This window comes from Heptranchias perlo, chromosome 28 (assembly GCF_035084215.1).
Source record: "Heptranchias perlo isolate sHepPer1 chromosome 28, sHepPer1.hap1, whole genome shotgun sequence".
Lineage (NCBI taxonomy): Eukaryota > Metazoa > Chordata > Chondrichthyes > Hexanchiformes > Hexanchidae > Heptranchias > Heptranchias perlo.
The window spans coordinates 39368944-39429535 of NC_090352.1; the positions used below are offsets into that span (position 1 = coordinate 39368944).

The 60592-nt window shown below is 47.4% G+C and overlaps 2 protein-coding genes across 2 annotated transcripts; both read left to right on the forward strand.

Moving 5' to 3' along the window:
• Positions 1 to 260: 260 nt before the first annotated feature.
• Positions 261 to 19370, forward strand: aldocb (aldolase C, fructose-bisphosphate, b). The gene is made up of 9 exons (XM_068008568.1): positions 261 to 367; positions 6831 to 6971; positions 8741 to 8952; positions 11202 to 11256; positions 13736 to 13896; positions 14676 to 14759; positions 16115 to 16289; positions 17822 to 18021; positions 18541 to 19370. Exons 2-9 carry the CDS (start codon positions 6860 to 6862, stop codon positions 18634 to 18636), a joined length of 1095 nt encoding a protein of 364 aa, XP_067864669.1. The 5' UTR covers positions 261 to 367; positions 6831 to 6859; the 3' UTR covers positions 18637 to 19370.
• Positions 19371 to 24235: 4865 nt separating this feature from the next.
• pigs (phosphatidylinositol glycan anchor biosynthesis, class S) lies at positions 24236 to 57168 on the forward strand. Its single transcript, XM_068008569.1, has 11 exons — positions 24236 to 24277; positions 25814 to 25953; positions 27734 to 27848; positions 29089 to 29178; positions 33333 to 33659; positions 34844 to 34986; positions 35824 to 35938; positions 47213 to 47358; positions 53167 to 53267; positions 55037 to 55247; positions 56111 to 57168. Exons 1-11 carry the CDS (start codon positions 24256 to 24258, stop codon positions 56372 to 56374), a joined length of 1674 nt encoding a protein of 557 aa, XP_067864670.1. The 5' UTR covers positions 24236 to 24255; the 3' UTR covers positions 56375 to 57168.
• Positions 57169 to 60592: the final 3424 nt, after the last annotated feature.

Genomic DNA, 60592 nt, shown 5'->3' on the forward strand with positions numbered 1-60592 from the left:
GGTTTGTCCCTCTCTGTCTGTGTGTCTGTGTTTGTCCCTCTCTGTGTGTGGGTTGGTTTGTCCCTCTCTGTCTGTGTGTCTGTGTTTGTCCCTCTCTGTGTGAGGGTTGGTTTGTCCCTCTCTGTGTGTGTCTGTGTGTCTGTGTTTGTCCCTCTGTGTGTGTGTGTGTGTCCCCTCTCTCGCTCCCTTTGCCCCCCGGTGTTGGGCGGAGTTTGCCCGGTCACGTATCTCTGCGGCATCACAATCGCTTTATTAAACCAGGGGCGGAGCGTGGAAAATCCGCATTCAGGTCTAATCCGGCCGGGGACACGGAGCAGAACCGGAGCGAGAGAGAGAGAGAGAGGGAGAGGAGACAGAGCAGCGTCTGGTGAGAAGGAGAATGAAGGGGCGGCGGGGGGAGGAGAGGCTGAGCCGGGGGCTCCTCTTTGTATCTATTACTGATGTGGAATTAATTGCGCTTCAGTCGGCAGAGGTTTAAATGAGAGTTTAAACAATTGCTGCTTAATTTATTATTGGTGCGGGAGGGGGGTGACCGTTTACATTTGATTTTGTTTCGGGGACCATGGGGCTCTGGTTAGTGTTTTAATATAATGTAATACTTATTTATATTAATTTATTGCTTGCGAATCCTAGCTTGAAACAATAAGGATGAAACTGGGCCGGCCAAAGGACAGACAGACAGATCACCCTCAGTGAAATCTCCACTCCTGCAGACACACTGTATTTTGTGTTTTACAGACTTTCCCGCAAAATCACTATTAGAAACTAGCAGAGTGAATGGTAGACAGTGCCTCAGGACATTGCAGGGGCCACGGGGCTGCTCATCGATGCGTCTCATGTCTCTGCAGTGGGACGAGAGCAACCTCACGTACAGAGTCTGTCTCATCAAACACTCCCAGGGCAGGTACAGGGTTAGATACAGAGTAAAGCTCCCTCTCCACTGTCCCATCAAACACTCCCAGGGCAGGTACAGGGTTAGATACAGAGTAAAGCTCCCTCTACACTGTCCCATCAAACACTCCCAGGGCAGGTACAGGGTTAGATACAGAGTAAAGCTCCCTCTACACTGTCCCATCAAACACTCCCAGGGTCAGGTACAGGGTTCGATACAGAGTAAAGCTCCCTCTACACTGTCCCATCAAACACTCCCAGGGCAGGTACAGGGTTAGATACAGAGTAAAGCTCCCTCTACACTGTCCCATCAAACACTCCCAGGGCAGGTACAGCACGGGTTAGATACAGAGTAAAGCTCCCTCTACACTGTCCCATCAAACACTCCCAGGGCAGGTACAGGGTTAGATACAGAGTAAAGCTCCCTCTACACTGTCCCGTCAAACACTCCCAGGGCAGGGACAGGGTTAGATACAGAGTAAAGCTCCCTCTACACTGCCCTATATAAGCTGTATTACCACCAAGCCCAGACTGGTTTCGATCGCCTGAGGAGACATCCAGAAATTTTCCAGAGTATTTTTTCTCTTATTGGCCCCGCTTTTTTTTCTGTTTTTTGCCTCTCCCAGGAGATTACATGGCTGCGAAGGGGTGGGGGGGGTGGGAAGGGAGCACTTTTCCAGCCATGATGGTCTGGCCATCATGGTGTGGGGCAGGCTTGATGGTCTTTCCTGCCCGTCAATTTTGTATGTTCCTGTGCCTCCTACTGCCCCAGGCTGATGCTGTATATCCTTGTGGCCTGCCTGAGCAGAATTGGCAATTAGACTGGATTGAGGGACGTGTTGCATGAGGTATTGAAGTTTGCCTGGGAATCTGGTGCAAAACTCCTAATCTCAGTAACTAATATTTTTGCCCTTGCTAATGGACACTCAACACCCAGGCAGCATGTTGCTGATTTCACTCCATGACCTTGAGAGTCAGTGAAGATGAAGTACGCGAGGAGGACATCAGCAATGGTTACAACGCTAGTCTGCACTCTTGGCACCCAAGCCTCAAGGATATCTGCAGTCACCTGCAGAGTTGTTGCTGAGGTGGGGGAGGGGAGGGAGAAGAGAGGTCCTGGCGGACGAGGGGACAAGATGCATTTTAATTTAATGTATTTTAATGCTGTCACCAGTATCTCTGTGAAGTTGAATAGTTTTGAGGTATTTGCACTGCTAAGTACTTGGCCCTTTATCGCAAAGGAATGTGGGCATTGTTCACAGGAAAGAGACTATCACAGGCTATCTGGCCTGTCCCAGAATTGTTCAAATACCACACACTAACGCTCGCTCAATTGTTTTCTCTGCCAAATAACCATCCAGATGCCTCTCGTATTTGTCAGCACCATCAATCTGGCTGCATGGGTAATCTGTTCCGTTTGTTCACCACCTTCTGCGTAAAGTCGTTAAAAGTATTTGATCTTTCCATGTCCGCCTTGTAGAGTTTATTTGTGTCCAACCTATTCTTACAGTTCAAGTTATTTGTACGCTGTAGGATCTCAAATACCCTGAGGTCATGGATATTCATGCTGTAGTAGGATAATCAGAGCTGACCACATTCCTTCAGGTGGGATTGATCCAGGACTTGTACAAGCATAGTCTCTCTTCCTCTGGCTACACACATAACATCTTGCTTGCCCCTTTGCTACTGTTGCATACTGTGCTGATGGTTTCAGTGAGTTATCCAGCAGTACTACCTTGTCCCAGGCCTGGTATCAGCTGTGTCTCAGTGGGTAGCAACCTCGCCTGAGTGAGAAGGTTGTGGGTTCCAGCCCCACTCCAGAGACTTGAGCACAAAAGCTAGGATGACATTCCCAGAGCAGTACTGAAGGAGTGCTGCACTGTTGGAGGTGCTGTCTTTTGGAACAGACGTTAAACTGAGGCCCCATCTGCCCCCTCAGGGTCTCATGACAATATTTCAAAGAAGAGCAGGGGAGCTCTCCCCAGTGTCCTGGCCGATATTTCTCCCTCGACCAACATCACTAAAACAGATTATCTGGTCATTATCATATTCCTGTTTGTGGGATCTTGCTGAGTGCAAATTGGCTGCTGCGTTTCCCACATTACAACAGTGACTACACTTCAAAAGTACTTCATTGGCTGTAAAGTGCTTTGGGACATCCTGAGGTTGTGAGCAACAACAACTTGCCTTTATATAGCACCTTTTAACGTTGTTAAATGTCCCAAGTTGCTTCACAGGAGCGTTACCAAACAAAATTTTATACCGAGCCATGTAAGAAGATATTAGGACGGGTGAAGGTAGGTTTTAAGGAACGTCTTAAAGAAGGAGAGAGAGGTAGACAGATTTAGGGAGGGAATTCCAGAGCTTAGGCCTAGGAAGCTGAAGGCACAGCTGCCAATGGTGGAGCGATTAAAATCGGGGATGTGCAAGAGGCCAAAATTAGAGGAGCGCAGAGATCTCGGAGGGTTGTAGGGCTGGAGGTGGTTACAGATAGGGAGGGAGCGAGGCCATGGAGGGATTTGAAAACGAGGATGAGAATTTTAAAATTGAGGCTCTGCCGGACCAGGAGCCAATGTAGGTCAGCGAGCATGGTGGAACGGGACTTGGTGCGAGTTAGGTGTGAAAGGCCCTATATAAATGCAAGTCTTGGGGTTTTATCAGCGCCATATAATGTTTAGCTTATATTTCCGTTGGTTATTTCTCTGTCTCATCAGTTTGTAGTTGCTCACTTTAAAGAATATCTGCCATTTCTCAGACCCAACTTCCTAATTCCATAGTTTTTTGTCTACTTGTTCCATGTTATTTGTAACACTCCTTCCCTTCCCCTCCCCCCCCTCCAAAGGTTTGGTATTTGGAAAATTGGCTGATTTTGCTATCACTTATGTACACCGTAAATAACAGCGGATAAGAGCTGATTTTCTGTCGGTCCCCACTCGCTGGTCTCCTCACTGCCTGCTGATACAGCTCCATGTACGTGCCCCTTGTCTCCTCTGATTCATTCAGAAACTTTCCCCTCTTTTCTCTCCCAGCCCCCCTTTTCTTTTACATCCCCCTTCCCTTATACTTGTTGACTTTGCAGACCAGTGTGGCTTTGCTTAAAGTCTAATGTTGGGTTGTGTTTGGAGAGTGTTCTGTGCTGTATAACACCAGGATCAAATCCTGGGGGGTACAAATCTGTTGCTGGTGGTGAGGACACTTTAAGGGGATGAAATGAGGGAGTGATACCTGGGACCGGCTTGCTTGGTGTATGCTGCTCAGCCACAGTGTTACAGTTGGCCTTGTTGTTCTGGGCTAACGAAGGGGGCAAACACCAGTCATTATCCAGTGCCTCCTGCCACAAAGTGAGGGTTTACGGATGTGGAGCTCAGCTGTGATGCCCTCCCCTTCCCACTGTCAAATAGCCTGCTTTTGACTCCTGTACTTTGACCACTGGGCTAGGTACAAGGGGGCACCTGGCATTGTATCTCTGCTTCTGAAAATTTGGAGGGGTGGGGAAGAGGAGATGCAAATTGTTACTGTTTACTTGGTGTGAACACTTGGCCCTTGTAGGTTCCCTTTTCTCCTCCTCCTTTTCTCCCCCCCCCCCCCCCCCCCGCACTATTATGCCCTGCGGTTTCATGACTGCTGGGTCCTTCGTTTCTATCTGTTAATAAGACTGAGAACTGCGGGTCAGGAGGGTTTTTCTCGGGTGAGTTTAACTGATCAGAGGAGATCTGGAGCCTTGCACCTCGTCTCCTCAGTTAGCGCAGCAGCATGCCAGAAATCAGTGGCAAACCTGATTCAAACAGGAGAAAGGTAAAATGTCTGCCTGAGTGTCTGAGAGAAAATGGTGGACTGTGTATGCTGGCAGCTGGGAGTGGGTGATCCTTTATTAATGAGGGAGATTTTGGTTACACAGTTTGAGCCTCCACCAGCTAAAGACTGTGGTGACTGGGAGGGGGAAGGGAATCAGAGACAATAAATTTAAATGAGTCTGATGGCTACAGAGCAAATACCATTGTCCAGGGGCTGTGAGAACTGCAACAGCATTTGAGCCCCACAGACAGGGTACAAATAAATCAGAACTTGCTAACATCAGCACCTTCCAGATCCTTGCACTCTATTTTAATTTAGAGCTGAGACAATCTTTTTTGTGTTTACAGATTCTACAGAACACTGGGATGGAGCGGATGAAAGGAAGCTTTTTTAATTTCCTCTCTCTCCGTCTCTCTTTTTAAATTAACTTTTTCCTCCCCATCTCTCCATGGAATGCTGATGCTGTGTTGGACCCCAGTCACTCCCCTCTGGGACCCCGGCCACTGGCTGCATTTCCTAATCAGGGGAGGTGATTTTTCAAAAACTGAAAACGTTCAGCAGGTCAGGCAGCATCTGTCGAGAGGACACACATCGACTGTTTGGGTGTGGAACCCTTATTCAGAACTGGAAGATATTAGAGATGAACAGCACTTAAAAAGGAACAGAAGAAGGGGAGGGGAGAAAGCACATGGTTAAATGGTCGGTGATAAGAGAGTGAGAATAGAGAAATGGAATGGGAAGCATGAAAAACAGGCAAAGAGCAGGTTTCAGTGTTCTGAGTCTGGAAGAATACAAAAGGTTGTGATGATTCTGTATGCATGATTGTAGAGTGGTAGCAGGTTATTGACCCACGGAGGCCCTCACAGCCAAGCCTGATCCTGTCGTCGACCAATATTCACATGCATGCAATTTCCAGTGATCAGGAGGCCATTCAGCCCCTCGAGCCCATTCCACCATTCAATCAGATCACAGCTGATCTGTACCATGACTCCATTTAACCGTTTTTGCTCCATATCCCTTGTTACCCTGACCCATCAAAAATCTATCCATCTCGGTCTTGAAAATTCCAACTGACCCACAGCATCCATGTTTTTTTTGAGCAGGGATGGGGGTGGGAAAGAGTTCTGGATTTCCACCCCCCTTTGTGTGAAGAAGTGCTTCCTGATTTCACTCCTGAACAGCTTAGCTCTAATTTTAAGATTATGCCCCCTTGTTCTGGACTGCTCCCACCAGAGGAAATAGAGTAAGTACTGAGAAACTATCATTTTAACCACCTCAATTAAATCACCCCTCAACCCTCTAGACTCGGGAATACAAGCCAAGTTTATGCAACATATCCTCGTAATTTAACCCTCTAAGCCCTGGTATCATTTTGATGAATCTGCGTTGCATCCCCTCCAAGGCTGATCTATTCTTCCTGAGCTGTGGTGCCCAGAACTGAATGCAGTAGTCTAGATGGGGTCTGACCAAAGCTCTGTACAACTGAAGCATCACTTCCTCCCCTTTGTATTCCAGCCCCCTTGAGAAAAAGGCCAACATTCCACTGGCCTTGCAGATTACTGTTTGGACCTGTGCAAAAAGGTAAATTTACCAGGAGACGCACTTGTGAATTTGTAAGCATGGGAATCTATTTGACTGCAGTGGAGCGGATAAATGAGCACTCTGAGCCCCAGCCCACACTCCAAACCAGTCCAAACTGCCTGTATTCCTGCTGGCAGCCTTAGATTAGGTTTTGGTTGTCATGAGAACGTTAAATGTTTCACAGCAGATGCAGTGAATGTGTGAATGCCTGGTGGGCTAAATTCAGTTTGTTTTAAAAGTTATCCCATCGTGCTGTTTAGGATGGGGAGGGCAGAGAATGTGAGGAGGAGGAAGGGCTGTGTATCGAAGGGCTGTCTGTAATCACCAAGCATTGTTCTGTGAATTATAAATGCGATTTCATTTCGAGGATTTCATTTCGTTCACCTGAGGAAGGAGGAAGCCTCCGAAAGCTTGTGAATTTAAAATAAAATTGCTGGACTATAACTTGGTGTTGTAAAATTGTTTACAATTGTCAACCCCAGTCCATCACCGGCATCTCCACATCACGATTTAAATATGCTGATATGGGAGTGACTTGTGGTTTTAATATTTCTTTCTTGCAGGTTTGGCCACACACACATACCGTTAGAAGATGACGCACCAATATCCTGCGCTCACGGCTGTCCAGAAGAAGGAGCTGGCAGAAATCGCCCTGCAGATCATCTCCCCTGGCAAGGGTATCCTAGCTGCAGATGAGTCCGTGGGTTAGTGTCTGCAGCCTTTGGTTTCCGGCTCGTCAGTTATTGGTGGGAGTGAGAGGGGAGGAATGCGATGGAGCTAGCCTCGAGTTCCCATCTCTTTACAGATGTGCTGAAGCCTGCATAAATGCCAGCTACAATGTGTGTGTAAGCAGGCTGCGCATTTAACTGATCTCTCATTGAATCCAAGCGTCTGAGAAAACAAGGCTAATAAATTAGTGAATGGAGCCATCCAGTAGCAAGGAATTCCCTCCCTCTTGATCCATAGGCATTTTAAATGGGAGTCTAGCTAAAGTGCCAGTCAGGGCAAACCACTGAATTCAACGACATAGAATCATACAGCACAGAAGGAGGCCATTCAGCCCATCGTGCCTGTGCCGGCTCTTTGAAAGAGCCTTCCAATTAGTCCCACTCCCTTGCCCTTTCCCCACAGCTCTGCAAATGTTTCCTTTTCAATTGTTCATTCAATTCCCTTTTGAAAGTTACTATTTAATCTGCTTCCACCGCCCTTTCATTCCAGATCATAACAACTCACTGCATAAAAACAATTCCCTCATCTCCCCTCTTGGTTCTTTTGCCAATTATCTTAAATCTGTGTCCTCTGATTACCGACCTTCCTGCCACTGGAAAGTGTAGATAAGAAGAAACCACCAAAACCCCATATAATTTTGAACACCTCTATTAAATCTCCCATAACCTTCTGTACTCTAAAGAGAACAACCCCATGCACCCACTCGACAATACTGAACATTGAATCTGGACACCTGGGTCTAGTGTCCTTGGTTGAGCTGTCACTTGGGTTTAGCAACACCTCACTGCTCTTAATAAACTGCAGCTTTTGAGTTAAGATATGAAATGTTTTTGCCTATTTTGGGCAGTGGGCAGACTTGAGGGAGAATCTGTGCCCTGAAGCCATCAGAACCCATGAAAATCTGTGCAGTTAATGGGGACGTGCTTTTAACCAGAATATTCTCCAGTGCTTTGACCTGACGCTGTTGGTTTGGGGAGATTGGCTCTGTCCCCTGCTCCCTGCGTGTACAATCTCGCCCAGTGCCGTTCTCCACCGGGGGAATGTAGATACGGAGCCAGTGGATCTGCCGATAGATCACAAAACCCACAATAAAGTGGATTTCTGCTCCTCCTAGAACAAGATAAGTCGGGAGTTCACATTTCTAACTGTAGTCAAAGGGAAGACAGTCCTGCAGTTGCCATTGGCTCCAGTTCTGAAACATAAAAACTTAACATCCAATTTATGGCAGGGGAATTGGGGTTCTGGAAAAGTGTAGATTCAACTGGAGCGTGCGTTTCCAGTAAACAGGACCAAGCCATTATTTGGTATCTGCAATTGTATCTGTGCTCTTCAGCATTTGAGATGGGGGTACCTGCATTTGCTGTTTCTCATCTCTTGTTCTTCCTGCTTCTCCTGAAACTGCTACCTCATTGCTGGGCTATGGCCCCACTTCGATACTTCATCCGTTCGACATTCATAAACCCAGACGGCGAGTTTTGGCTGGCAATTCAACTGTGTGAGGTCTATCTTGTCCTCACCTGATGTGCGCTTTCCAGCAGAGAATATAATTGGAGATGGGAGACTTTTTTCTCTCTTTATACCAGTGCCCTGGTTGAGATCAGCTAATACAGCACAGGCCAGGAATTGAACCCGGACCCTGCTGGTGTGTATAGCCTAGTACTACACCGCACTGCATGTGTACTGTACCATCACAGAGCCTGTACTTTTATTTTTTTAATAAGTAGCTTCCTGTTCCTTTTTGTAGGGAGCATGGCCAAACGGCTGAACCAGATTGGCGTGGAGAACACCGAGGAAAACCGACGTGTCTACCGGCAGATCCTGTTGACTGCTGACGACCGGGTCAAAAGTTTCATTGGAGGAGTCATCTTCTTCCACGAGACTCTGTACCAGAACACTGACGATGGGACGCCATTTGTAAATGTGGTCAAAGACAGGAACATCGTTGTGGGGATCAAGGTAAACTGTCAGGATTTGTGTTCATCCCCTTGAGCACTTCAAAAGGATCGAGCTGTGAATCAGACACCTCAGCGGAGATTGGTGAAAGTGAACAGTCTCTTCCCCTGGGATTGGGGGGGGGGGGGGGCGGGGGAGACCTGGACCCATAACTAGCGAGCGCTGCACAAGTGGTGTCATTGTTTGCAGTCTCCCTTTCAAACTTTCCTCTTCTCTGGAGCATGAGGATGGGCTGTCTGTCTCACCAGGGCCAAAGACTGACAAACAGCATGACTTCCATTGGGAACGTTTGTGTGGACTTCTTTAAAAACTTTGTGAAGTGTAACTTTAAATGTTCTCTTTGGCCAAGGCACAGTGACCTTGATGCCTTGAGCCTGCTGCCCTGCAATCTGCTGGGGCACCAGTTGCTCTTTGATTCTGAGAGTAGCACTGGAGAGGGGTTGCGGAGTTAAGGTAGGCCCTTTTCCAGGTAAATGGACAGAAAATCAAAGAGCGAGTCATGCTCAGTCACACTTGCATTGAGCAGTCCTAATTTTGTTTGGAGCAAACTGATTATTTCTTTAAAGCTCAAACCCATATTCGCTTGTGCTTCATGTGCGCAGAATTTTATTTTTTGATCAGCTGGGTGTTCGACTTATGCTGAAGTCTCTAAACTGAACTACTGAGAAATCTGCATTTGTGTTTGCCTGATGTGGAAAGCACAGTCCCTCTCCCTGTAGGGATACTTAAACACAGGGAATGTAGAAAGAGCTTGGCATTACCAAGATTTGGGGATCCCCAAGTGTTTACAGGATTACTGCTGGTGTTTAAGCAGCAAAAATGGCGTAATTTACCAGCAGAGCTACCAGGTTAGCTTTCTGCTAATTGTCCAACTAGGGCCGATCAGTCTGCTTTGACCTGTCTTTTCTTGTGGGTACTGGGATGTCATATAATTCCAATTTGTTTAAGTGCATTTTCTCTCTCTCTCCCCTCCTGTGTATGTGTTTCTTTTTCGTGAAAGATAAGCAGTTAGTTGCCACTGTCTTATCTTTCCCTACAGTCACCTCTAGTCTCTGTGACCTTCTCCTGTCACATACCTATCTACTGCTCCTGGTGTTTACGCTAAATCAGTTCCCGTGTCATAAAAGATACAGCACAGGAGGCTTTTTGGAAGAGTTATCCAATTATTACCATTCCCCTGCTCTTTCCCCATAAACCTGTAAATGTTTTCCCTTCAAGTATTTATCCAATTCCATTTTGAAAGTTACTATTAGATCTGTTTGCATCACCCTTTCAGGCAGCGCATTCCAGATCATAACAACTCACTGCGTTAAAGAATTGTTTCCCCATGTCGCCTCTGGCTCTTTTGCCAATTGCCTTAAGTCTGTGTCCTGATTACCGACCCTTCTGCCACTGGAAACAGTTTCTCCTTATTTACTCTATCAAAACCCTCCATGATTTTGAACACCTCTATCAAATCTCCCCTTAACCTTCTCTGTTATATGGAGCACAATCCCAGCTTGTCCAACCTCTCCACATAACTGAAGTCCCTCATCTCTGATTTAAACTCATAGAACCAGTTTTTAATGGGTCTGTGATTCTGCTGCTGGGATAAGCGAGACAGATTTAGTGATGTAAACACTGGAACCGGCTCACTAATTCAATCTCCCAGAATCAGAGCTAAAATGGGCAACGTGAAAGTGGTTTACGTGTGGACTTATCTTAGGAACAGGCCACTCAGCCCCCCCGTGCCTATTCTGCCATTCTGTTAAATCACGGCTGATCAGTATCTTAACTCCATCTACCCGCCTTTGCTCCATATCCTTTGATACTCTTACCTGACAAAAAATGATCGATCTAAGATTCTGGTTCGTGGGCTGCAGGGTCTTTGTTGCAGTTTAGCGTCGAGGGGGTCATCCCTTCTGCGGAGGACTAGAATCTGTATATCTGAGAAAATAGGTGATCCTGTGTCACACGAGCAGTAATCTACCCTTCACCAGTCCTGAGGTATGGTCAGTAAAAGATCTTTGCATAAATCAAAGGGAGAAATGCTTTCTTTTTTTAAGTAGGGAGCTGAAATATTTCCATCAAAACAGTGTACAAAATCAAGCAATGCAGCAGGGTACCCAATCCTTATAAATAATAAAACTAGCAAACGTCTTGCGTTAAGAGTGATTCAGTTGTTTCTTTGAATGTTTTGTACAAATTATAAATGTCAATATTGTATTTGAAACCTGAGAGTTCTTGGACTAAGAGTTGATCTGTATTTCCAGGTTGATAAAGGTGTTGTCCCCTTGGCTGGAACCAACGGAGAAACCACCACTCAAGGTAGAGTATGTGTGCAGTGTGATCAGGGAGGGGGCAGGATTTGTACGGTGTGTTGGAGGGGTGAAGAGTAGGATATCTGTGTTCCATGGGGCGGGGTTGGTCACTAGAGCGTCTACAATGTGCGATGCACTGCAGGGATGGTTATATCAACAACTTGCATTTATATAGCACCTTTTAATGTAATAAAACGTCCCAAGGCGTTTAGGGAGGGAATTCCAGCGCTTAGGGCCTAAGCAGCTGAAGGCACGGCCGCCAATGGTGGAGCGATTAAAATCGGGGATGCGCAAGAGGCCAGAATTGGAGGAGCGCAGAGATCTCTGAGGGTTGTAGGGCTGGAGGAGGTTACAGAAATAGGGAGGGGCGAGACCGTGGAGGGATTTGAACACAAGGATGAGAATTTTAAAATCGAGGCCTTCCTGGACTGGGAGCCAATGTAAGTCACTACAGAGATGGTTACTTATGCATATGTTAAAGCAGTGACTGTCCTTTTGTAAATAAATTGACTGGAATTCTAGATATTAAACACTATTGCCTAATAGACTCCCACCCTTTAGTGTGCTTAAGTCGAACAATTAACCCCTAGTTGTGGAATATTGTTCACTGCAGGTTTGGGGTAGAGATGCCCACCTTGTTCTCCTGAAAGGTGGGAAATGTTATACTGGTAGATCAATGTGTACAGGCTAAAGTACTTGATTGAATTTATTTACAGTGTACATACACAGAAGCCAAATGATACAGCATGCTATTGGATCAGAATAATACTTAACCCCTTGTAGACAGATTCTAGTTTTTAATATACCCCTTTTAGAACATACATCTCGGTCACATAACAACCGGACTTTTGAAAGAACAAACTTGCATTTATACAGTGCCTTTCATAGCCTCAGGACGTCCTAAAGTGCTTTACAGCCAATGAAGTACTTTCCAAATGCAGTCACTGTTTTGTAGGCAAATAAGTTTAGCTAATTTACACATAGCAAGATCCTATAAACAACAATGAAATAAATGATCAGTTAATCTGTCTTGGATGTTGGTTGAGGGAGGAATGTTGGCCGGGACATCGAGAACTCCCTGCTCTCCTGCCAATAGAGCCATGGGATCTTCTATGTCCACCTGAACGGGCAGACAGGGCCTCAGTTTAACATCTTGTCTCAGATCGGCACTAAAGTGCCAATCTAGATTATGTGTTAAAGCCCTGGAATGGGGTATGAACCCATGAACTTCTGACTCTGAGAATGCTACCACCTGAGCTAAGCTGCCCGTTTTGGATGGCTGATCAGGCATGTCCTCTTGGTAACACTTTCAGATGTGATGCTTCAGCCAGCTGTGAAACCCAGTTCATCCACTGAGTTTGTAGTCCTGCCAGAACTAGAGATGTGAATTTTCTTTTTTCTAAAAAAGTCTTTCCCTTGACATTCACACAGTCAGTAAATTCTCAGTCTGTTTATGTTTGTGTTAACCACTTCCTCTATCTATTTCCCTTAACGGCTCAGCAATCAGAGAGGTTCTAATTGTCTCCTCTTCTATCTGTCAATCCACATATGTTAACATTACTAAATAAAGTATTTCAGCCATGCAGCAATTTTTTTATAGCTTAAATGGATTTTCTTATTTCATTACAATGCTCTTGTTCAGAAATGAAGACAGATAAAAACAAAGAAGAAAGACTTGCATTTATATAGCACCTTCAACAACCTCAGGATGTCCCAAAGTGCTTTACAGCCAATGAAATACTTTTTGAAGTGCCATCACTGTTGTAACGTAAGGAAAAGCAGCAGCCAATTTGCGCACAGCAAGATCCCACAAACAGCAATGTGATAAATGACCAGATAATCTGTTTTTTAGTGATGTTGGTTGAGGGATAAATATTGGTCAGGACACCGGGAGGAACTTCCCTGCTCTTCTTCCAATAGTGTCATGGGATCTTTTACATCCAGCTGAGGGGGCAGATGGGGCCTTGGTTTAACGTCTCATCCGAAAGACGGCACCTCCCTCAGTACTGCACTGGAGTGTCAGCCTGGATTATGGGCTCAAGTCTCTGGAGTAGGACTTGAAACTATGACCTTGTGACTCAGAGGCACGAGTGCTACGCGCTGAGCCATGGCTGATGCATAATGAAGTATTCCAGCCACCAAGCAATTTTTTTACAGCTTAAATTGATTTTCTTATGTCATTTAAATGCCCTTATTCGGAAACTAATGAAGACTGATGTTTCCATTGAATATGCTGGAGTCTGGTTTGTGCAGCCAGTTATGTCTATTAGTGAATGTTGAAACAGCAGAATGGGGTCCATCCAGAGACACAGCTGGCTGAAGCCAGTTTTTAATATCCGATTTATCCTGCCTTGCATTAGAGAATTAAAATACAGGAATCTCCTATTTTTAAAACAAAGACAGATTACCATTTATATTTTTGTCCCTGCGGGTACCCGTGCCTGAAATGGGCAGTGCTTAATGGCTGACGGTGGTGTGTGTTGTAGGCCTGGATGGACTGGCTGAACGCTGTGCTCAGTACAAGAAGGACGGAGCAGACTTCGCAAAGTGGCGCTGCGTCCTGAAGATCAGTGACACAACCCCATCCTCCCTCGCTATTGCAGAGAATGCCAATGTCCTGGCACGTTACGCCAGCATCTGCCAGCAGGTAAAGTGGAACAAAATAAAAGTGAGCCTGTGCCAGTGTGTTAATGCAGCTGGTGGTTATAGAATCAGTTTCCAGTTGTCGCTACAGCTGCCTAGTGGATGTTCCAGTCTCTCAACATGTGGCTTGCCGCAGTAAATCATAAGCAGCAGCGTAGGTTCCCCACAGGCTCTGTTGGTAAGTGTACACCCTAATCTGTAGGATTGTTTGCACAGTGGAAGATCCCCTGATGTGTCCTGAATTAGCTAATCTCAGTCGGAGCAGTTAAAGGGGGGGCAACAACAGGCTCTCTCACTTCTGGATTAGGAAGGGGAAAAGCAATACTCCTGATCGCTATCCAGTGATGCTGCCGGAAAGTCTGCCTGTGTCCAGTTGTTTTTTTTTCTTTTTTTTTGTGTTTTTTTTTGTGATTTTAGGCCCCCCTTTTATAAGGGGGGTGTCCGGTTGTTGCGTTGAGGACTCAATCGGGTTCAGCTGTGATCCCCTCCATGATTGAATAGCCTGCCAAATTCCTCTCTCGGCTCGCATGTGGAGATTGGCCATTTGGGCAGGATACTGGAAAGTGTTTGTACCTCAAAAGAATTGGTGGCTTCAGGAGAGGAGGGGATAAAATGGGGAGAGAGGGGTTGGATTGCCTTGGATTTTGAATGTGCTTCCAATTTTGTAATGAGAGGAAGGCTGTGAAAACATAAGTCAATCCAGCACTGTCCATCAAGGTGTTGGGATGCAAGATGATGGAATGCAGCTGCACGTCTTCACCATTTTCCCCCTTTGTGTTCTAGAATGGCATTGTTCCCATTGTGGAGCCGGAGATCCTTCCCGATGGTGATCATGATCTGAAGCGATGCCAGTATGTCACAGAGAAGGTTGGTTTGAAAAAAAGACTTGCATTTATATAATGCCTTTTACAACCTCGGGATGACCTAAAGCACTTTATAGCCAATGAAACACTTTTGAAGTGTAGCCACTGTTGTAATGTAGCCGGTGAACCTAAATCAGATATTGACCCTAAAACTTGGAGCCAGAGGTCGAACCTAAAATGGGGAAAACAGTTTAAAAACTGTGGATGCAAATTAGGAGACAATTGAAATGCAAAACTGATGAATATAAAGTGATGGAGAAAATAATATGCAATGGAAGATTAAAACTAATGTAACAGAATTAGTGCAGGTGGACTCCAAGGGGGGACTCATCACTGTCAATGTTTAGACCTGGTGCTGAGGCAATTAAAGGTAACATTGCTGGATATGGCAAGAGCAGTGGGGTACAAGTCTGCTGAGGCTGTATAATACTAATCAGATCACACTTAAATGTACTGTGTACAGTTCTGGTTACCAGGCCACAGAAAGGATACACATGCATTGGAGATAGCTCAACCCCCTTACATTTGGAATCAGTCTTGTTTCTCTTCTCTGCACTATGAAGAAAGGTTTAGGGGTAGAAATCAATCGTTATTGTGCCAGTTTTCTAGATGGAAAATGGGGGCAAAAATGACCAATTCCACCAGGGACGCCTGAAAACACCCGATGCCATGTTGGCCTCTGACAATTTTCAGGCGCCCATGGCGGCTGCCTAAAACAGGCATTCGGCCCATTGCATATGTTAATGAAAAAAAGACTTGCATTTACATAGTGCCTTTCATGACCTCAGGAAGTCCCAAAGCACTTTATAGCCAATGAAGTACTTTTTTGAAGTGTAGTCACTGATGCAATGTAGGAATGTGGACCCAACTTATGTTTTAGCCTGTTTTGGGTCGCCTCCAAGAAATTGGCCTCCGTGAGTGGAGCAGGCGCTGGGCTTTTCCGGGTGTGGATGCATCCTAGGGAGTGCTTCTCCCTGCTCCACAGCACTCCTGCTGGCCGTGATCGCATTCTTTGCCCCTGCCCTGCCCCCCTTTTCCTGAGGGCCATTGCTACTGGAGAAGCAGGATGGCAAGCTGCCTGAAAATCATGTGCTGAAGAAATGGGAGAGCTGCCTGAGCAGGTGCCGGCAACTCGCCTGAACTATTGTAATGATGCACAAGACCAATTTCAGGCCGGTCTTGGGCTTCCTGGCTGGGGCGTGCATGTGCGCGCAGTGCCGATTCGCAACCCGAGTACTGGCCCCGATGAATTTCTACCCCTTAATCTCTACAGCATGAAGAGAACTAAGGGTGGGGCGGTGAAGGGAAGACATCTCTCTGTACCGGACCTTTGGTAAATTATAAAAGTGTTTGTTTCAGGTGCTGGGGGCTGTCTATAAGGCCCTAAGTGATCACCATATTTACCTGGAGGGCACCCTGCTAAAGCCCAATATGGTGACTGCTGGCCATTCCTGCCCCACCAAGTATAGCCCTGAAGAGGTCGCCATCTCAACGGTTACTGCACTGCGACGCACTGTCCCACCTGCAGTCCCAGGTACGTAGATCCTTGTCGAGGGGTTTGTTGTGGGGCGAATGGCACCAGTTTGTGAGCTATCTGATATTAATAGGGAGCAGAGAATGTTTCTGTATAGTTTCAATGAATGATCCTGGGGTTATTTAAAAAAATTTTCTCATTCTCCCCCCACCCCCCCCAGTGCAGTAATCATATGATGTGGAGAACAGTGATATTGAGTGTGTCTAAAGAGCGACTGGAGAAGCTGGGGAGCTGGGCTTGTTCTCTTTAGAGCAGAAAAGGTTAAGAGGAGATTTGATAGAGGTGTTCAAAATCATGAAGGGTTTTGATAGAGTAAATAAGGAGAAACTGTTTCCAGTGGCAGAAGATGCTGAAAGAGTGGTGAAAGCAGATTCAATAGTGACTTTCCAAAGGGAATTGGATAAACACTTGAAAAGGAAACATTTGCAGGGCTATGAGGAAAGGGCAGGGGAGTGGGACTAATCGGATAGCTCTTTCAAAGAGCTGGCACAGGCATGATGGGCCGAATGGCCTCCTTCTGTGCTGTATCATTCCATGATTCTAAATGCTTGAGGACGTGATGCAGAACAGAAGCACAGCATTTTCCTTGGAGGCATGGAAGATAGTCAGTATGGATCGTGCAGTGTGCCCGGCAGCCAACCGACGTGATGTCGGTAGAGGGCTCAGTGCAGGTTTCCTGCTAAACTCCCCCCACCATCCTGGTTTGGATGGTGTAAGCAGGCCAGCATGGGAGTGGATGCAAACCCCACGTCCTGTATGTGTGACTGTGGTGACCTCTAGTTCAGAGGTAATCCTGTTAAAACCCATTGTCTGTAGAAACCTGCATTGAACCAGATTAAGTCCACTCTCCCCAGTAGCTCTGTGATACTCTGCACCAGACATTAGTTCATTAATAACATAAGCAAAAGCTTCTCTGTTGTCCTGCTGGCTACAGGCAGTGCCTGATATGGCACTGAACCTACAGAGCAGGCTGGTCCCACACTCCATCCCTGGTCCCTGCTGACGTTAGCTTAGCTCAAACAGGAGTGCTACAATTGGCCTCAGTGTGTCTGGGCTAGGGAGGGGGAAAATCAACCAGGGTTCCCAATCACTATCTAGTAAGCCCTACTGAAAAGTGGAAGTGGGTGTCGACAGGATGAGGCTCTGCTGTGATGCGCACGTACACACACGACCAGAAGATGGCCGGAGGGGTCAGCACCTTCAGGAGAAAAAATAATTCCCCCACCCACCCCCCCCCCCCCGCAGTGTCACATTCGATTGTGCTGAATACATTTCATTTTCACACATTTTAAAGACATGCACTAGTGAAACCTCTGGGATTTATGAATGTCACCGGGCTGTGATATTTTGAGTGTATTAGAGCCTCATTGCACACCACTCGCCACTCGTAAAGTCACCTTGAGAGTTTTAAGTTGATGCATGGAACTCCTTTAGCCTAGTAGTAGTGTTATAAATAGCATAGCAAGTACAAGCCAAACGTACTTTCTACGCACAGCGGTTTCTGACTGAATTGTCTTCTGCTTTTTCCCCAGGCGTCACTTTCTTGTCCGGAGGGCAGAGCGAGGAGGAAGCTTCCATCAACCTCAACGCCATCAATAAATGTCCACTGCCAAAACCGTGGGCACTGACCTTCTCGTTTGGCCGAGCTCTGCAGGCCTCCGCACTGAATGCCTGGCGCGGGGAGAAGGAAAACATGCAGGCATCACAGGACGAATTTTTGAAGCGTGCTGAGGTAATGCTGCTTCCTGTATTACAGTCTGATCTGCAAGTCTACGCTGGGGGAATGGGAAGAGTGGTTATAAAGCTATGCCTGTGGTTCCCCAATGGGTCAGTGGGTACACAACCCAGATGGTTCCTAGTTTGATCCCTGGTCTGTACTAAGAAGCTGTTCAGTGCATCTGGTAGTATAACTGGCCTCAGCTCCACTGGGATACAGATTGCAGTGGGGGTTGGGGAGAAACAGCCAGGGTTCCCTCTCCAGATCGCTATCCAGTCACACCAGATGTCCATGCACATGCAGGACCAGATCAGGGTCGGGTCTGATTCCCCAGCGAATCACTCATCTATCTTTACTTCTCGATGAAGGGCCTTTTACCCTCCTAGCCATCCTCCGGTGATGTTATCAGAGCTCCTGCTTTTAACAGTTGCAGTTTTGTTTTCTTCAATGCTTCATGGTTACGTTTTTTTGACTTTTAAAAAAAATATTTAAGTAGGCTTGGTGTTTCAATCACTTTTCCCTTTTTTTTCTTAGGTTAACAGTTTGGCTTCACTCGGACAGTACGAGGCGAGCAGTGAGAGTGAAGGTGCAGCAGGCCAGTCTCTCTATGTAGAAAATCATGCCTACTGAAAAGAAACTGGAAAATACAATAATAAAAAAAAAACGCAAAAAGGTTTTCTCATTCGGGCTTCTTGTGATTAGCTGACCCACAGCCTCTGCTACCTTGTGTATCGTGCCCTCACTGCCTGCATTGTTTTGCTGTGTAGCTGAGATTTAACCCTAGGAATGCTGGCAGCAACACGACTTGCTCTGTCCCCACCCCCCCCGCCCCCCGGGGTTCATGTAGTTTCACTTTACGATACGTTAAACCCTCTACTGGATGTACTGCGAGCTCTAATAACGCACAGTGTCTTATTGCTTCCCTGAAAAAATTGAAACCTTGTTTTAGTGTTAGCTGCCTTGCCCCTTAATCATCTGGGCTTGTGGTGAACAACTAATCTCTCTGAATAATCACTAGTAGGTCAGAGCTTTACCCTTTGCCTCTTCACAATGTGAATGTGTTGCTGTGGCTTCCAAAGTGAGCATTACAACATAGGAGGTGCCTGTACACAATAACATGTAACGATAATTATAACTAACACACACAAGTCAGAATTGGTTCTAAACAGTGCTCACTGTGTTCTCTCCCTGCCCCAGAAGCAGAGAAACCCACTGTTTGTATATTTGTGTGTATTCAGGATACTTGACTGTAGATGCGATTACATGGGAGCATTGAGTGTTGTTCAAAAGTATTTTGTGATATATAGTTATATTGTACTCACTCCACATCTGGTAAATATACAATAAAGATAGGGAACAAACAATAGTGTTACTGTCTCTCTCATTCTAAAAAATGTTTGATTTTATTTCTTCATAATTCAGGGAGTAAATTCCCCCTGGTAACATTCCCTCTACTTTCTAAACCTGGCGTCAAGCATCATTACCCCTCTTCAAAAAATAAATCTTTGCCCTCTCCAACTACCCTCTCATCTCTAACCTTTACCTCTCGAACACCATTCTCTCTAGTCCTTTTCCAAATCCCTCCAGTCAATGCCCTGTTCACAGCACCAAGGCAGCCGTGCCAAATTCACAAGTGAATCCTCTGACTGGTGCACTTTCCCTCCTTCACCTTTCTGCAATGTGATACTGTGACCCTTGCCACTCTCCTCCAAGATTGCCTTTGGTTGGTGCACCTGCTATCTAGCCAAACGCAGCTAGCACATCTCCAATAATGGCTTCTCTTCCCACTAGCGCACTGTCTTCCATCCACAGCCTCTTGTCTGCATGTTGCCCCTGGGTGATTATATCCCCAGGTAAGGGATCATCTTCCACATTCCCACTGATTACCTCCAGCTCTACCTCTTGACCCCATCTGTCATATCAAGTGAAGGATGAGCCACAAGTCCTCTAATTCACCAACAGGTAGATGAAGGCTATCACTTTTGGCCTCTGTCATAAACTGCCTTGCCACTGAGTCCATTTCTCCATCCACTCACTGGACTGAACGAGGTCGTCCGAAAGCACAGTGGCATCCTTGGCCCTGAGCGGAGCTTTAAACTACATCTTCAGCAATCCACCAGTTTCTACCTGTGCAACAAAACTCACCTCCCAACACCTTGGGGCAACTAGGGATGGGCAAGAAATACAGCCATGCCAACATTGCCCACATCCTGAGAACAAATTTTTAAAGAGTGGTAAATCTGTTAAATAAGTAAGGATCATCAAGAATATTAGATGATTTTTTTTTCCTACAGTATCAGACATTTTGTTTGGAGGTTTACCATTCATGTCTAAAGTTTAAAAGATGTCAAGGTAGCTTGCCTTTGAACAATTTTACATAACCTAGCCGAAACTACACGAGATCAAACCAATCACAGCTGAATGCAGTACCACTCTGAATGCTGTACTCCTGATTGCCAGATGCATTAACTAAATATTTAAATGGCACATATAACAAACCATTGATGTTAAGCATTGAGAATTACAGCAAGTACTTGATTCTTGAGTGTATTTCAGCCATAGTTGGGTTTTTTCTTATGGACCATATTACAGATATATTCAATGTCTAAGATTGCAGTAGGGCTTAGCAAGGTTAAATTTACAGTTCATATTTGATGTGTCAACGACAAGTTAACATTAACACCAGTTGTGGGTAAGCTACTAGAATCTATTATCAGGGACAGAGTGACTGAGCATTTGGATAAATCTGAGCTGATCAGAGAGCCAGCATGGATTTGTAAAGGGTAAGTCATGTCTAACGAACCTAGTTGTTTCTTTTTGAGACGGTAACAAACATGAGGAGGATGTTATTTATAAGGACTTCCAGAAGGCATTCAACAGGGTTCTACATAAGATAAGTCAAAAATGAGAGCGCATGAAATTGGAGGCAACCTATTGGCTTGGATAGGGAATTGGTTAGGAGGTAGGAGGCAGAGTAGGGATAATGGGTATGTACTCAAATTGGCAGGATGTGACTTGTGGTGTCCCCCAGGGATCTGTACTGTGGCCTCAGCTTTTTACTATATTTATAAATGACTTGGATGAAGGAATAGACAGTTGTATATCTAAGTTTGCTGACAACACTAAGTTAGGTGGCACAGTAAATAGTGTAGATGGGAGCAGAAAGTTGCAAAGGGGCATTGATAAATTAAGTGAGTGGGCAAAACTGTGGCAGATGGAGTTCAATATGGGAAAGTGTGAGGTCATCCACTTTGGAGCTAAGGTAGATCAGAGTATTTTCTAAATGGCGAGAAGCTCGGAACTGTGGATGAGCAGAGATTTAGGGATCAAAGTACTGAAATCGCTAAAAGCTAGTGGACAGGTACAAAAATTAATTTAGAAGACTAATGCCTTTATTTCAAGAGGGGTGGAATTTATTTACACAGCTCTGGTTGGATCCCATCTGGAGACTGGGTTCAGTTCTGGGCACCGCTCCTCAGTAAGGATATATTGGTCTTGGAGGAGGTGCAGTGCAGATTCACCAGAAGGATACTGGGGTTAAAAAGGTTAATTTATGAAGACAGGTTGCATAGAATAGGTTTGTATTCCCTTGAATATAGAAGATTAAGGGGTGATCTAATTGAGGTGTTGAAGATGATTAAAGGATTTGATAGGGTAGATAGAGAGAAACTATTTCCTCTGGGGGGGGGGGGGGGAGTCCAGAACAAGGGGGCATAATCTTAAAATTAGAGCCAGGCCGTTCAGGGGTGGTGTCAGAAAGCACTTCTTCACACAAAGGGTAGTGGTAGTGGAAATCTGGAACTCTCTTCCCCCAAAAAGCTGTTGAGGCTGGGGGTCAATTGGAAAATTTAAAAACTGAGACTGATAGATTTTTGTTAGGCATAGGTATTAAGGATTACGGAACCAAGGCAGGTACATGGAGTTAAGACACAGATCAGTCATGATCTAATTGAATGGTTTTCTTGATATATATTAATGACTTGGGAGTACAGGGCACAATTTCAAAATTTGCAGATGACATGAAACTTGGCAGGGTAGTAAAACAGTGAGGAGGATAGTGATAGACTTCAAGAGGATATAGACAGGCTGGTGGAATGGACCGACACACGGCAGATGAAATTTAACGCAGAAAAATGCGAAGTGATACATTTCAGTAGGAAGAACGAGGAGGGGTAATATAAACTAGAGGGCACAACTCTAAGAGGGGTACAGTAACAGAGAGATCTTGGGGTACATGTGCACAATCGTTGAAGGTGGCAGAACAGGTTGAGAAAGCAGTTAAAAAAGCATACGGGATCCTTGACTTTATAAACAGAGTTATAGAGTACTAAAGTAAGGAAGTCATGATGAACCTTTATAAAACATTGGTTCGGCCATAACTGGCGTATTGTGTCCAGTTGTGGGTACCAGACTTTAGGAAAGATGTGAAGGCCTTAGAGAGGGTGCAGAAGAGATTTACTAGAATGATTCCAGGGATGAGGGACTTCAGTTACGTGGATGGACTGGAGAAACTGGGGTTGTTCTCCTTGGAACAGAGAAGGTTGAGAGGAGATTTGATCGAGGTATTCAAAATCATGAAGGGTCTGGACAGAGTAGATAGAGAGAAACTGTTCCCATTGGCAGAAGGGTCAAGAACCAGAGGACATAGATTTAAGGTGATTGGCAAAAGAACCAAAGGTGACATGAGGAAAAACTTTTTTACACAGCAAGTGGTTAGGATCCAGAATGCACTGCCTGAGGGGGTGGTCGAGGCAGATTCAATCATGGCCTTCAAAAGGGAACTGGATAAGTACTTGAAAGGAAAAAAATTGCAGGGCTACAGGGATAGGGCGGGGGAGTAGGACTGGCTGGATTGCTCTTGCATAGAGCCAGCGCGGACTCGATGGGCCAAATGGCCTCCTTCCGTGCTGTAACCTTTCTATGATTCTAACGTGGAGAGGCAGTATATTCTAAATGGTACTATTTTGAGGGGGGTGCAAGAGCAGAGGGACCTAGAGGTGCATATTCACAAATCTTTGAAGGTGGCAGGACAAGTTGATAAGGCAGTTAAGAAAGGGTATGGGATATTTGGCTTTATAAATAGAGACACTGAATACAAAAACAAGGAAGTTATGCTAAATCTTTACAAATCACTGGTTAGGCTACATGTCTGCATATGCCACCAGCCTGTCTATATCCACTTGATATCACTACCCTCCTCACTGTTTACTACACTTCCTCCCAATGTGCATGGCTTCCCACTTATCCACATTAAACTGCATCTGCCATATGTCCGCTCATTTCACCAGTCTGTCTCCTGAAGTCTGCTACTATCCTCCTCTTTAATATATATATATAAAAAACAAGAAAAGCAATGGTCCTAATACTGACCCCGGGGGACCCTACTGCACACCTCTCCAGTCAGAAAAACATCCCTTCACCATGACTCTCTGCCTCCTATCCCTTAGCCAATTACATACCAAGTTACCACCATCCCTTTAATCCCATGTGCTTCTATTTTCTGAATAAGTCTGTCATGTGGTACTTTATCAAATGCCTTTTGAAAGTCCATGTATACAAAATAGATACTAATAATGGAAATATAAAAATAAAGACAGAATTTGACTTTCGAATGGAGGCTGCATTTAATTCTCCATGGCCTGATTTAATTACCCCCTACCCGTCCCCCTCACCCTTTCTAATCTCTCACTCTAACCCCCCCTCCTCACTCTCTGATTTAATTACCCCCTACCCGTCCCCCTCACTCTCTCTAATCCCTCCCTCTAACCCCCCTCCCCTTCTCTCCAACCCCATTTCACCTGAAGATTACACTTGGTCTTCGTGATCCCCATGAGCAACGCCAGAAGCGGTCAATGTCAATTTACCACGTTAACCTGACGAACATCCCAAGACGCCTCATAGGACGGGAAAGGGAAAGTTACATCCCTGAGGAAGTTCGCAGTGTCCCGGCGGAGTCCGCCTTGGCTCGGGTCGCGGACGGTGCCGGTCGGGCCTGTCAGGCCTCAGTCTATCGCTCCCTCGCGGGCGACTCCTTTTCATCCCGCCAAGCGCGTGGCAGGGGCATGTGGTCTCACGGCGCATGCGCGGCGATCTCGAGGAGCGCGGGAGATTTAAACGCAGCGGGATCGCTTTCGTCCCGCCCCCACCGCCACGCGATTGGTGGAGAGCGGCGCAGCCGGGGAGCGGCTGATTGGTGGACGGTGCTGTCAGTCCAGCGGTATTTCCGTTGTCAAGGCATCAGGAGGGAAGATGGCGCCGGCCGCGACAGAAGGTGCGAGACTCTGCGGGAAATGTTATAGGGAGCCCGGGCAGTGCTTCTAGCCCTGGCCTTGCACTGCCTATTGCCAGGCTTAAGGGCACAGGACTCATTCCGATTCCGGCAGTGGCTCCGTTACGAGCCGGTCTCTCGGGACAAGGCCCAACAACTCCCTGTGGTGGTGAGGACATTCCCTTTCGTGCCCGGGCATTGCCCCTGATATCGGCAATATCCACCCCCCCCCCCCCCACCCAGGGCCCGCTGCAACTGCTTTCCCCCAACCGCTGCAACTGCCTACCGCCCCCTGCAACTGCCCCCACCCCGCGCCCCCTGCAACTGCCCCCACCCCGCGCCCCCTGCAACTGCCCCCTCCCCAACTAATTTCCTGCTCCCAGAAATAACCCTTCTCCCATCAAATGCTGTCAGTAACCCTCTTCTCGCCCCCCCAGTACTCTCAATAACCTCTTCCCCCACCTAGGATCGCTAATAACTTAGCCCAACACTGATCAATAATCATCCACCCCTACCAAACACATTTAGTAAACCCTCACCAAGTGGCCTCAATAATCCCTCCCCTTACTACATGTTTCAGTACTCCCTCCCTCCCTTCTCTGCCCAGCACCCTCAATAATCCCACCCAGTAACCCCCCCAGACAGCTAGTACCCTGTGTTCTATCTCTGGATATAGTATCTCTACTGATGTTAATCCAGCTCCCTCATACTGCCAGGTTGAGTAATCCCCCCAGCACCCGGTGTAACAGCTTTTATATTAGTGTTTTAAATCTGATTTCCAGAACTGGTTCCTGGCATTTATTCTATTAAATCAAACTGGATTTAACAATAAATGCCAGAATCTAATTTAAAGGAAGGTCAATATAAAAGACCTGTATCTCTGCTGATAATCCAGCTCCCTGTCAATCTGAGCATCTCCACCCAGTAAGGGCCCCAAAAGAATGTTAATCACCGGAATGGATAGCAAGAACAAATCAAGCTAATTTATTTCCTTTCGATGGTTATTTTATTTGTGTCCCTGTGAAGCACCTTCCCTGGTGGAGAGGTCTCGGTACCTTCTCCTGGGCAGCCATCAAAAACTGCGCTTTGTCTTTGCTGCTAGAAGCCAAATCATGCGGCTTTAGAGGTGACTTTAATCATATTTTCATCCTATGAGGTAGCATTTGTCCTTTGCTCATGACAACACTGCTGATATCACCAGCTCATGCTGTGCGGAGTTGGATATTACCGTTCTGTACTGCTCCAACCATGGATTAATTTCGATACGGCCAGTGCAGAACATTGGCAAGACACAGATTTTGTGTTGAGGACAGGTGCGGAGACAAGGCGTCTTCAAGGGGATGGGGAAAATCCGAGGGCGTTTCATCAGTGGCATAACTCCAGCATTGGGGTGGTTGGGGGGCATATTAAATAGCTTACAGAAAATATGTTTCTTTTTCCTCAGTGAGACTGCCCCAAAAATTCTTGGTATTTTGTAGTTGACGTTTTCTGACTGGAGTGCCAAGTTTAACAGCCCACAAATCTTTTTGTTTACCTCAGAAAAGTCCCGAGGAAAGTACTGTGCCAGCTGCATCACCGTGGTGGTGATTTTGGTCGGGCTGCCTCTCTGGTGGAGGACAACGGAGACGTATCGTGCCTCGCTGCCTTATGCCCAGATCAGCGAGCTGGACTTTCTCTTGGTAAGAGTTTGTTCCGACGGCACTGCATTGTGCTTGTTGTATTTGTTTGAATGTGCAGTTTCTTCTCTGAGGTCCGTCTGGTTAACGGCAAGTGCCTGAATCATACGTGAGGCAGCGAATGTGCTGCGCCTTGAATTGATAGCGAGGCCTTTTGAGCATGCAGTTCCACGCCATCTGAGCTCCTAACTGTCGGGTGAAACACAGAATGGAGGGAGAGGAGGTGGAATTGCAGAGAGAGTTACATCTGCTGTGATTCCGCTTCCAAGACTGGTTATGTGTAGGAGGCAGCCATCGGGATGAATGGAGTGAGTTTGAACTGGAGTGGATAATGTCACTGGCACTGTGGCCAGAATTAATTACGAAGCCGTTTGAGACCAATTGCACCTGCTGTCACCTTGGGTGGGTGAATGGAACTGGTTTCCCACCATTAAGAGGAATTTTAGTTTTGGAGCTGGGTGGTGCAGTAGACCAGAGACTTCCTTGACGTCTGTGACCTGGGTCCAACCCAGCCCAGTCAGGGAGGAAAGCCTGCAAAGGCCATGTAAAATTAGTGTTGTTTTTCTTTTCTCCGCTCGTGTATCCTGGTCTTGGTTCTTGCTGGAGAGTATTGTTCTGTGGGGTCCAACTGCTCTCTGATACTTTCCCAAGTGCCCATTCTCCATGTATGTGTCTAGACAGTAATTGTTGACATTTATCTCATAGCCAAGCCCAACCCTGTCTCTATTCAATGTCCACACACTTCCACCAGGAGTCACTGGACAGTGATTGGCATTAGAAGCCCTGGTCATATATTTTCCTCCTTTTTTAACTCGATGGAACTGAAGCCGACTGTAGCTCCAGCTGAGAACTAGTTCAGCACAGATCAGGGATCAAATCTGGTAGTTTCAGGTTTGTTTGGGTCACTACCTAGTGGTAGTGGTAGGGGTCTGGAACTCATTGCCTGAAAGGGTGATAGAGGCAGAAACCCTCAACTCGTTTAAAAAGTACCTGGATGTGCACCTGAAGTGACCTACAGGGCTACGGACCAAGTACTGGAAAGTGGGATTAGGTTGGGTGGCCCATTTTCGGTCAGCGTGGACGTGATGGGCCAAATGGCCTCCTTCTGTGCCGTAAATTTTCAATGATTCTATGACTACCACACCATGCAATGCATTTGCCAACTGAGCTAAATGGTAGAGGCAGCAAGCATTCCCAGCTGCTGTGCTACCAGGTAACCTGGCAGAAAATTGAACTTTCACCTTTCAGGTGTCAGCCTTGAGTCAGCAGATTGTGGATTCAAGCCCCACACCAGAGATTTAAGCATAGAATCCAGGCTGACACACTTCACTGCAGTACCGAGGGAGTGCTGCGCTGTCGGAGGTGCCGTCTTTCAGATGAGATGTTAAACCGAGGCCCCGTCTACTTGTGCAGGCGGATGTAAAAGATCCCCCAGCACTATTCGAAGAAGAGCAGGGGAGTTCTCCCCGGTGTCCTGGCCAATATCCCTCAACCAACATCACTAAAACAGATTATCTGGTCATTTATCCAATTGCTATTTTCGGGGCCTTGCTGTGCACAAATTGGCTGCTGTGTTTCCCTACATTACAACAGTGACTACACTTCAAAGGTGCTTCATTGACTGTAAAGCAGTTTGGGACGTCTTGAAGCAGTGAAAGGCACTGTATAAATGGGAGTTCGTTCTTTCACCTGCAGGCAGTCAAGTTAAATGGTTACAGATTCTTGGAAAAATGACCATATTCACATGAACATGATACACGGCATGTTGTGTACTCTCTTACAGCTTGACATAAGTGTGCTGGTGGAGGTGGTCTTTGCGAGAGGCACACTGACAGCAGAGCAGCAGAAAAAGCTGCTACCACAGACCCAGTTCAGCCAGAAGGAGAATCGGCTGAATGGTGAGTAAATAGCAGCGGGAAATTTAAAGTTGCTGCAGGACTTCATCATGAAGTAATGGGTCACTCAGGTTCTGTGTTGATCAGAATAGCGCTATTGATGGAACAAAAAAAGGAAACATTTGTTCCCACCATCACTAACGCAACTTCCTCCACGCCCCCTACCCCCACCCCCAATCCCTGATAACACAGTGGGAATAGTGAGCCATGCACAGCAGGAGGGTGCCAGTTTCACATTGAGATACATCGAAACTACAGCACAGAAACAGGCCATTCGGCCTATGCTGGCATTCATGCTCCACATGAGCATCCTCCCTCCCTACTTCATCTCACCCTATCAGGATATCCTTCTATTCCTTTCTCCCTCATGTGCTTATCTAGCTTCCCCTTAAATGCATCTATGTTATTTGCTTCAACTGCTCCCTGTGGTAGTGCGTTCCACATTCTTACCACTCTTTGGGTAAAGAAGTTTCTCTTGAATTCCCAATTGAATTCCCAGGTTTGTGCTGAGTTAACTGATCTCAGCCAGATGCACAGTATTTGGCCTCCGTGACCCTGGGCCAGGGTTCCAGCTCCTGATCACAATCCAGTGACCCCCTGGCTGGGAAGTGCATGAGTCTGCACGTTCAGTGACGACAGGTGTAGGCTTGAGTGTGATACCCTTGCCGACACTCACTTGTCAGCTCACACCCAAGACTGACTGGCAGCTGTGCCCCACTGAGAGTCGGTGCCTTTAGGAATGGCAGGGAGAAAAAATACACACAAAATAAATGGAAAGAAAAGCTACTTTGTACTGTTCAATCATCTTCAACACCTCAATTAGATCACCCCTTGATCTCCTATATTCAAGGGAATAGCAGGCTCATCTATGTAACCTGGCCTCTTAATTTAATCCTTTTAGCCCTGGTATCATTCTGGTGAATCTGTGCTGCACCCTCTCCAAGGCCAATATATCCTTAATGAGGTGCGGTGCCCAGAACTGAACGCAGTACTCCAGGTGCGGTCTAATCAGAGCTTTATACAACTGTAACATAACTTCCACCCCTTTTATTGTTCTCCCAAATGTTTGAGTACAGAGCTCCATGTGTGTCGCTGAACTCGAGGTATAGCCCGGCACCAGTGGTAGGATTGGGAATTGTGTGTCGGAATCACTATCTAGTCAGGTTTTCTTCCATACACAAAGTCCGTTTCACATTGTGTTGCTTTGTATGGTTTAATCCTGTTCTCTCTCTCTCTCTCACAGATAAAACGGGGTTCAAGTACAGGTATGAGAAGACATACAGAGCTGCTACTGGGATAGAACAAGATGCCATAATGGGTGAAAATGTGGAAGGTACAGAATTTCTGCTGCACATCTTTTTTAATGCTGATTTTATTTCCATCTCTATCTGTTTCATTAATCTAGAAGGCAGGAGGCCCCTCTTCTCTGTTGATGTGGATGCTGAAAGGAGGAGTTGGGCATCAAATGTCTGAACTACTATTCTCCATGGGCAGCTCCAACCAGTTGCTGGGAGAGCTTGGGGAGCGTTGTGGAGTGATGCCCGGTGCCTCTGTGAGTGCCTGTCTCTTCTCCCCTTCCACACACCCCCACCCCCCCTACAAGACAGCGAACTTGAAGAGGTGACTAAAGTAGTGGACAGGGGAATGTCAATGGATGTTATTTATATGGACTTCCAGAAGGCATTTGATAAGGTCCCACATAAGAGACTGTTAGCTAAGATAGAAGCCCATGGAATCGAGGGAAAAGTACGGACTAGGTTAGGAAGTTGGCTGAGCGAAAGGCGACAGAGAGTAGGGATAATGGGAAGGTACTCACATTGGCAGGGTGTGGCTAGTGGAGTCCCATAGGGATCTGTCTTGGGGCCTCAATTATTCACAATATTTATTAACGACTTAGATGAAGGCATAGAAAGTCTCATATCTAAGTTTGCCGATGACACAAAGATTGGTGGCATTGTAAGCAGTGTAGATGAAAACATAAAATTACAAAGCGATATTGATAGATTAGGTGAATGGGCAAAACTGTGGCAAATGGAATTCAACGTAGACAAATGTGAGGTCATCCACTTTGGACCAAAAAAGGATAGAACAGGGTACTTTCTAAATGGTAAAAAGTTTTAAAAAAAACTGTGGATGTCCAAAGGGACTTAGGGGTTCAGGTACATAGATCATTGATGTGTCATGAACAGGTGCAGAAAATAATCAATTAGGCAAATGAATGCTGGCCTTTATATCTAGAGGACTGGAGTACAAGGGGGCAGAAGTTATGCTGCAGCTATACAAAACCCTGGTTAGACCGCACCTGGAGTACTGTGAGCAGTTCTGGGCACCGCACCTTCGGAAGGACATATTGGCCTTGGAGGGAGTGCAGCGTAGGTTTACTAGAATGATACCCGGACTTCAAGGGTTAAGTTATGAGGAGAGATTACACAAATTGGGGTTGTATTCTCTAGAGTTTCGAAGGTTAAGGGGTGATCTGATCGAAGTTTATAAGATATTAAGGGGAACGGATAGGGTGGATAGAGAGAAACTATTTCCACTGGTTGGGGATTTTAGGAGTAGGGGGCACAGTCTAAAAATTAGAGCCAGACCTTTCAGGAGTGAGATTAGAAAACATTTCTCCACACAAAGGGTAGTAGAAGTTTGGAACTCTCTTCCGCAAACGGCAATTGATATTGGCTCAATTGCTAAATTTAAATGTGAGATAGATAGCTTTTTGGCAACCAAAGGTATTATGGGATATGGGCCAAAGGCAGGTATATGGAGTTAGATCACAGATCAGCCATGATCTTATCAAATGGCGGAGCAGGCACAGGGGCTGAATGGCCTACTCCTACTCCTCCTGTGAACTGGGTTTCGTTGATCGAGCAGGGACTTTAAAAACTTGTGACTATAACTCTGTCCACTATCGTGGGGGTCCATCATAAAACCGAAAAATCGTTGAGGCCCCACTTTTGGGTTGTGTGTTGATATTTATCCTTCTGCTCCACAGCAAGTTTCTAACCTCCCAGAACTTCCCTTAGGGTACCTGCATTATATATAGTGTGGCAAGTGTATTGCCCCAGTGAAACTCTCCACCTTCCTGTACGTGATGCAGCATTACCCCTGATGTGTTCCTCTTACAGGACAGAGTAATGTGGCAGACCAAAATAAAATATCCTCTCCTGTCACAAAGGCCGCTTACTTCCACCTCCATTTTATTTGTTCATGGGATGTGGGCGTCGCTGGCAAGGCTGGCATTTATTGCCCATCCCTAATTGCCCTTGAGAAGGTGTTGATGAGCTGCCTTCTTGAACCGCTGCAGTCCGTGTAGTGAAGGTTCACCCACAGTGCTGTTAGGTAGGGAGTTCCAGGATTTTGACCCAGCGATGATGAAGGAACGGCGATATATTTCCATGTCGGGATGGTGTGTGACTTGGAGGTGAATGTGCAGGTGGTGTTGTTCCCATGTACCTGCTGCCCTTGTCCTTCTAGGTGGTAGAGGTCGCGGGTTTGGGAGGTGCTGTCGAAGCCTTTCTCTGCACTGCCCTTCTCTGCCCCTGCCTCAGTTCATCGGTTGCTGAACCCCTCATCCATGCCTTTGTCACCTCCAGACTCCGCTATTCCAATTCTCTCCTGGTCGACCTCTTATTCTTTACCCTCCGGAAATTTCATCCAAAACTCTGCTGGTCATGTTCTATCTCTCTCCAAGTCCCGCTCGCCCATCACCCCTGTGCATGCTGACCTACATTGGCTCCCGGTCCCCACAGCCTCAAATTTAAAATTCTCATCCTCCTGTTTAAATCCCTTCCTGGCCTCTCCCCTCCCTATCTCTGTAACCTCCTCCATCTCAAAAGCTCCCAAACCCTCCATTCCCCTGACTCTGGTTCTTGTGCATTCCCCGCTCACTTCGCCCCACCATTGGCAGCCGTGCCTTCAGCTGCCTAGGCCCCACGCTCTGGAATTCCTTCCCTAAACCCCTCCCCCTCCCTTTCCTCCTTGAAGACCCTCGGTATAAACTCATCTCTTTGACCAAGCTTTTAGTCACTCCTCCTAAAAACTCCTTATTTGGCTCAGTGTCAGTTTTATTTTGGTCCAATGATGCACCTATGAAGTGCCTTGGGATGTTTTTCTGCGTTAAAGGTGCTATGTTAATGCAAGTTGTTGTTGTTGTTGTTGAATGCATAGCAGGTGTGTGAGTACTTGAAAAGAGAAACGACAGGGTAACGGTTCAGGTAGGGAGTGACACAGGGTCTCGCCTGAAACGTTAATCCGCCTTTTACCTGATGGCTCTACTTGTGCACCTTCTGTTTTTATTTCAGATCAAAAGTTTTTGCATTTTTTAGTTTTAGTTTCTTATACTTACTGTAGTTGGTGCCTTCAACTAACTGCATTTTTTAATTCATTTTTAAAAATTCAATCTCGGGATGTGGGTGTGGCTGGCAAGGCCAGCATTCATTGCCCATCCCCAGTTGCTCTGAGAAGGTGGTGGTGGGCCGCCTTCTTGAACCGCTGGTAGCGGGTTTGGTACAACTGAGTGGCTTGCTAGGCCACTTCAGAGGGCAGTCAACCATATTGGTGTAGGGATTGGAGTCATATATAGGCCCAGAGCAGATAAGATCGGCAGGTTTCCTTCCCTAAAGGACATTAGTGAACCAGTTGGGTTTTTACGACAATCTGACAGCTTCACGGTCACTTTTACTGATCCCAGCTTTTTACTTCCAGATTTATTTTGAGCTGAATTCAAATTAACAAACTACCACGGTGGAACTCACGTTGACTGGATTATTAGTCCAGGCTCTGGATTACTAGTCCAGTAACATAACCACTTACGCTGCCGTACCCATTTCAACCCCAAAAGAGCTATATGCAACCTGTGAGATGCAGATTGGCCACCCATGCTTCTGCTCCTGCTCAAGACTAACCACGAATTCCACCCTGCACAGCTCAGTTGACGGTTCACAAATGTATAAGTTGCGAAATGTTTATGGAAGACACTCGGCACTTGAATAGGATGAGTTTTTGTTTTGTCTTCTGTGCATTCCCCCTTCCCGACCTCCTTTTTTCTCCTTCCCTGAAGGAGTTGGCTTGTGCTGGGGTAGGTACTGTGGGTATCAGCAATTCTCCAGTTACTCGCCAAGTGCCCATTGTTCACTTGTGAACCACAATGCTGACTATTGGCAGGCAATGTGACTGTGGGGGGCATCACAGACAAGCTCAATGCTGTCTTCACCTGAAGGTGACACTTAAACCTTCCTGCAGATATCACTAGATAACGATCGGGAGCAGGGACCGTGGCTGATTTTTTTTTTCTCTCTGTCCCTATTTCAGGGTACTAAGGGTAATTGTATTACCCTTCCTACTGCCCCAGCTGCAATCTGCTAACTCGGGTAGACCAGAGACACCGCCCTTGTCTGTAGGGCTCCATTTCAAACCTCCTCCTTTTCCCAACTGAGCCACTCGTTTGTGGTTGCCGATCTAGTCTAACGCCCCGTCTTGTATTTTCAGAGGCTGTTGTCACACTACCCCGGGTTTACGAGAGCTCCGCAGGTTCAGTGGTGATATATGTGGTACCCGCCGATACCCAGCTTCTGCCGCAGGAGGTCACTGTTTACATTGGGAAGCACAGAGCTGCCTTCCTGCGCTCTCCCGTGACCAGATCGCACAGTGCAGAGGACGTGCTTCGGGACGTTGACGACAGCATAGAGGAGATTCTGCAGGCAATGTCCTTCACCGATGACATGGTAGTCGCAGCATTATCCAGTCGCGTTCCCTCGGGGACATTTGGCACCGACACCTTCACAGGCAGCATGACAGCTTTTAAATCCAGTCTTGGTGAGAAATTCTTTCCTTTTTTGCCGTTTGTTGCTCCAGTTTTCTCCCCAACTCTCCTGAAAGGTGTTGACGGTCACTGAGGGACGGTTCCATGGCTGGGACCATACTCCAGTATATTACTCGATGACTCATTCTTTATGGGAGAGACTAGACAGAACGGGGGTAATTTTAACCTAACTCGCTGGGCGGGAAACCCACTGGATCGGGTGGAACACTGGATTTACACCCTGCCCAATATTACTCTCCACTGACTTCAGTGGAATAAAATCGGGCAGGGTATAAAACCAGCATTGCAACCAATCTCATCAGTTTCCTGACGGGCAGGTTAGGTTAAAATTGCCCCGTACTTCTTAGCAAGCACTTAGACTTTGGAGTACCACAGCCAAGACCAACCCCCTCCTTAACCAACATTAACACAACCTTTGCAGCAGGGGTAACTGGATAGCGATCAGCAGCAGGAGTCATGGTTGATAGTGCACCTTCCTAGCTGAGGGCAATTGTAGCCCTCCTACAGCTGCCTAGGATGAGGCCCACTAATTTGGCACAGACCGGGGCCAATCCCCTCCTCCCCTCCCAACTTCTACTATAACCCAAAAAACACCTGATGGCAGGAGGAATTGGGGACCTATTGTTAGAGATCAGGGAGGGTCCGGGCTGCTATCTTTGCCTCTACCATTACCCTTTTTGTTACGGGTCAACAGGATTCTTGGTTCTGTGGGGCAGATGCTCTGATCTTCAGTAAAATGCAGTGTTTACGTCACCCTCACCAACAATCACATAGACGTACCTGCAAGCGAACTGGTACACCGGCACAAAATGCGCTGCATCCCTCATGCTGTGACCTTGTCACACAGTCTCTAATGCTACTATTAACAACCCAAAGCTGATGGTAGGGAGTATTGTAGCTATCTTACATTTCAAATATTTTAATTTTTTTAATAAAAACTGGGTGTAGAAGAACATTCTGGCAATAGCAACATCTCCACGTGTTTGTGTTCATTTCAGCTGGGGGAGCTGTTCCGTTCCTGTCTGTTAGATATTTGTGGCTGGCTACTTGGCCGTGACAGAGTCTCCGTTCCCAGGATCAGTGCTTGCTTTGATGATGTGTGATGGTTTGTTTTGGTGAGAGCTGACTTTGGACCACCTGAATTTCAGTTCTCTTTTGCTCCTCCCACCCCGCGCAGGATATGAAATCACCTTCAGTCTGTTGAATCCCGATCCTAAGTCGCACGACGTTTGCTGGGATATTGAACGAGCCGTGAATAATTACGTGCAGCCTTTCCTGGACAAGCTGTCGTTTATTGCCAACTTTTCTGTGGACTCTCAGGTAGGAATGAGTTGGTACTGCTGCCTATTAAACTGAGAAAGCCAGGCGGAGGGCCGTGTCCCCCGGTGCAGGACAGCGTCAAAGACGAAAGGAATAGGGGAGGAGACGAGCTAAATCGACAGGGAAGAAAGACTTTCATTTATATAGCACCTTTCACAACCTCAGGAAGTCCCAAAGTGCTTTACAGCCGATGAAGCCTTTTGAAGTGCAATCATGGTTGTAATGTAGGAATCGCAGCAGCCAATTTGCAGACAGCAAGATCCCACAAACAGCAGTAAAATAAGTGACCACATCATCTGTTTTAGGTGTTAGTTGAGGGATAAATATTGACCAGGACACTGGGGAGAACTCCCCTGCTCTTCTTTGAATAGTGCCATGGGATTTTTTTACATCCACCTGAGAGGGCAGATGGGGCCTCGGTTTAGCATCTCATCCAAAAGACGGCAACTCTGACAGTGCAGCACTCCCTCAGTACTGCACTGGGAGTGTCAGCGCAGATTATGTGCTCAAGTCTGTGGAGTGGTTTGACTGAACCTTGCAACAGGGTGTTGGGACTTCGCCGCTATGATTTTTCAGTCTCGATCAGGCTGTCAAGCAGGAGCCAGCTCCTTCCTCATGAGGAGGGGAAAGCTCAGAGTCCTCTTCTGTCCTGGGTGTTGATGGAGAGGGACTTGGATGTAGAATGTTCAGCTGGATGCACTTTGGGTGTTTATCAGCTCTGGTTCAGGCCTGATAACTGATCCACTGGTGGCTCAGACCTCTGTCTGGTGGGGTTTTGAGTTTTTTTCTGTGCTGAGAGGACTGTGACTCTGACTGACGTTGGCTCTCTCTTTACAGATACTGTATTACGCGGTTCTGGGAGTAACTCCACGTTTCGACAAGACCTCATCGAGCTTTTCTCTAAATGAGGACAGCTTGCCCCATGTGATCAATCCAGTTGAAGCCAAACTCGGTAAGAACCTCACTGTCCCGATGAAGGGTCTCCACTCAAAGCATGATCTTGTCTTTTCTCTTTTTACATGTTGATCTGGAATGCGCAGCCTGAAAGGGCAGTGGAAGCAGATTCATAGTAACTTTCAAAGGGGAATTGGATAAATACTTGAAAAGGAAACATTTGCAGGGCTATGGGAAAGAGCAGGTGAATGGGACTAATTGGAAAGCTCTTTCAAAGGCACCGGCACAGGCACGATGGGCCGAATGGCCTCCTCCTGCGCTGTGACTTTGATTTACCTGCTGTGAATATCCAGCATTTGCCGTTTTTATTCTAGGTTGCCAGCATTTGCTGTTTTTCTATTTTAGCTGAAAACCAGTTTAAAGCCAAGATTACAGCATGTATGAGATTAGTTCAGTCTGACACTGAGGTTTCATTCAAACCAAACTTCTGTCTCTGAGGGTTAACTGATTGTGCCTGTTAACTGAGTTCAGGTGTGTTCCCAGTGCTAATGAAAGGCAGTTTCTACATCACTGAATGTATTGGTCATAAAGCGATGCAGTGTTTTTGCTGGTTAGCCACCAGGTGGAGGAACTGACCGTGAGAAATCCTGACAGCCAGCTGTACCTCTGAGTGTCGCATTCTTCCTGTAGGCCAGTGTGTGGGGCATCAGACACATTGAGAGTCTGGAAACAAACCCTCGGCAACCTGGCAGCTGTCATGTTAGAGCGTCAGAGTCATGGCTAAAACACAAACCGGAACCCCAGTAATAGCCTGCTGAGGATTTCCCTTTGGCACAGCTGGGGTGGTTGTGGTGAAGGGGAGGAATCTGGTTAGGGAGGAAGTCTCACCATCTGAGTGCTTGAGTGTGTCAGAGGTTCACTACCAGTCAGCTTTATGGAAGGTGTGACTGTTTTGAGGAGGGGAGATCTACCAGCAAGTGCAGGTGGATTGATAATTGATTGGAACACTGGAATAACTGCCTGCAGAATTCTCCCTGTGGCCTTCAAACTACCACTATCACTCCCTCCAGAGCCCCTCAGTTACTAGTCTCATACTGGGCATTGCCGGTGGTGCCTGATCTCATACTAGGCACTGCCTGATCTCATACTGGGCACTACTGACTGTCTCTACTGATTTTCTCCCCCCGCCCACCACCACCATCTGACTGCTGGGTTCTGGTGCTGAGCTGTGCGGTTATGGAGAGGCACCAAGCAGAGACTTGGGTTCCGGTGGCTGACTCCTCACGGCGATGGTTGCGGACTGGGGTGCAACTCAGTTACAGTCGATGTGTGGGCCAGGAAGATATGGTGGAGGTGGGGAGGGGAGGTAACTGGGGTGGAAACACAGGCACCTCACGCACATGTAAAGAGGAGTATCGCTGCAACACAGCCCTGATCAGGTGGCTGAGTCAACAAAGAAAGTGGGTTAATAAAGGCAGAAAATTTTGTGGCATTGAATTGAATGGAGGCAAAGAACCTGTATGGAATAAACTGGCTCACATCTCACCTACTGTTGTGTAAAGTCTGCTTGCTGCCTCGACACGTGTCAAGCATTTTAATTTTAAGCAAGTGCTATTTTTAAACAACAAAAAAAAATGTCCTTGAGCTGCGTGTTCTGCATAATTCCAGCTCCTGTTTGAATGTGCTCATTGTTGTGTGTGGAATTTGGTGTGCCTGCCCCTGGTGGCTAGGCTGGAAGTAGCAGGCTTGCTCCTGGCTCACGTGTCTCTGATCCTGAAAATACTGAGTTTCCTCTGGATTTCAAGTGAACACCTCCCGGTGACTTTCTTCTCCAAACAGCTCAGTTGTTTAGTGCAGTAGCCCGGTGTGGCACTGAGCAATTCAGACCAGGGGCAATCCAGCTTCAATCTCCAAGCTGTGATACGTTAGCTGATCTTATCTGGGGCAACAGTTAGCGGTAACCATGGGCTAGAGAGAGAAGAATCAGCCAGGATCCCTGCTCCTGATCTCTGCCCAGTGAATCCCTGCTGGAAAGTACGGGTCTGTGAATATCAGATACTGAAAAGGTCAGGCTTGGCCGTGATGCTTCGCATAATCGAATAACCTGACAGCCACTGTTTCGGTTTGCACAGCCAGATCAGTGACTTGGAGGAGATGCCGGAGGGTGGGTGAAATCCATGGAACCAAATTCAGACTGAGGACAGAACCTGGGGGTAATGGCTTAATTCCATACTGGTGGTGCATTCTGAGTCAGAGAGCTTTTCAGCTTCCATCTGGGCTGATTTGTTATCTTCTGCCATGCTCACTGACACCCTCCACTAGTTGTCCCAAAGTAGCAACGCCAACTGCCTAATCCCCTTCTTGCACCCTGCCCACCCGCTCCCTGGGGGTAAACTTCTCCCAGTTTCCCTTTCTCTCCACTCTACCGCCCACTGACACCGTCAGTGGGCCTCCCTTCACGGCGACTTTCCCTCTAAAATGTCCGGTTCCTTGCAAACAAGGGCCTCTTCACCTTGATATCATCCTTGATGAATCCATTGGCATCCTGGGCCTGACCAAAATCTTTTCTCCCCATTCAGGTTGCTCCACCTGGCGGTGGAGCAGTTCCACTTGTCCCCTTCCTCCTCCTGCTGCTTCTCCATGTTTGAGCACCTCACTCTTGCCCCCACCCCTTCCGCCTCTCCTTCAAGATCCTCACTGTCTAATGCCCACCAGAATCTCTTGGTGACTTCCTCATTGAATTCTCCTCCCTATTTTCCTCACTCAGTCTTTGCACTGAGCAGCGACTCATCCATGGCGATTTCAGCTAGCACCTAAATTTATCCTGCTTCCCCTCTTCTCCGATTTTTCTATCCTCATGAACATCACCCCACATGTCAGCTCTCCCACCCATTGCCACTCCTTGACTTCTCCATTACGTCTAGCCTCAACATTTTTCTTGCCTCTATCATTGCCCAAACCATTTTTGATCATGTCCCCATTTACCTCGCTACCCATATCCCCATGTCTGCCCCCAATTTTCTACCGTCGTCCTCCAGCTTTGACTTTCCACTCCCTGGCTCTTCATCCATCGTGATGCCGCTGCCTCCATCTCCCTACTTAATGGCACACTTGCCTCCACGCTCAATGCCTTGATCCCTGCCAAAACCCTCATGATCTCCCACACTCGCCATTTCTCCTGGTACAACACACACCTTCGCATCCTCGAATCAGAAGGCAGTCCTGGTTGTCCACTGCCAGATCTGGCTCAAACAGCTGAAAAATATCGCCTTCCCTTCTCTACAGCAGAATCATCTTTTATTACTCCAGGATCGTTCTCTCTCTCTTCATCGCAAGCTGAATTATTTGAGCTTTTTCCCTCGACCCCTTCATCCTCAGACTCTAATTGCAAGGAGCTCATGGATTATTTTATTTCCAAGGTTTGAGGCTGTCTGCTCAGCTGCCTCAGCCTGCTCCAGCCCTCTGCCCTCCTGAAAACTCTCAACTCACTCCCTACCCCAGTTTCGAACTCCAAACACTCTATAGTTTCTCCTTATTCTCCACCCCAGTCATCACCTCTTCTATGTGATTTCTCCAGCTGCCACCCCTTCTCCAGCCTCCCATTTCTCTGTAAGGCTTTCAAGTCACCAGCCAATTCCATGTCCACTACACCCTTCAGTCCAGCCTCCATTCTGTTTACAGCACTGAGCCCATCCTGGTCAGACTTACCAATGACATTTTGTGTGACTGATTGCAACGAGTTGTCCCTCCTTGTCCTCTGCTTTTGACACGGTGGACCACACCATCTTCATCAGTGGACCTCCTCCACGGTACTGTCCTCTCATGGTTCCACCCCCATCATAGCCAGCGTGCCTTCTGTAAAGGCTTCTCCTCTTGTGTCCGTACAATCACTTCTGGTGTACCGCAAGGCTGCATCCTCCTCCCATTCTTCATCAATACCTTGCCCCTTGTCTATTTTATCCACATGCATGGAGTCAGCTTTCATATGTATGCCATTGATGCTCAGCTTTATCTCTTCGCCCTCTGAATCCATGGCTATCGCTGTGCTGTTGGACTGCCTGTCTGACTTCATCTTGGGAATGAGCCAGAACATCTTGCAATTTAACAGTGGCAAAACCAAAGGTCCTGCCAGAATTTCTGTGCTTTAGCTTCTGATCCCATGCCCTTTCCTGAGTGCCAGCTCACACTCAGCCTGATGATGCACAACCGGGCTGGTCGCGTGCCTTCTGACTCGAGGATGCGAAGTTGTGCGTTGTACCAGGTGAAGTGTCGGGGGTGGGAGATCATGAGGGCTTTGACAGAGTTCAAGCCACTGAACGTGGCAGCAAGTCTGACCTGAACCTTAAGCCCCACATCTCGTACATCGGTATTGCCTCTATCCCTCCCTCCCTCCCGCCCCCCCAGCCCGCTGTTGCTGAAACCCCCATCCATGCCGTGTCACTTCTAGATTTGACTTTTCGAATGCTCTCCTTGTCTGCATCCTGAGCCTCAACTTGGATAAATTTCAATTCATCCAGAACTCTGCTGCCTGCATCCTATCCCACACGACATCCTAATCAATTGACTCCCCATCCCTCAGCTCATCTATTTCAAATTCTTTGCCCTTCATCCCTCCATAGCGTTGTTCCTCCATCTCTATATTCCTGCCTGCATCCTGTGCTCTCCCAACACTGGTTTACTGCACGTTCCTCCTCCCCCGCTCTGCCATCGATAGCATGGCCTTCAGCTATCTTGCCCCAACACTCTGGAACTCCCTCCTCAAGCTCCCTACAATTGTAAACAATTTTACAACACCAAGTTATAGTCCAGCAATTTTATTTTAAATTCACAAGCTTTCGGAGATTTTCTCCTTCCTCAGGCAAATGTTTCAAGATCTCCTTGAAGCCTACGCATTTATACATATTGAACAATAATACATGGTGTTTACAGACTGCCCCTGCAACTGCCCGTTGCCAAGGCAATCACCGTGTTCAGACAGAGAGGTGTTACCTGCAGAACCTCCGAATACACATTCAACAAAAAAACAAACAGGGAAAAAAAACAGAGAAAAAAAAACACAGAGAGAGGCAGAAACATCCGGAAGGCAGAGAGAGCCAGCAAATGACCCATTATATTAAAAACAGATAACATTTGTTCGCTGGTGGGGTAACGTGTAGCGTGACATGAACCCAAGATCCCGGTTGAGGCCGTCCTCATGGGTGCGGAACTTGGCTATCAATTTCTGCTCGACGATTTTGCGTTGTCGTGTGTCTCGAAGGCCGCCTTGGAGTACGCTTACCCGAAGGTCGGTGGATGAATGTCCATGACTGCTGAAGTGTTCCCCGACTGGGAGGGAACCCTCCTGTTTGGCGATTGTTGCGCGGTGTCCGTTCATCCGTTGTCGCAGCGTCTGCATGGTCTCGCCAATGTACCATGCTCTGGGGCATCCTTTCCTGCAACGTATGAGGTAGACAACGTTGGCTGAGTCACAGGAGTATGAACCATGCACCTGGTGGGTGGTGTCATCTCGTGTGATGGTGGTATCTGTGTCGATGATCTGGCATGTCTTGCAGAGGTTACCGTGGCAGGGTTGTGTGGCGTCGTGGACGCTGTTCTCTTGAAAGCTAGGTAGTTTGCTGCGAACGATGGTCTGTTTGAGGTTGGGTGGCTGTTTAAAGGCGAGTAGTGGAGGTGTGGGGATGGCCATAGCGAGGTGTTTGTCCTCATTGATGACATGTTGAAGGCTGCGGAGAACATGGCGTAGTTTCTCCGCTCCGGGGAAGTACTGGACGACAAAGGGTACTCTGTTGGTTGCGTCCCGTGTTAGTCTCCTGAGGAGGTCTATGCGATTTTTTGCTGTGGCCCGTCGGAACTGTCGATCGATGAGTCGAGCGTCATATCCCGTTCTTACTAGGGCGTCTTTCAGCGTCTGTAGGTGTCCATCGCGTTCCTCCTCGTCTGAGCAGACCCTGTGTATTCGCAGGGCCTGTCCATAGGGGATGGCCTCTTTGACGTGGTTAGGGTGGAAGCTGGAAAAGTGGAGCATCGTGAGGTTGTCCGTGGGCTTGCGGTAGAGTGAGGTGCTGAGGTGCCCGTCTTTGATGGAGATTCGTGTGTCCAAGAAAGAAACTGATTCTGAGGAGTAGTCCATGGTGAGCTTGATGGTGGGATGGAACTTGTTGATGTTATCGTGTAGTCTCTTTAGTGATTCCTTGCCGTGGGTCCATAGAAAGAAAATGTCGTCGATGTATCTGGTGTATAGTGTTGGTTGGAGGTCTTGTGCAGTGAAGAAGTCCTGCTCGAACTTGTGCATGAAAATGTTGGCGTATTGGGGTGCGAATTTGGTCCCCATGGCTGTTCCGTGTGTTTGGGTAAAGAACTGGTTATCGAAGGTGAAGACATTGTGATCCAGGATGAAGCGGATGAGTTGTAGGATGGCTTCCGGAGATTGGCTGTTGTTGGTGTTGAGTATTGATGCTGTCGCAGCGATGCCGTCATCGTGGGGGATACTGGTGTATAGTGCCGAGACGTCCATCGTGGTGAGAAGTGTTCCTGGTTCAACTGGTCCGTGGGTACTGAGTTTTTGTAGGAAGTCTGTAGTGTCACGACAGAAGCTGGGGGTTCCCTGTACGATGGGTTTCAGGATGCCCTCGATGTATCCAGAGAGGTTCTCACACAGGGTTCCGTTGCCTGATACGATGGGACGTCCGGGTGTGTTGGCTTTGTGTATCTTTGGGAGGCAGTAGAAGTCTCCCACGCGGGGATTACGTGGGATGAGAATGCGTAGGATGCTTTGAAGGTCTGGATCGAAGGTCTTGATCAGTTTGTTGAGCTGGTGGGTGTGTTCTTTGGTCGGATCTGCGGGTAACCGTCTGTAGTGTTCCTGGTTGTCCAGTTGTCGGTATGCTTCTTTGCAATAGTCTGTTCTGTTCTGTATGACTATGGCTCCTCCTTTGTCCGCTGGTTTGATGACGATGTTGCGGTTGGTCTTGAGAGCATTGATGGCGTTGCGTTGTGCTCGGGTGACATTCTGGACTGTCTTCTGAGTGCGGCTGATGAATCTGGCATTGACGCATTTCCTGACAGCTTGAGCATACATGTCCAGCTGAGGGCAGCGACCCTCCGGAGGAGTCCAGTTTGACTCTTTCCTCTTCGGTTGCTGTACCGCGGATCCCTCTGTCTGCTGTTCCGGATCGTCGATTGTCTCATTGGGTTCGCTGCTGAAATCTTGGGGTTTGTGGTAGAATTCCCGGAGCCTCATTCTCCTGATGAATTCCTCTGTGTCCGCCGCGAGACTAGTGGGGTCCATTTTGGTAGTGGGGCAGAAATTGAGCCCTCGGCTGAGAACTTCGATTTCGTCTGGTTGAAGGGTGTGGTCGGATAAATTGACAATAGACTTCCCTGTGGTTGCAACCGTGGTACCAGGGGAAGCTTGGTCGTTGCTGGTGGTGATGCCGAGTTTCTCAAGCTTCCTGCTCTTGGTTTTCATGTAGGCAGCGTAGTTCCGTTGCCTCGTCTGTTTGGCGGTATAACGTAGCTGGTCTGCTGTGTCCTGAGTACAGGTTGAGAGTATGGACTCTATCTTGGTTTCGAGGTTGTGGCGTCTGCTGTAGAGTTGGTGTATGAGATGGTTGCGGAGTGTGCGAGAGGTACGGCGGCAGAGTCTCTCAGCGTAATCCGAGTTGTATGTGGACTTGAGTGGGTTCGTGATCTGGAGTCCTTTCGGGATCTTGTCTGCTTTCTTGCAGCTCTGTAAAAACTTGATGTCTGTGTCTAAATGCGCGATCTTCTTGGATATCCTTTCCACTGTGAGCCGGCAGTTTGTGGTGTCGATGGTAGTCATGATGTGGAGATGCCGGTGATGGACTGGGGTTGACAATTGTAAACAATTTTACAACACCAAGTTATAGTCCAGCAATTTTATTTTAAATTCACAAGCTTTCGGAGATTTTCTCCTTCCTCAGGCAAATGTTTCAAGATCTCCTTGAAGCCTACGCATTTATACATATTGAACAATAATACATGGTGTTTACAGACTGCCCCTGCAACTGCCCGTTGCCAAGGCAATCACCGTGTTCAGACAGAGAGGTGTTACCTGCAGAACCTCCGAATACACATTCAACAAAAAAACAAACAGGGAAAAAAAACAGAGAATGCCAGATTCATCAGCCGCACTCAGAAGACAGTCCAGAATGTCACCCGAGCACCACGCAACGCCATCAATGCTCTCAAGACCAACCGCAACATCGTCATCAAACCAGCGGACAAAGGAGGAGCCATAGTCATACAGAACAGAACAGACTATTGCAAAGAAGCATACCGACAACTGGACAACCAGGAACACTACAGACGGTTACCCGCAGATCCGACCAAAGAACACACCCACCAGCTCAACAAACTGATCAAGACCTTCGATCCAGACCTTCAAAGCATCCTACGCATTCTCATCCCACGTAATCCCCGCGTGGGAGACTTCTACTGCCTCCCAAAGATACACAAAGCCAACACACCCGGACGTCCCATCGTATCAGGCAACGGAACCCTGTGTGAGAACCTCTCTGGATACATCGAGGGCATCCTGAAACCCATCGTACAGGGAACCCCCAGCTTCTGTCGTGACACTACAGACTTCCTACAAAAACTCAGTACCCACGGACCAGTTGAACCAGGAACACTTCTCACCACGATGGACGTCTCGGCACTATACACCAGTATCCCCCACGATGACGGCATCGCTGCGACAGCATCAATACTCAACACCAACAACAGCCAATCTCCGGAAGCCATCCTACAACTCATCCGCTTCATCCTGGATCACAATGTCTTCACCTTCGATAACCAGTTCTTTACCCAAACACACGGAACAGCCATGGGGACCAAATTCGCACCCCAATACGCCAACATTTTCATGCACAAGTTCGAGCAGGACTTCTTCACTGCACAAGACCTCCAACCAACACTATACACCAGATACATCGACGACATTTTCTTTCTATGGACCCACGGCAAGGAATCACTAAAGAGACTACACGATAACATCAACAAGTTCCATCCCACCATCAAGCTCACCATGGACTACTCCTCAGAATCAGTTTCTTTCTTGGACACACGAATCTCCATCAAAGACGGGCACCTCAGCACCTCACTCTACCGCAAGCCCACGGACAACCTCACGATGCTCCACTTTTCCAGCTTCCACCCTAACCACGTCAAAGAGGCCATCCCCTATGGACAGGCCCTGCGAATACACAGGGTCTGCTCAGACGAGGAGGAACGCGATGGACACCTACAGACGCTGAAAGACGCCCTAGTAAGAACGGGATATGACGCTCGACTCATCGATCGACAGTTCCGACGGGCCACAGCAAAAAATCGCATAGACCTCCTCAGGAGACTAACACGGGACGCAACCAACAGAGTACCCTTTGTCGTCCAGTACTTCCCCGGAGCGGAGAAACTACGCCATGTTCTCCGCAGCCTTCAACATGTCATCAATGAGGACAAACACCTCGCTATGGCCATCCCCACACCTCCACTACTCGCCTTTAAACAGCCACCCAACCTCAAACAGACCATCGTTCGCAGCAAACTACCTAGCTTTCAAGAGAACAGCGTCCACGACGCCACACAACCCTGCCACGGTAACCTCTGCAAGACATGCCAGATCATCGACACAGATACCACCATCACACGAGATGACACCACCCACCAGGTGCATGGTTCATACTCCTGTGACTCAGCCAACGTTGTCTACCTCATACGTTGCAGGAAAGGATGCCCCAGAGCATGGTACATTGGCGAGACCATGCAGACGCTGCGACAACGGATGAACGGACACCGCGCAACAATCGCCAAACAGGAGGGTTCCCTCCCAGTCGGGGAACACTTCAGCAGTCATGGACATTCATCCACCGACCTTCGGGTAAGCGTACTCCAAGGCGGCCTTCGAGACACACGACAACGCAAAATCGTCGAGCAGAAATTGATAGCCAAGTTCCGCACCCATGAGGACGGCCTCAACCGGGATCTTGGGTTCATGTCACGCTACACGTTACCCCACCAGCGAACAAATGTTATCTGTTTTTAATATAATGGGTCATTTGCTGGCTCTCTCTGCCTTCCGGATGTTTCTGCCTCTCTCTGTGTTTTTTTTTCTCTGTTTTTTTTCCCTGTTTGTTTTTTTGTTGAATGTGTATTCGGAGGTTCTGCAGGTAACACCTCTCTGTCTGAACACGGTGATTGCCTTGGCAACGGGCAGTTGCAGGGGCAGTCTGTAAACACCATGTATTATTGTTCAATATGTATAAATGCGTAGGCTTCAAGGAGATCTTGAAACATTTGCCTGAGGAAGGAGAAAATCTCCGAAAGCTTGTGAATTTAAAATAAAATTGCTGGACTATAACTTGGTGTTGTAAAATTGTTTACAATTGTCAACCCCAGTCCATCACCGGCATCTCCACATCAAGCTCCCTACAGTTCTTGGACAGTGCTTTTGCTCACCTCCCTTAATCTAATATCCTGTTCCACTAGGGCCTGAACTCCAATTGTGAAGCACTTTGGGGGTGTTTTGCTGTGTTAAAGATGTTATATAAACCTGAGTTGTGTGACATGAGATACAGCTATATCCTGGAAATAGAGAAGTGCCTGGTCGGTTAAGCTATTGGTGCTGCAGCCACCTCCAGATAAACTTGCTCATTGGCACAAAATCTTCTACTTGCAGCACATGCTATCTGGTTATTGCACATTGCTGGAGACTTTGTGGACTAAATTCCAGATGTTAGCTCATGAATAAATTGATTGGAGTTGGGAATGAGTGGGTTTGTGTGTAAAATGTTACCTTTGGAATCTTGAGTCAGCACTTATGCAATGTTGCTAAAAGAAACTGACTGCTGGGAGTTTGCATGCAGGCTGGAATCAGCAGATTCTTTTAAGGAAGAAAAAATTTGCATTTCTATCGCGCCTTTCACAGCATCAAGACATCCCAAAGCACTTTACAGCCAATGAGGTACTTTTGAAGTGTGGTCCACTGTTATAATGTAGGGAATCATTTAATTCCTGAAGCTTTTGTTTATTGTGTAAATACAGAGATCCCAGCTCCTAAGTGCATTGTACTCTGTGGCAGGAGATTAGTGTTCACACTGTACCTGTGTTCACATCCTATTCTCTTAAAGTTGAAGCTTATATATTTCTCCATGCGGTGAGCCTTGGATCACAGTTGTGGTTTTGATGGAATGAGATATCCTAGACTACAAGAAGCTGGGGAATGACCCACACTGGACTAGATCCTCTCAGTCCAGTTTTTAGTAGGCATGGGGCCACAGCTCGACTTAACTCTTCTTTCTGTTTCCCCCAGGGTCCAGTGTTGCTTCGTCCTACCCGGTTTTGAATTTTCTTCTCTACGTTCCTGAATATTCTCACTCTCCTCTGTACATCCGTGACAGCAATGGATCTCCTGTTGAAACCAACGCCTTTCACAGCTCCCGATGGGGAGGAATCATGGTAAGGTCAGAACAATAACCTTTAAAGAAAGAAATTCTTGTGCTTATAGAGCTTTTCTCCAACGGTCTTGTGGTGTTTCAGGTACAAGGAATTATTCTGTGAAGTGCAATGAAGTTCCTATGTAGGCAAATGCAGCAGCCATTTTGCACATAGCAAGCTCCTACAAACAGCAGTAAGATGAATGACCTGTTTTTGATGGTATTTGTTGAGGGAGAATATTGTTAGGACACCAGGAGATCACCCTCTTCTTAAAATAGTACAGTGGAATCTTTAACATTCACTGAATCGCCAAAACAGTCAAATATCTCATCCTCGGTGCTGCCCCTCCTCGGTGCTGCCCCGGGGTGTCAGCCTAGATTCAGGGCTCACGTTCTGGGTGACAAGCTAAGGCAGGAGTTTGTGCTCGTGGTTCCCCACCCCATAACTCCCTGATCTTAGTTGGACCCCTCATTAAGCAGAAGTGAAGTGAACCCCACCTCCCACAGCCTCCAGTGCAAGGGAGAATTACGAAACACACGACAAGACAGACAGGAAATGACCGGCTGGTCCAAACTGTCATGATGCAACAACGCAATGTGACTCCCAGTGTTCCCTTCCACTAGTACTCGTGATCTCCTGGGAGAGGCAAAAACCAGATTAAAAAGCCTGGGTCAATTCAGGGGGGAGAAGTACAATCTAGGAAATACCTGAAGTATTTGTTGCTCTTGCTCTGACCTGGAGTAGTTGTTGCTCTTGTTCTTGACATGGCAGTATTTATTGCTGACACTGGGTACAACAAATTGGAATGACAAAATATCTCACTGTGCATAAAGGCACCTGAAATCTTTGTGTGATCATTTTGACTCTTTATAGCACTGTGACTGAATTGTCAGGTGAGGAGGTGGCACTGTATGTTGGTACAGTGAGGTGCTGAGATCAGATATTGGGCAGCCTGCTAGCGAGGGACATGTAGGACAATAAATTGCCATAGCCTCTTGGGTCACATTCATACACTCACTAGATGCTGAATCATTGATAGAAGCCAGGGAGTAGGTCACCCTATATCCCCCTCCCTGGCGGGCTAGTGACGAGTGTGTGGGATCTAAAATGGGAACAGTTTGGGCCCTCTTTTAACTCCTTTTTCTTCCCTCCTCGCCTGAGGGAACAAAATCTTGCTGGTGGCTAGTTCCATCGGTGCCAGTTGACCTCTGGTACCGGCTGTTCTTCGTGTGCCTCGAGTCTGAATGTCAACAGGACATTTGACCTTGAAGATCATCACAGCCAAGCCCAAATTCTGTCCTCACCTGATGTTTAAAGTGACACACTTTGCAGCCTGGCATCACTGAATAATGAGCAGGAACCCTGGCTGATTTTTCTCCCTCCCGCCACCCCCCCGCCCCCCCCAGCCCAGGGGAGCTGCGACCAAATATGGCTACCTCACCTCTCCTTACTGCAGTTGAGGCCAGTTAACTCGGTACAGACCGGGATCAATCCTAGGATGTTCTAGTGTGCGGCTGGTGCCTTTACTAACTGGACCAGCTGTGGAGCTTTCCCAACATTTTCAGCCAACAGAATTGATTACAGGTTGTCTTGTGGTGATTTTTTTTGGTGTTGAGTTGAATGAGGTAACTGCTCACACAGCTTCCTTCGCGAGCAGCATCCTTTACAGGGATACCACCTTCCCTAGCAACCCCTTTCCTGCAGCTGCAGCGTTTCTTAGCAATGGTCTCCATAGCATCGCTGTTGATGGTGGTAGCAAATGCTGCTAATAAGCATATGCATGACTGCGCCTGCACCTCCAATGGAACACATTAGTAGCAGGAGCCCCACTGCAGCCCCAGGTTCCCAGACAGCAACCTCGAAGCAGCATCCATAGCAACACCTGTTGGCAGCCCTTCTAGCAACAGTATCCATAGCAACAGTGCTCCTCAGCCACTCCCCTGTGCTCTCTGTGCATCACCGCTGAAAATAGCACAAGGCTTAATTTCCTGTTTTTCTGGAGAGGATTTCACGTAGGCAGGTTTCATAACTCTGGGGTGATTTACAGTATCCAGCGTTTGATTCACAGCATTTGCAACAAACTGAATATTACTGAATTTATTTTAGAAAATAGTTTTATACATTTCATCCTGTAATATCACAAAAATCACCAAAATGAACAATATCAAAAAAAATAGTTCCCTTATTTTTTGAAATAACCGGGGATGGAGAAAATTACCATTAAGTGCACTCTTTCTGCCAGGGTCTCTTCTCTGTCCCTCTGCCTGTTTGTGTCTCTTGCTCTTTCTCTGGCTGTGTGTGTGTCAGTCTGTCTCTCTCGTCTGTCTAGTTTCTTGATAAGACTATCGTTAGTGCTTCTTTGAACTTTCCTTTCTCCTAAGCTGCAAATACACTGTCCTACATTTAATTTTAACTCAGTGAGGGTGCAGCAGGACGAAATCCTCACTGCCTTGAATCAACGCTCGCCACAATATGTTCTATTGAAACTCATAGTTTGCCAGAACGTCGAAACGGTGGAACCTCCTCATTGTTAACCCAAAATATTTTTCTTAGGTTAGTCACCTCAGACCACTCCTATAAGTGAATCGTTGTTCCCTACAAACTGGAGTGAACCTTTACTTACCCAGGACCTAGGTAATCGTGGCAAGCCTAGGGGGTCGAACAGAACACCATTGTTACTGTATTTTGGCTTATTGAGTATATCACGTGGCACCTTGTGGTTTCCTTCACTTTGGAAGGTGAAAGAATAAACACCATCAGATTGTGGCTTAGCATATAAACCGCTAATACCACAAACCATACAGTCACAGTGATTATAGATTTAACTATACCTCCTCATGGGTATGGAAAAATACAAAATTACTTCTCCTGTGCTAATTCTCCAAGAAACTGAGTCTGAAACCAGGTCCCTGATCAATCTTGTGTTGGCTAGCTGTTGACCTACCACAGAGTCTATGACCCACCCCTAACTCTGGTGGCTGCTGACTTAAGAGCAAGACATCCCGAGATACTCTCAAAAATCCTTTGAAGATAAACTGCAAGAAAGGAAATTAAAAATGTATCTCTCCAACTCAGTCAGTTCGACTTTCTATAATATATATAAAAAATTTTGAGACTTCCTCTTTGTGCAATACTCCCTTCCTGTGTCATTATAACACTATTTCCATCCTGCCCGATTGTTGGTTTTAACTTGTGTTTTAAGCTGTAAAAGCAGCCGAACATACAAAATTGACAGGCAGGAAAAGACCAGCTGGTCCATCAAGCCTGCCCCACAATCATGGCTGGAGCATCGCAACTAAACACTTCTTCCCTCCCACCTACCCCCGCAGCCATATAATCTTCTGGGAGAGGCAAAAAAACAGAGGAAAACCCAGGGCCAATAAGGGAAAAAATACTCTGCAAAATTCCCCTCTAACTCCCTCAGGTGATTGAAACCAGTCCAGGAGATCACATGGACCAAGTGTTGTCCATTACTTACCGTTATACTTGCCTTTTAGTCCTCTGGAAGCTAGTGACGCTGTGACACAATGCCCCACAGTCCCACCTGCTTTTCTTTGTCTTTACTGTGCTTCCATGATCCCAGCCTGGGGCCATGGCCAGAACCCTCCCCCCCCACGTCCTGGGATCCTAGATAGATGTGTCCCCACTGAGGATCCACCACCCGTGAGTAACTGCCCAAAGTGGAAATAGAAAAAAAATCAACAGTTAGAAGAGCGCACGGAGAAAAGAAAAGAAGCAGAGAAAGACCATCAGAAGAGGAGAGAAACGAAGAAAGACCAGCACAAAACTGAGCAGCAACAACTTGCACATGCATAATGCCTTCAATGTAAAATAAAATGCCTCGGTACTTTACAGGGGGCAAAAATAGACAAATAGAATATGGAACAGGCAAAGAGCCATGGTGTGAGAGTTAGGAGAGGTGACCAAACCCTTAATCAAAAAGATTCAATGGGTTTTTAAATGTGGAGAGAGAAGCTGAGAGGTTTAGGAAGGGAGTTCCAAAGAGTAGAGCCACGACATGAAGGCTGTGGCACCAATGGTGGGGCAAAGTGAGCGGAGGATGCACAAAAGGAGGGGGGTATAAGGCTAGAGGAGGTTGCAGAGGTAAGGTGGGGTGAGGCCATGGAATAATTTGATGGGAATGATTTTAAATTCAGTGCATTGGGAAAGATGGAGCCAATGCAGGCCAATGAGGGTGGGAGTGATGGGTGGGCTGGACTTCGTACGGAATGCAATATAGGCAGCTGAGTTTTGAATAAGTCAGAGTTTACGGAGGGACGAGGATCGGAGGCCAGCAAGGAAGACATTGGAGAAATGGAGTCTAGAGAAAGACTTGCATTTATATGCCTTTCACGACATCCCAAAGTGCTTTACAGCCAATATTGTGTTGCCAAGACTACGCTACTTTTGAAGTGTAGTCACTGTCGTAATTTAGGAAATGCAGCAGCCAATTAGGGCACAGCAAGGTCCCACAAACAGCAATAGGATAATGACCAGATAATCTGTTATCTGGCGGCAAAAGGTTTCGATGTTGATGGGGATGAGGTAGGGAGGGAGCGATGGTGCTGAATGAGGAGGGTGGGTGACGGATAGGATGTAGGGTTTGAAGCTCAGCTCTGGGACAAATGGAATGCTGAGGTTTTGCACTGCATGGTTCAGCCTGAGAAATGGCTGGGTCAAAAGAGGAAAGACTTGCATTCATATAGCGCCTTTCACAACCTCAGGACGTCCCAAAATGCTTTACACCCAATGAAATACTTTTTTTTGAAGTGTAATCACTATTGTAATGTAGGAAATGCAACAGCCAATATGCACAGAGCAAGGTCCCACAAACATCAATGTGATAATGACCAGATAATCTGTTTTAATGATGTTAATTGAGAGATAAATATTGGCCAAAGTAGGGCGATGATGTTAGTGGAAAGGGAATGGAGTTTATGGGGGGGTGGGGGGGTGCGAAAAAGATGACTTCAGCCTCCCCAGTGTTCAGTTGGAGGAAATTTTAACTCATCCGTCCCTTGATGTCACACAAGGTGGGGTGATGTCAGTGAGAGGTGACAAACCTGTTTGGAGTGTCTCGAGGCACATATTGGAGGATAAACTCTCTCTGACACTATATTCATGATGTACACACTATTACATAAACTGCATGAACTAAGGTATGTGTAGTGTGCCATATCAACTCACTCTATAGAATATAACCTTTTATAAGTGTTAACCTTGGCTCAATGGTAGCACTCTTGCCGCTGAGTCAGAAGGTAGAATGTTCAAGCCCTGCTCCAGAGACTTGAGCACAAAATCCAGGCTGACACTCCCAGTGCAGTACTGAGAGCGTTGCGCCATCGGAGGTGCTGACTTTTGGATGAGATGTTAAACCAAGGCCCTCTCGGACGTAAATAATCCCATGGTGCTATTTCGAAGAAGAGCAGGTGAGTTCTCCCTGGTGTGTCCTGGCCAATATTTATCCCTCAACCAACATTACTAAAACAGATTATCTGGTCATTTAATTCATTGCTGTTTGTGGGATCTTGCTGTGCGCAAATTGGCTGCTGCGTTTCCTACATTACAACAGTTACTACACTTCAAGAGTACTTAATTGGCTGTAAAGTGCTTTGGGATGTCCTGAGGTCATGAAAGGCACTATATAAAAGCAAGTCTTCCTTTATGCATGGTATGTAATTATTTTAGCTATATATACATTCTATAAATTTACAAAGGACTCTGCTGTAAATTAGGGGGTGATAGCAGTAATTCCGTTTCTCAGCACGTTGATCACTTGGTTCTGAAGTGTTTCTCTCTCATTTAACACATTTATTGGTACCTGATCAGATTTACAATGTGGATCACGAGCGGCTGAACGAGACCCTGCACCCAATCTCGGTCAAGGTGGACATGGCTCGAGTGATGGAGGTGTTTCTGGCTCAGCTGCGGTAAGAGAAAAGAGAGAACTTGCATTTCTATCGCGCCTTTCACAACCTCAGCATGTCCCAAAGCACTTTACAGCAAATGAGGTGCTTTTTGAATTGTAGTCACTGCTGTAATGCAGGAAATGCGACAGCCAATTTGCGCACAGCAAGATCCCACAGACAGCAATGTGATAATGACCAGATAATCTATTTTAGGTGTTGGTTGAGGGATAAATATTGGCCCCAGGATATCGGGGAGGACTCTTCCAGTAGTGGCCTCGGGATCTTTTACGTCGATGAGAGAGGGCAGACAGAGCCTTATTTTAACGTCTCATCTGAAAGACGGCGTCTCCGTCAGCACTGGGAGTGTTAGCCTAGATTTTTGTGCTCAAGTCTCTGGAGTGGGACTTGAACCCACGACCTTCTGATTCAGAGGCGAGTGTTACCCACTGAGTCATTCCTCGAAATGTTGCTGCTGCCCGCAGGGTGAGATTGATGATAACGGGACTGAAGTTATTGCAGAGTAGATAGGGATAGCATCACAGGAGAGCTACTAGTGTATGTTATTTACTGAAAATATAAATTGAAATGTTATTTTTTCCATACGCACGCATTCTTGGTGTTCTTTTACAACTCAGGTGTAAAATGGTTAGCCTATCACAGTGCATGTGAGACCAGGCCCAGCTGGATCACGTGGCTGCAGCCTGTTTGGTCCGTCCACTTTTAAAAAGGCTGGCCCTGCTGGGCAGCTGTTTGGCGGGTCGTTAATATCTGCTTATACAGTCAGTTGTAGAACCGCTATATTAGCAGTTTGGATGCCAACTAGATTTTAAGTTGCTGGTAGAATCACGAATGTTCCAAATCCACCACTGGCAGCTGCTTGTTAAAAGTGGTGGCCAAGGAACCGAGGAGACTCCAGCAGGGAGAAGGAGATTTGTTGGGGAGACTAGTGAAGCGACAGTCGGTGGTGCCTTCTGTCAGCCAGTTCCAGAGCTCGGAACGGCAGCAGTGTGGCCTGTGTGTCTGCTCGCTCAGCTGCAAGCGTGAGGCCAGATAGACGAACGATAAGGATGAGCAGGCTGGGGGACGGATGGGATGTAGGGTTTGAAGCTCAGATGCTGAGGTTTTGCGCTGCATGGTTCAGCTTGGGCAAATTTGTCATAAATATAGGATAGTCACCAATAAATCCAACAAGGAATTCAGGAGAAACTTCTTTCCCCAGAGAGTGGTGAGAATGTGGAACTCGCTAACAGAAGTGGTGGTTGAGGCAAATAGCATAGATACATTTAAGGGGAAGCTGGATAAACACACGAGGGAGAAAGGAATAGAAGGATATGCTGATAGGGTGAGATGAAGTAGGGTGGGAGGAGGCTCGTGTGGAGCATAAACACCGGCGTGGATCAGTTGGGCCGAATGGCCTGTTTCTGTGATGTATATTCTATGTAAGGGGTAAAAACATAAAATAAAAAAGGGAATCTTGCCCAAATACCCCCCATAAAAATACAGTAACACAAGCACTTACTCGGGGTGAGGTATTAAAACAGGGACCGCCTCTCTCTCCCCAACCCCTCGATAACCTGGCAGAGATTGACACCACCAGTCTTACCTGCAGAGACTAAGGCTGTGCAAGTGTCAGTGAGGTCTGGGTTTGATCCTGGTGCACAACTGTCTGAACTGCAATGCTGCCATTGGAATGGGTTTCCGGTCCTGCTGCACAGAGATGACTAACTTTAATTTGTTTCCTCTCTTCCCTACTTTTCTCTCTCTCTCTCTCTCCCTCCAACCCCCGGCAGGCTGCTGTTGGGTATACAGAAGGTACAGCCCCCTCCCGAGTCCATTGTCCAAAGTCCTGGGAACATGATTGTTACTGACTGGGAGATTGACCGCCTGCTCTGGGTGAGGACAGTGGAGAATATCGCCACGGCAACAAACACGCTGACCTCGCTGGCCCAGCTCCTCGACGAAATTGGGAACATTGTAATTAACGACAACATAGCCTCAGAGGTGGGTCTGCCGGAGGTCAAAACAAACTTTATTTCTTTCTCCAGATGTTCTCCCTTACTCTCCCGAAGGCATCACCCCTTACTGGAGTGCAGTTCCACAGGAGCCTATCGCCCTCCGTTACCTTGCCCAAGTTCTTGTGGCAGTAAATAACTTACCATGGAGGGGCATTGCTGCCCACAACCATGGCCACGTTTAGAGCCGTGCTTTGCTGATAGTCGATGGGGCAGGATTCCTGCCGTGGAGACTGGCCCCTTTGGGCAGGGCACTGGAGAGCTGCTACCCCTTGGGAACAGTTGGGAGGGGGAGGCATGGAAGAAATGCATGCCTGAGAGCTACTGAACTTCTTTCAGCCAAGGGATCAGCATAACCTGGGGGAAGGATTGGGGACGCATGAGAATGACTTTCCGAACAGAATAAATAATGACGGATTTTGATAGAGTAAATAAGGAGAAACCGTTTCCACTGGCAGAAGGGTCGGAAACCAGAGGACACAGATTTAACCAGAGGAGAGATGAGGAGAATTTTTTTTTAAGCAGCGAGTTGTTATGATCTGGAATGCGCTGCCTGAAAGGACAGTGGAAGCAAATTCAATAATAACTTTCAAAAGGGAATTGGATAAATACTTGAAAACGAAAAATTTGCAGGGTTATGGGGAAAGAGCAGGGGTGTGGGACTAATTGGATAGTTCTTTCAAAGAGCCGGGCACAGGCACGATGGGCCAAATGGCCTCCTTCTGTGCACCATGATAATGAGCAATAAGAGCAGGTTATGTGTTTAGCACCTCTTTTTACTCTCCTACCAAAACAGTCTCCAGTTTGCTTGCCCTTCTGTTTCTTTAACCGAGGCACGCTCTCTCATCGCAGGTCTATAGTGCCGTGGCTTCTGTTCAGCGATCACTCCAGGAGCTGGAGACCGGGAGGCTGCTGCCGGCATTCCAGGCCAGCCAGGAGGCCATCACCTCGTCCGAGAGAGCTTTCTTCGATCCGTCGCTCCTCCACCTCCTGTATTTCCCGGACGACCAGAAGTTTGCCATTTATATCCCCTTGTTCCTGCCGATGTGCGTCCCCATTGTACTGTCCCTGCTCAAGACAGGCAAGGAGTTTAAGTGGAGAAGGAAGGTGGATTAAGGAGGAGGCAGGCTGAGACTGAGGAACTAATGGCTTCTCACGGACTTACCACATCACAATTATGAAAGAATGTTGGATGATAGTAGGACTCAAAGGGTTATAAAATGTTTTAGATTTTATTCTATTTAATTTATTGGGAGGAGTTTTCCCCTCTCCTGAATACAATGGAATCATGGTTGGATAGAGTTCTCCAAGTGCTTGGAGCTCTCTGTAACCCCAGACATTCTTGATGTATGATCCAGGTGGGCTACTCAACTACAGGAAGCGTCACAGCCAAGTTGGGTCCGGTACACTCTTTATGTCTACAAATTGCGGCTGATTCTCCTTCCCTCCTCACGACCCCCGGCCAAAGCTCAGGGTTGTTGATACCACATGCCTGGTACTGAGGCAGAGATAAGCTATCTCAGCACAGATCAGGGAATTGAGCCTTCTGATTTCTATGTTGTGTTACACTGGATGCTTCTCTACCCATAGACCATCAGGGACCCAAACCCTTTTGCTCATTGTGGCGTCTGCATTATACGTGTCCTGTTTATAGGGCAGTATCAGTGTCTGCGTTTTGTGCACACCAGACACACACGGCAGCCCACCTTTTATACAGTAAGTGCAAGAAGACACTAGACACGGAGGTATGCTAAACGTCAGAACTCGTGTGTTTCTACTGCTCTTCCTATTGTCCCTTGCATAAAATTATTATTTCTGGGTGATGCCTGCTACATCGTTTCTGTACCTTTTCAACCACTTGCTGAAATGTTCACAGACCAATAAAAAGAGACAAGTTGTAGGAGATTAAATCTTTTCTTCCTGTCTGGTTATTCCCACTTCTGGCGGTCTCTCTTTCCTTGCTTTGTCTGTCTCTTCTCTTATTTCCCCCTCCCCTCCACCATATCTGTCTCTCCGCCCCTCTTGTCTCACTATGCGTTTGTGGCTGTCTCCTCTAGCCGTGCGTGTCACTCCTTTCCCTTACTGTACCTCTCTGACTCTCTCTAATCCTTCCCCAGCTCACTGTGTTTCAGTCTCTCTCTCTTTGCCCCTTTCTCTCTCCCTGACCACCTCTACCCAACTCCTTGATGTGAAATCTTTTAATTAAGTGGGGCTGTTTCGCAGTAAATGTTATGTTCTATCTTGTAAGTACTGCTGCGTATTACTGTGTTTAATCAACTCATTGCTAATGAATTCCTGCTGCACAATAAGTAGAATTGTAGGATCTGATCATAGTAATTAGGTTATAATGTCAGAAGTGTTAATTAAGATTTATAAAACAAAGCATACCATTTGTCCTTGTACAAGATCATGGTTAGGCCTCAGCTAGAATACTGCGTCCAGTTTTGGTCTGCTCACATGGGTGATATTGAGGCTTTGAAAAGGATGCTGAGGAGGAACATTAGATTAATTCCCAGTTTAAAACATTTTAGTTTCCCAGATAGGCTCTAGGAGCTGGATCTCCGTACTTTAGAGAAGTATGGACTCGGGCAATTTGATCGAAGTTTATAAAATAAAAAAGGGACTAGACTGTGTATATGTGGACCAGTTATTTTAAGTGGACAGGTTAGGACTGCCCTTAGAAGTTATGTAAAGGCAGAACTAGGTTGGATGTTGGGCGGTTCTTTTCCCAGAGAATAGTGGATCTCTGGAACAGGCTGCCGGCCTCATGCGATGAACACTGATTCACTGAATTCCTTCAAGCGAGAGCTGGACCTGTTTCTGGCTGGGGCGGAGATCTCCTCGTACAAGAGGTGGGTACCTGGTAATATAGATCAGGGTCCACATGATCTCCTCGACTAGTTTCATTCACCTAAAGGAGTCAGAGAGGACTTTTCTAGATTGTTTTCCCTAATTGGCCTGGGTTTTTAATCTGGTTTGTCGCCGCTCCCAGGAGATCACGTGATTCTGGTTGGATCGGGGAGGGTATGTATCGTGATGCACAAGGCATGACGACTATGTGGGACAGGCTGGATGAACCAGTGGGTCTTTTCCCATCTGTAATTTTTCATATGGTTGTGTATTTTTTTTGTTATTTTGAGGCAGTCCCATGTGTTTATAGAGGAGTTGTTTAAAATTTTGAGCATGGGATTAGAAAACGGTAATCGTAGCTCCAACTATTGGACTAATTTCACTGCCGTACACCAGGGCGAACTGAGTAGTCGGGACAGTGAAAGTGAACTCAAGCTGCCTTCGCCAGCTCCTGTCCTCGTGTATGTCTATCCATTCACCAAGGCTTTTTCAGCAGTACCTCCCAAACCTGCAACCTCCATCTAAAAGGACAAGGGCAGCAGGTCATGGGAACACCATCCCCTCCGAGTCACACAACATCCCGACTTGGACCTGTATCGGCCGTTCCTTCATCGTCACTCTTCACACATTCCTGTACATATTATAATGCACTGCATTTTACCTGGGATAGTCCCGCTCCTGTACACCGTGTCTTACCCGGGACAGTCCCGCTCCTGTACACCGTGTCTTACCCGCGATAGTCCCGCTCCTGTACACCGTGTCTTACCCGGGATAGTCCCGCTCCTGTACACCGTGTCTTACCCGCGATAGTCCCGCTCCTGTACACCGTGTCTTACCCGGGATAGTCCCGCTCCTGTACACCGTGTCTTACCCGGGATAGTCCCGCTCCTGTACACCGTGTCTTACCCGCGATAGTCCCGCTCCTGTACACCGTGTCTTACCCGCGATAGTCCCGCTCCTGTACACCGTGTCTTACCCGGGACAGTCCCGCTCCTGTACACCGTGTCTTACCCGCGATAGTCCCGCTCCTGTACACCGTGTCTTACCCGGGACAGTCCCGCTCCTGTACACCGTGTCTTACCCGCGATAGTCCCGCTCCTGTACACCGTGTCTTACCCGCGATAGTCCCGCTCCTGTACACCGTGTCTTACCCGCGATAGTCCCGCTCCTGTACACCGTGTCTTACCCGCGATAGTCCCGCTCCTGTACACCGTGTCTTACCCGCGATAGTCCCGCTCCTGTACACCGTGTCTTACCCGCGATAGTCCCGCTCCTGTACACCGTGTCTTACCCGCGATAGTCCCGCTCCTGTACACCGTGTCTTACCCGCGATAGTCCCGCTCCTGTACACCGTGTCTTACCCGCGATAGTCCCGCTCCTGTACACCGTGTCTTACCCGCGATAGTCCCGCTCCTGTACACCGTGTCTTACCCGCGATAGTCCCGCTCCTGTACACCGTGTCTTACCCGCGATAGTCCCGCTCCTGTACACCGTGTCTTACCCGCGATGGTCTCGCTCCTGTACACCGTGTCTTACCTGCGACGGTCCCGCTCCTGTACACCGTGTCTTACCCGGGACAGTCCCGCTCCTGTACACCGTGTCTTACCTGCGACGGTCCCGCTCCTGTACACCGTGTCTTACCCGGGACGGTCCCGCTCCGGTACACCGTGTCTTACCCGTGACAGTCCCGCTCCGGTACACCGTGTCTTACCCGTGACAGTCCCGCTCCTGTACACCGTGTCTTACCCGTGACAGTCCCGCTCCTGTACACCGTGTCTTACCCGGGATAGTCCAGCTCCTGTACACCGTGTCTTACCCGGGATAGTCCCGCTCCTGTACACCGTGTCTTACCCGGGATAGTCCCGCTCCTGTACACCGTGTCTTACCCGGGATGGTCCCGCTCCTGTACACCGTGTCTTACCCGGGATGGTCCCGCTCCTGTACACCGTGTCTTACCCGGGATGGTCCCGCTCCTGTACACCGTGTCTTACCCGGGATGGTCCCGCTCCTGTACACCGTGTCTTACCCGGGATGGTCCCGCTCCTGTACACCGTGTCTTACCCGGGATGGTCCCGCTCCTGTACACCGTGTCTTACCCGGGATGGTCCCGCTCCTGTACACCGTGTCTTACCCGGGATGGTCCCGCTCCTGTACACCGTGTCTTACCCGGGATGGTCCCGCTCCTGTACACCGTGTCTTACCCGGGATGGTCCCGCTCCTGTACACCGTGTCTTACCCGGGATGGTCCCGCTCCTGTACACCGTGTCTTACCTGCGATGGTCCCGCTCCTGTACACCGTGTCTTACCCGGGATAGTCCCGCTCCTGTACACCGTGTCTTACCCGGGATGGTCAGTATATTTTGGATGAGTCGTTAAACTGAGGGCCCCGTCTGCCCCTTCAGGTGGACATAAAAGATCCCATGGTGCTATTCGAAGAAGAGCAGGGGAGTTCTCCCTGGTCTGGTAAATATTTATCCCTCAACC

Coding starts and splice junctions, on each gene's coding strand:
- aldocb (XM_068008568.1), top strand. CDS start 6,860: ATGACGCACCAATATCCTGCGCTCACGGCTGTCCAGAAGAAGGAGCTG. Junction 11,257..13,735: donor CGGAGAAACCACCACTCAAG/GTAGAGTATGTG, acceptor TGTGTGTTGTAG/GCCTGGATGGACTGGCTGAA. Junction 14,760..16,114: donor GCCAGTATGTCACAGAGAAG/GTTGGTTTGAAA, acceptor TGTTTGTTTCAG/GTGCTGGGGGCTGTCTATAA.
- pigs (XM_068008569.1), top strand. CDS start 24,256: ATGGCGCCGGCCGCGACAGAAG. Junction 29,179..33,332: donor AATGGGTGAAAATGTGGAAG/GTACAGAATTTC, acceptor TTGTATTTTCAG/AGGCTGTTGTCACACTACCC. Junction 47,359..53,166: donor CCCGATGGGGAGGAATCATG/GTAAGGTCAGAA, acceptor GTACCTGATCAG/ATTTACAATGTGGATCACGA.